This window comes from Equus asinus, chromosome 28, assembly GCF_041296235.1.
Source record: "Equus asinus isolate D_3611 breed Donkey chromosome 28, EquAss-T2T_v2, whole genome shotgun sequence".
In the NCBI taxonomy this organism is placed as follows: Eukaryota; Metazoa; Chordata; class Mammalia; order Perissodactyla; family Equidae; genus Equus; species Equus asinus.
Genome location: NC_091817.1, coordinates 41,168,942 through 41,240,324, shown reverse-complemented (window position 1 = coordinate 41,240,324; position 71,383 = coordinate 41,168,942). Strand labels below are relative to the sequence as shown.

At 41.4% G+C, this 71,383-nt stretch overlaps 3 protein-coding genes and 1 long non-coding RNA gene across 17 annotated transcripts in view; 1 reads left to right on the top strand and 3 right to left on the bottom strand.

Annotated features, from left to right (window-relative positions):
- WWOX (WW domain containing oxidoreductase) overlaps nt 1-16,982 on the bottom strand; it is a 934,084-nt gene extending 917,102 nt beyond the window's left edge. For 10 of the 11 annotated variants that reach the window (XM_070500695.1, XM_070500696.1, XM_044760884.2 and 7 more), the window contains exons 1-4: nt 16,516-16,971; nt 10,518-10,582; nt 9,576-9,633; nt 7,695-7,873 (exon numbers count right to left, since the gene is read on the bottom strand). In XM_070500695.1, the coding sequence (XP_070356796.1) occupies nt 7,695-7,873; nt 9,576-9,633; nt 10,518-10,582; nt 16,516-16,622 (409 nt within the window). In that variant the 5' untranslated portion in view covers nt 16,623-16,971. Of the gene's footprint in view, nt 1-7,694; nt 7,874-9,575; nt 9,634-10,517; nt 10,583-16,515 lie in introns of all 11 variants that reach the window. The other variant, XM_014845630.3, reaches the window with a different exon arrangement.
- Nucleotides 16,983-20,148: 3,166 nt separating this feature from the next.
- On the bottom strand, nt 20,149-53,615 carry LOC106832186 (uncharacterized). 4 transcript variants are annotated; one of them, XM_070500549.1, is made up of 5 exons: nt 52,870-53,609; nt 44,202-44,378; nt 32,155-32,382; nt 26,293-26,506; nt 20,149-23,082 (listed from the first exon to the last, which is right to left on the bottom strand). In XM_070500549.1, the coding sequence occupies exons 1-5, from the start codon at nt 53,476-53,478 to the stop codon at nt 22,904-22,906; spliced, it is 1,407 nt and encodes a 468-aa protein (XP_070356650.1). In that variant the 5' UTR covers nt 53,479-53,609; the 3' UTR covers nt 20,149-22,903. The 4 variants fall into 4 exon arrangements, with proteins under 4 accessions (XP_070356650.1, XP_070356653.1, XP_070356652.1 ...); XM_044761627.2 differs by lacking the exon at nt 20,149-23,082 and adding an exon at nt 24,480-24,844 and having other exon boundaries at nt 52,870-53,607; XM_070500552.1 differs by lacking the exon at nt 32,155-32,382 and having other exon boundaries at nt 20,810-23,082; nt 52,870-53,615.
- On the top strand, nt 50,545-54,423 carry LOC139042354 (uncharacterized). The gene is made up of 3 exons (XR_011499017.1): nt 50,545-50,716; nt 50,842-50,977; nt 52,675-54,423. It is a non-coding gene; the product is annotated as an uncharacterized lncRNA (long non-coding RNA).
- Nucleotides 54,424-58,265: 3,842 nt separating this feature from the next.
- On the bottom strand, nt 58,266-66,622 carry CLEC3A (C-type lectin domain family 3 member A). The gene is made up of 3 exons (XM_014845828.3): nt 66,335-66,622; nt 61,645-61,728; nt 58,266-59,932 (listed from the first exon to the last, which is right to left on the bottom strand). Exons 1-3 carry the CDS (start codon nt 66,447-66,449, stop codon nt 59,541-59,543), a joined length of 591 nt encoding a protein of 196 aa, XP_014701314.1. The 5' UTR covers nt 66,450-66,622; the 3' UTR covers nt 58,266-59,540.
- Between the last annotated feature and the right edge of the window lie 4,761 nt (nt 66,623-71,383).

Below are 71,383 nucleotides of genomic sequence, written 5' to 3'. Positions count from 1 at the left end.
CTCCTGCTCCCACAGGCACACGAACACAATCTCAGATCCTCTGAGAGGCTGGTGAGGAAACCCTGATTTGCTTTCTGAATACGGCTTCTAACAAGAAGGATCCAGAAAATCAAGCAGCACGGCCTGCTGAAGAACTCACAGACTTGAAACAATTAGATTCAAACCATGTCACTCAAGTCACTATATAGGAGGACGCTTTCTATTTACCTCAGCTAGTTGGGCTTGTGTAGATAAAGACTGGCACTTCACGAAATGTGGTGTTACTTACTAAGCCAGAGGAAGATGATAAATTTAGGCAAGAAACTCTAGCTTTTGGAATTTGCCTTTGGACCAATCTACCAGAGCTTTAAGAGATCTTTGCAAGAAGTCCTTCCTGTTGACCCCTAAACTTTATTCTGGAAAAGGCTGAGGACTCATATCTGAACAGTTTGTGCATATGTTGCAGAAAGTGCAAGAAAAGATGCAGGCTAAATAAGCAATGGTCAAGGAGGTTTCAACTGTCAGCATGTCTTTTATTATAAAATCTGTAATAATTCTCAGAATAGCCATCTAGTTTTAACAATTTTTATTTGATAAACAATGAACACATCTGTGTATGAATGATGAAAGTATCTTTACTCTGGTGAAATGGTTTTACAATGTTACAAGTATATTCACAATGCTGTGAGGCTCTTTCATTTTCAAGAGAGAAAAAGTAAGTTGCTAAGAAAAAGAATTATACAAATAAACGTATGCAATATAGTGCATTCACTTTGTCCCCATTTAAAATTTGAAAATAAGCAGCTTTATAAAGCCAAAACGTGTTCTCTTTTCTGGGCCAAATTTCTCTTTGAGAGTTGAAGCATGCGATTAATGGACTGCCTCAAACTTCAGTTACAGAGCCAAAATAAAAATTACCCTCCTTAAGATCTTGTAAGCAGACAGTACTGGCTATTTTCTTCAGGTTAAGTATGGTTTAATATAGCCTGTCTCATTTAAGAAGCATATGCTAAGACCAAAAGGACACATTTTCTTCTAGTACAAGAACATATCATTAATAAACAATCTAATTACAATAAATTACATAATAGTGGGTAAGGCTGGGGTGGCAGGGCAGAGAAACTCTATGGTCTTAGAAAAAAATTATATGATCACCAAGGCATGCTACATGAACCTTAAACAGAGGCATTAATATAAAAATATTACAATTTCCATTCAGAAAAAAAAACATATTATTGATAGGCCAGCACACTCAAAACCAATAATGTCATGAAAACATATGCCCTTGTGTAATTTGGCAGAACAGGCTGCTCCCTGAATACAATGGACCTTTTTACTACATGGATCTCTTCATTCTTGGCATTTTATACAAAAAAACAAAACAAAAGGGGGAGAGAAAGAAAAAGAAACAAACATGACACTAGAAACAGTCTGCAGTTTGAACTCTTTCACCAAGAAGTACGAGACCTAAAAGATATGTTAGAAAAGCAAAAGGCATTATTTAACAGAAATGAAAGCAAGACCGGCTAAGACGAAGAAAACTGCACTGAGAAGCTACCGCTTTTGTTTAACTATACCAAATAGCAACAGAGCCCTCTAGTGGACAGAAAATACAAATCTATGAAGACTTTTCTCTTTTAGGTTAACTTTAGAGAAAATAGGCAGCACCCTTTCTTTCACAACAATTCTTACTGTATTATGTAAAAGCAAAAGATCAAATTATATAAACTGGGTATTAAGTAAAATAATTTCCAAATTTTCAAACCTTATAAAACACTTGTAATCTCAATTAGGGTAGAAATTATATTTTTAAATAGTCTCTAAGAGTTGGAACCACTTTGTCATTGAACAGTAGCTGGCATGACTCTCATTTGTTATGTTGGCACTATAACAAATAAATTAAAATCTAAACCCACATGCAAGTATGAAATTCAACTGATGTTGTGTGACAAAAATTTTCACTTGAAATCTACTCAGGTATACATATTATATTATATCTATATTTACATGTATTTTAAATAAGTTTTTAATATGTGATTACCAAATTATGAGATAAGGCTCACTAGAATATTTCAATTGGTCTCTTCCTGTAGCTATTTAACTTCTCAAATACTCTGATCATGTGATTTCCATGTGCATTCAATGTCTAAGAATATTTAAATGCAAAATGGTTGTTTATAATGTACTAATTCTTCATTTTTATGTAACATCATTCAAGGACTTCTTCCAATATTGTCAAAAATCTCAATAGGTCTTAGAACAAAATAATTGCAAAATTATTGTACTTATAATCTATGGGGATATTTTAGCATAAAAGAAAAGTGGTCACAAATAGTTTTTATTTAAAATGGGAGTTTAAATTCCCAACAGATTATTTAGATTTCTGAGAAATTTTCCATCTACTTAATGAGCACCAGGTTCTTAAAAAGAAGATAAATGCCAAGATCCCACTAGTTTAAGTCTTGCTGACAATCGGAAAGGAAATTGTAATCAGGCATTTCAGGACCCCAAGTGTAATGATCCCATATGAGTAAGCTTTAACCAAGAAAATGGCTATCAGTTAGCTCATGGCCTTTGATTTATGGGATCTTTCGAAATAACTGGAAAAAAGTCAATGGCATGGTGTAGGCTAGAAGCCAAAATTTAGTAACCCTAAGCGTGGGAAAGACAACAAAGAACTAAAGGTATACACAAAGCCACTCAGGATCATAATTGTGAAGTGTGGATTTAAAATCTTAAGAATAAATACACTTTTCTGCATGAAGAAAAGTAATTTTCTTGTATTACTGTAGAACTGGTAGAATTTACACCAGATATGAATTCATCATGGTGATGATTTGTAGGATAAAAGAATATGGCAACTATACTTCACACTAATTTCAACACATGATTTAGGAACAAGACCCCAAGCTTTAAAAAACAGGATCTCTAAGCCAAAAACATCAATTTCAACATTATACTACAATAACATTTGGGGATTCCCGCATGGCAATCTGATACCTTCGTTTTGTTTCAAGAACAAATTTAGGGGTGACTTTGATAGCTTAAGCATGTACTTTTTATATCTCAAAATATATCAATTTTTACACTGAAGTACGCGTGTGTATACACATTATTAGAGTCCCTGTAATCAACCTTAGGGAAGTGATTATATAATATAAACACCAACAGAAAATTGAAGCGTCAGTCCCAAAATACATTTTACTGGTATACACCAAGGTGGCAAGCTTGTACTTGTTTGAGGAAAAAACCAGTTTTGTTCTTGTTAATGGGTCCTCTGGCTCAAAAATCGAAACCAGGCCAGGCTATTCTAGATTTAAAGTCACAACATTTGATGTAGCCCAGTGTTACAAAGGTTCAAAAAGTCAAAGGAACTTTTCATCCTGACTAAACTCTGAAAAGGATTTAAACACCAAATTTTAACCACTAACGGTTTAAGATTGGAAGATAGGAAGAAAGTTTTATCATCATTACCAATGAACATTAGACTGAAAATACCTCACTTGCTCATACTTGTTAACAGTTTTTAAACGGCTGTTTGACAAACCCTGGTTTCACTCCTTAACTACCATGCAGATCGCTCTGTCTGCTCACTGCAACAGTCTGTATGAGTCCCAACAAACGCCCCGTTCACAGGAGACAGGGAACAAGGCAGGTGCTGGCCCACGTCGAGCCTTCACTTAACCTCTCACTGTAAGGATGCTGCCTTTGATGAGCACATGCCAACCCTCAGATTCAAGAAGGCAGTATTTTACACTGAACTATTCATATGCAGAGCCAAATGAGCTCGACTGACAGGTTGAGTTTAGAACAGAAGCTATAAGATTTTCCACAACGGGAAATTCCCTAGCCTAAAAAACGCCCTCTCCTGAGACTTCGCAGTAAGGTTTATATTAAAGGATCACCATGTTGAAGCCATTTCCATTCGTTTTCACCATATCAGAGCCATCAGGCCGCTAACTCCAGAGTTGTAACACACTGCCCCTTCCTGCTCAGAGCTATGTGGAGCACACAGAAATGGTTCCTCCCTTGCCTCTACTGGTTAGCAGGCGGGACTGTGGGGTTCCGGGCCTCTTGGTCTGCTAGTAGAAGCTTTGGGTGAAGAGATGACTTCCCCCTGGATACTGAGATGCTGATCTCCACACAGAGAGGTCCACAAGCTACAGCTTTCAATCTACAAAGTTCTTCGGGTTCAGAATGCTGGTTAAACAAAGGTCAAGGAGAGAAAAGTTAGTTTCTGAGGAGGCAACATCCTAATCCTTGCAGCTCCCTAAAAAGAAGGGGAAGAGCTAAGGCAGGGGTGCAGGACACTGGTGGGACGTCCCCAAAAGCTACATATGATGTGCTGCCACAATCTTCCTCTGGCCTGGCAGCATCTGGTTTATCTAAACTGTGGCAAATTTAGAGAATGTTGGGATGATCTTACTTTGAAAGGAATTAGACCATCTAATGCAGGGGTTGGCAAACTTTTTCCGTAAAGGGCCAGATGGTAAATATTTTAGGCTTTGCGGGCCATATGGTCTCTGCCGTAATTACTCAATTCTGCTGGTAAGCCGAAAACAGCTACAGATAAAATGGAAGCCAATGGGCGTGGCTGTGTTCCGATAAAACTTTACGTACAGTCAGGCGGGTCAGATTTAGCCCAGGGACCACAGTTTGCTGACCCTAAATCTAGAGAGCTGAATGCAGTCAACAGCAAAAGCTGGCTCCAAACCTTAACTGTAAAAACAGAGATTTCATGAAACCACAGTGCTTTATTCTAACATTTCCTCAGAATCTTTCTATCTTCCAGAATCACCGGTCTTTTTTGAGTTAAGTAGGAATCCCTCCAACTGCATTAGTAATATAAAATATTGAAAATTTAAAATAGACCTCGAGTGTCACTTAACAGCCGGGGGAGGAAGACGAAAAGGAAAATTCTGCTTAGAGGCCACTGCAAAGGGGGCAGTGTCCTAGCATGACCCTGAAGCTCCTCAAGGAAAGGTGTCTCCTCTCACCACCTGACCGTCCCCTTCCACAAGAGAGGGCCTCATCATTGGCAATTCCAACAAAACAGTGCCTTGTGGGGAATTACAAAAAGAATCACTAGAAGCACCAGATTTGTAAACCAGCCTTTGTAAAGCAAATTAGGTTACCTATGTTTTCAGTCGTGGAGTCATCAATCTCACAATAAATACTGATATGTTCTGTTCCAGCCCACTCTGCTTCAAAGAGAGCAGACATTCACAAGGCTAAAGATTGAACAGTTAATACACAGAAAATGGGCTCCCTTGAGTGGCAAAAGGAAAGTGAACGCCAGCACCACGAAAGCTTTGATAGAAGATGACTCCTGAATGCTCAGAAGTCCTGGAAATGAAGACGCCTGATTTCACTCTGCATTCAGCTATTTCATTTGAAATGGGCAGAAATAAAGCAGTGATAGCAATTTATAAATTGGCATGTTTCATAGCTCAGTAGAAGGAAGGGCTTTATCTAGAAGCCACAGCCTCCTTGGGCAAGGACACTTTCTAAGGCAGCCACGCAGGATATAAAAGCTAAGTTAGTTACGACCAAAAGCCACATGTCTATCTTCAGCCTCTTCTTTAAGCCTGACACCACTGCTGCAGAGTTGAAGTTATTTGCAAGGATTTGATTGCCTGGAATGTTCAGTACGATATTATTTCAAAAATTAAGAATACTGATCTTCAGCACTCACCTAGACTTAGTGGAGAGGGGAATTGGGGTGAGGTGGCAGTGCTAAAGGCAATTTCTGAGGGAAGTTTCGAGCTGGGGAAATAGTAGGGGGTGTCTGAATAGGAAGAGCTGGTTGCCCTAAGACCTTCCTCAATATCCTTTCTATCCTGAGCTTTCCAATTTGCTGCCGTATCCAACTGGATCACAGACACTTCCTTGCAGTGTCCACAAAATAGATAATGGACGTCAGGAAGGAAAAGTCTTCAAGGGGATGTGGGAGCTTTGAATAGGCACCGAGTTTTCTCAAGGAGGTTCGAGGTTCATTCTGATCAACAACACATTTCTCCTCAATGCTTCAGAATCTCCTTCTCCTTTTCAATCATGATTAAATACCCAACAAAACAGAGCTCTATGTATATTCTGGACCAGTTCTATTAGTCCTGTATTACAATGTCATAAGCCTGATGTTACAAATCTTTAGCAGAGCACTAGCCAATATCCAAAGGTCTGCTATCCAATGTCAGACAGAGCAAAGTTTGAACATTAATGCAGAAAATCACCAGTAGTCACAAATCTTACTAATTAAAGGAAAAAACTGTCTAGCCAGAAGATTAAGGGGATGAGATCTTTTAGCTAATTTTCTGGTTAACTGAGTGTTAAATAAAAAGAGATATTTTACTTAAGTCTTTAAGTCCTTATTTTTTCTTAATTATTCTACACTGTGTAGGTCCACACTCTCACATAATAGTAGTCAATGCAATCAACACAACATATTGTTTCTTGGGTGACTGAGGATCTAGCTATTATTTTTAACATAGCATCATAAGTTTTTATATCAGAATTTACCCCGATACAGTTCAGCAAATTGGACTGAACATATTCTGATTCCAGGATGAGGTCTGAGAGTTGATTTTAAATCAATCCTTTTCATTTTTAAAAAAATTCTACCTGCTTTTTTGCCTTAATAGGCAAGTGGGGTCAAAATTTCGCTCTGGGACTGCAGCTCGTTAGATTTTATTCCCTGTCCTATAAAATACCTGATCCTCTGAGAACGTGTTTACCTCCTGTGCTTGCCCTGATGATGCCAGGGAATGTTCCTGGAGGTTCAAGAAGGGGTCATTGGAAATTAAGACAGAGAGGAGAGAGTGCAGCAGATACACAAAGGGGCAAGGAGAGGAAGCCTAAGAAAGAAAAGGCCGACAAAAGAGGGGTGCACTGTGGGAGCTGTGAGGGGTCAAAAGGACAGAGGGAACTTGCCAGAAGACAGCTGAATGCAAGTCCACTTTTTGCCTCTGTAAATTCATCTGAAGATGCATATCCTTACTCAAAGGAGTTGGTTCTTACCAAGTAAGATACTGATGCTAATGGACCAAAACAAAAATTAAGAGTAAAATCACATGGAGAGTTATTGTGCAAGCATCTGCTTTGCTGCTATTTCTTTAACAGCCCGTGATGCTTAGGGGAGGACACCTCCTCGAGCCACCTACCTCGTGATGGCCATGGTGGTTAAACATTGGCAATTAAGAGGGTTAATTTAGAGCTTAAGACAAGGACTAATTCTCCAACTTTATAAAGAAATAACATCCCGTTCCCAAAGAAAAATGATATTCTCAGTGACCACCTGAAACCTGCAGTCTCTGTTGTTCCAAAGTCATGATGCATTGTTGTTCCCAATATTCCATTACCAATCAATTTTGGCTTGAATAACCCAGGTAATTGGAATACATCCGTACACAACACAGACCAGGTCAGAAACCCTTAGACGGAGCCTGTTGCCTCTAATCTCTGAATACCAAAATAGCCACAATCTTTTGCTGAGTGTTCAGCTTTCAGAGAACTCAAGGTCGGCCCCCACACAGCCTTCCACGATAACACTGGGATTTAAAAAGAGGCCAGGATTTTAACGAAAGGACAGCTGAAAAGGCTATAAATACATTTTTAAATTAGAGAATCACTATATAAAATTTCATTATAGTTAGATTCAAGTGGATTTCAGTATAGCAGTGACAAATAATAATAATAAGTGGAAGTTAATGGCCTACCTATTCCTGAATTAGCTCCGGTCACCACGACCACTTTGCCAGTGAAATCCCGGCCCTGGAGTATTTCCATGGCGGTAGTACTGGCATCATATCTTTGTCTGGTGGTGGGCCTTGTAGGATTTTCATCCACAGTAAAGGCCAGTCTCGGGTCCAAATAGGTAGTTCTTTTGTTTATATGGCTGCAAAGAAAAGGAGAATGCAGTGAGCCCACAGCAGTGGACACAGGCATTTATAAATAAAAGATAATCTTATACTTTAGGTTGGGCAAACCCAATTTTTCATGTACTAAAACGGCTTACTCTTAACCCTGGAAAGAACAGGGTCCATTTAGTGTATCTTCTGGCCTCCAGAAGGATAACATTCCTACCTAGAAAGATAGCCATCGAATCCTTCCCTTCAGAACTGCCTGTGAAATACACTGTAACATACAATAAGTACTGCCTGTACCCTTAGATTGCAAAAGAGAAGGTTTTGTTTTTTTTAAAATTCATGTAAAGATGGCTGTAAGATCTGTCAGTCACTCTTTTCAGTAGATTTCAATTAAATCTCTTAGCCCTGTACAAGGGCATAAGAAGACTGGTAGAGAAGGAGAAAATTCAAAATGATAGAAGTCTTAGTAGTAAATATGAAACTAGTCAACTACCAAAATTTTCATATTGTTCATGTTAACACCGTATTCATACCACCTATGACCACTCTAATGTCGATTTGGAGTTGATCTAAATCTCGTAGAAACAATATTAAAATATATTGGTACGTATGGATTAATAGGTTACTCCTTATAGAATTTATTTTTACATTTTAAGTGTCTTCTTGGGATTTGAGATAAAAACCTCAAAATATCTTAAAAACTATTAAGAACTCTCCAGAAGGAAACAGATGAGATTTCATGATTTAAAATGTATTTTTAGTTTGTGTGTGTGTGTTTAAAATTATATATAGTTTAAAATCTATACTTATCATGCTATAAATACTAAGACCCAAGAATAATCCAACTTTCATTTGAATTATAACCATAGCTGCCAGATAAGCATTTTGACTCCAACGTTATACGCAGAAGACAGGGCGGTGCTGTGCTGAAGCCAGCTCACACTGGCTTGCAAGAGCCAAATGTGCATTTCCCTTCCCCCCTCCTCAGTGACTTCACCTTAGTACCTTGAAATAGGCTATGGTGAGAGTATTTGCACCATGCAAACAAATCTGGGATTGTTCCCCTAGAGAGCTGATTGTTAGACATTTACCAGCATACCACTGTACCAGGCTCGGAAGGGTGAGCCGACTAGCCAGGGCAGCAAATGCCACCTGCCTTCTGTGGGGCATTGTGGGGACTGAATAAGCTAATACCACAGGTACAAGAGGATCATAATCATGCCTGGCTCAAGCCATGTGCGAGACAGGTGGTTACTTCTGTTGTTTGTTATTGGAATTTATTCTGAAGACAGTTTTACACACAAAGATGCTCAAAACATTATTTACAATTATAGATGCCCAATAATAGGAACTTAACAACATCAGTGCCCAATAGGTAATTTGATAAACTATGGCATATCTATACAAAATAACACTGCATAGTTGTTAAACATCATCTTCTTGAAAAATATTTAAGGATATGAGAAAATGGTCATAAGATTTTATACAGAAAAGAACAGGTTACTAAATAGTTCACAAAGTACATTCCCTAACAATTTTTTTTTAAAGAAAAGCACGTGTATAGAAAACAGACTGGAAGAATAAATCCAAAAATTGTTAAAAGTAGTTATTCCTGCTGATAAGATTACAGCTATGTATTATGTCATAGTTTTCTACAATGTATATTACTTATACAAAAAATTCCTATTAAAAAGCAAAATGGCTGAGAATAGTTTCTATGTAGATACTTACTCGACAAAAAACACCTGCCCGTTCTCATCAGTTTCTTGTTCCCATCCATACGGCAAATCTGAAACACAGTGAAGATTGACAGTCCACAAGCGGCAAGGGTCGGGGGAACGGACGCCCAGTCCCCTACGCCCTCCCGCCCCTTCCCCCTAAACCCAGGCCACCAGCCCCACAGCCATCGGTCTGCCACTCTCAGGTCATGTGTTCCAATCGTGGCAGCTGCAGAAGGCCCATTACCCCAACCCAACTCCACATTTCTGTCTCCTGCTTCGAAAGAAAACCCTTTCATTCTTGAGCATTCTTAAATGCTCCAATCAGCTCCTGCTTTTGACAAGAACCTTACTAGTTGCTGCAGTCAACATGAGTTCTCCCTTGAATGGACTCACAGAACGCATCCACGTCGAGCAGGCACCCAACACCATTTGTGTGCTGGCTCACGAGGACTCTTATAAGACATGATGGAGCTGTTTCATTTTTTCCCTGCGTACATGTTGTCTTTGAACTAGACCGTAAACCTCCTGAGGGCAGGGACCTTCTTATACTTCTATTCTGTGGATCACACCCTGACCTGGAGGCACCTACAAGTCACGGTGATCTTTATGGAATTCCATAAACCTGGTACATTTAACTCCTCATAGGAACCAAGAACAACTTCACAAACAGTGCAACTACAGGAAAACCTAATAAACTGTGAGTCAAAGGCCCCTACTATTTTAATACTTTCTTATTCAAAAAATCATCCTCACCACTCCACCCCAAGTCTCATCACCTCCTTCTGCCAAATCCTATAAGCTCCTCAGAGTGAGAGTCCAGTTCCTTGATGGTTCCCTCTTAGAGAGCCTTCCCAGAGTGACAGTGACCTTCACCCCTCTGCCTGTAACATTTTTCCTGTCTAGCTAATGCCTTAAATACAGTTTCTTTGCTTTATGACAACACCATACAAACCTCCTGCTATTCGTTTTCTTTTTCCCGTTTTCGGATGTTCCCACTGAGTCTTCTCTTCAGTGTGACTGTTAAAAAAAAATCCACAAAACAATAATAAGTAAAAGTTACACTTCTAAGAATTAATCAACTGCATTAAATTTGTGTCTCTTCCAAATACTACTACACTCAAGAGTAGTAAAGCCAGACATTCAGAAAGAAATAGTCAGAAGATAAATGTGACTGTTTGTGTCAGGTCAAACTCGCTGGGTTGGAGGGAGAAGCAATCATGGAAAGCTCCTTTATAAGCCAGCTGTGGAGGAGGCGGGGGTAGGGGGCACGTGCAGGAAGCTGCCAGGACCCCAGGTGCGGGTCAGCTTCAGGAAGCTCGCTGAATCACTCTAAATATCTAGCCAGGGCAGCGAATGCCACCTGTGTTTTGCTTTATCTTTGTTTTAGTCTTATTCCAGGATAGATGGACAAACTTCCACCTAATTTATAATCCTGATATTGAGATATCATTAGACAAAACATTAATTTTCTTAAATGTTTATTCTTTCCACAGCTATAACTACAAAGTGTTTTTTAAGCACTGATTCCTAATTGCTCCCATTAAGAATGCAGTAACACAATCCCATTGGTCACCTAGCTGTGTACCTTTGGTCACGTTACTCAACCTCAGAGCCCCAATTTCCTCATCTGCAAAAAGGAAACAATCCTAGTCCTGATCTCAGGGGGATGTTATGAGGATGTTGTATATAAAAGGTTGAATACACTACCTGGCATATAAAAAGCCCTAAAGTGCTAGCTATTATTTTAAACAAATCAAATATACAAACTAGTCTGATTTCTACGCCAAACTTAGCATTTTATCTCAGAAGAACACACAAAGTTATAATTAAAATCGTGAGCCAGTAACAGACTAGAGACATCTGTCAACAGGTGATAAAGTATCAAGGAAACATAAAATTACTTCATCAGGGAAACAGCTGGATGTTGCAAGAGGCATTCAAAAAGGAGGCTCATTTCCTAAAAGTTCATATACTCATGCCAAAGTAGAAAATAATATTTAATCACTGACATCTAGATGATAAAATTTGAATATGCCTTCCCTATCAATTATTTTAAAGAGAATAAATATAGAGAGCAGGAATTTCCTGTAAAATTTTGCAATTTTTTTTGGAAAGGAAAAAAGGAACTGCTGGTTTCTGGTCTGTTTTTGCAAACTCTCAGTGGCTGGGGCAGGGCCACCGTGGACACTGGACTCAGGAGGCTGCAGACCTGAGCCCCCGTACTGCTTGTGTTCCATGAGCCAGTCTCCCCAGCACCACACCCACCTCATGGAGCTCTTGGAAAGGTAAGAGACAGCATACCTGTGAGAGTGATTGGTGACTGGTTAAATTATTGTAGAAACACAGGGTACCAGCAGCAAGGTCAAACTCCTACTTCTACCTCAACCACCATCAAATCCTACTTGCAAAAGGGAAGCCCTTATCCCTAGTAAGGACACCTGCTTCTCCACAACACGACTCCTGCTTCTCCTGACAAACCAAAGGGAAGAGTGATCAGATAAACCAGGCATTGGCAATGACACACAGCGTTCCTGCTCCTTCCTTTGCAGTGCCTCATGCTTCTTCAAGGATGTTTACAGGTGTGATTATATATCCTCTGGCTGACATTAAAAGTAGTTTTCACCCCACAGGCACGCATCAAATGAGCTAAGAGCTGAGCTCCAAAAACACCTGCCTTCAAGAATCTACAAAGTGGCCCCCGTGACCAGCAGGCTGACACTCTGCCGCAGGCATGCTGGTGAGTAAAGGACACCCCAGGCCTGTGTCCAGGGTTCCTTACCCTCAGCACTCCAGACACATGGGGCCAGGTGTGGGGGCTATCCTGTGCATGTTAAGATCATCAGAGCATCCCTGGTCTCCAGCTATGAGATGCCAACATAGCACTCCCCAGAGCTGTGGCCACAGAAAGAATCTCCAGAGACTGCCAACCATCCCCTGCAGGGCACAGTGTCCCTGGGGCACAATCCCAGGCCTAAGTGAAGCAAAGAAAGCGTAATTTGGTAGCAAGGATTCCAGAACCTGACGCCCACGTTTTCTGGGTCTTCCATCATGAGTATGTACCCTTAAAGAAGTTATTTAACCTCCCCATGCCTCAGTTTCCCCATCAGTAACATGGGGATAATGACAGCACCTAATTCTTGGGGTTACAGAGGACTGAATGAGTTAACATGTTTGAGGAACCAAGAACTGTGCCTTTCACACAGAAGGATTATTTTAAATAAAAACATATACAAAAATTAATTAAAAGGTGTTCTTTTTAATTGTAACCTAAAATGAATTTTTAATGAACAGAAAATTATAACACATGTCCCCAAAGTGTTATCTTATTTCCCCTTAAATAGAGGCCCTCTTTTATTTTTTCCTTTCTTTCAATAAGCTTTCTGTCATTTAAAGAGATAATTAACAGTGATCTTAATTTAAACCAACGGGATCAAAATTAAATTCATACCACATTACACGGATATGACTTTCAAGATTGCTCCTCTAAGATTTCTTCTTCTTCTTTTCTTTTGGGGCAGGAGGGGTGAGGAAGATTTCCTCTGAGCTAACATCTGTTGCCAATCTTCCTTTTTTTTTGCTTGAGGAAGATTAGCCCTGAGCTAAATCTATGCCAATCTTCCTCTATTTTTTGTATGTGGGATGCCACCACAACATAGCCAACAAGTGGTGTACAGCTGCACCCAGGATCTGAACCTGCAAACCTGGGCCTCTGAAGCAGAGCACACCAGACTTAACCACTATGCCACGGGGCCATCTCCTCTTCTTTTTTTTAACGCATAGTTTCTTTAAGTTAACTGGGAGATCCAGAGCCAAATGTGAAGAGAGCCGGCCTTATGGATAGGGAACCATCTCCCCACAGGACAAGGCCAGCCAGCCCTCTGGCTGCCCAAAGGCCTGGGCTTCAGAAGCAAAGGGGGATGGGAGTGGAGGACCCAGGATAGCACAGGTGACTGCAGTGACAGCCCTGGCACTGAGACCTTGTCCTTCTGTTCCATCTCCTGGTCTAGATAGAGGGGCTGCTCTGGACTGTGCCAGGGAGGGGAGACAGGCCCACTAGCTCTCTCTGGTGACAGGTTCCTCCACGGCTGGAACATCCTCTCCCTGGGTCCAGCTTGGTGGGCCCTGGAGCCATACGATGTGTGTGCTTTTGAGTTCTATGAGTGCAGTGTGGGGCACGTGGGAAAGCATGAGGAACCAAAAGAACCCAAATAATAGGGGTAGGCGAGGCTATGAGGGGATCCACAAGATCCCAGAGGTCTCACTCAGGGCTACTGCCTGTCTCCTTGGGCCTGGCCCTGCTGCAATGGAAGACAATTTGGAAAAAGGAGTGACCTGAAGGGTAATCTTCTGAAAGCCCACTAGCAAAGTTTCCCAAGCCCCAAGAGGACAAGTGTGCCTTCTAGAGGTAGGAGGGTGAAGAAGAGCCAGGATGCTTGCAGGTCAGGCGAGATCAAGGAAGACTGCTAGGAATCCAGGGTTAGGATCGGTCAGAGGCATCTTTCAGCTCCAAGAGCCAAGGAACAGAGGGCCAGCAGAGAGAGGTACCCCCCAGCTGGAAGCCAGCGAGGCCTTGTCACCACACCGTAAACAACGGGGCCAGACAGTCCAGTTTGAAATCTAAAACACTGGTTGAGGGGAGCTTTTTGGAGACAGTACATGCACCACTGAGTCCCCTGGCCATGGGCTCCTCCGAAGCTCTCAGACAAGCTGGCTGGGTGTACAGACCTTTTTGAGTGAAAGAAGAGCCCCGAGCCCAAACTCTGGACGCTGTGTAGGCAGGAAGCATGTGAGAAAGGTGGTTCAACATAAGGCACAGCGGGAACAAGCCAGGGTGAGCTGCACAGGCAGCCTCCAGACCTAATGCCAGGCTCCAGGAAAACCTGAAGGGAAGCCAGGGAGCCTCTGGGACAAGTGGCCTGAACAAGAATAGGCCTCACAGAACAGAAGGCAGAAAAGGGCTCCAACAGCCAGGAAGCGGGTCGTGTGCACCTCTGTGTTCCTGGGGCCTAGTATGCCACCTGCTCACGGAGGCCTGCAGTAAATCTTCACTAGATAAGCTAACTTACTCATTCTGCATGGATTTATTTTACGGCTGCTGGGTGCTAAGTGCTGGGGATACAGAGGTGAACAAGAAAAGGTCCCCGCCCTCATGAAGTTTACAATCCGGGGGAGGCAGAAAGAGAGAGAGAGCAAACCAGGAAGAGGATGGATAAGACAAGGACAGACAAGACAACAAGGTGGGTGCAAGGCAAGCTCCCCTGGGCTGTGATGCTGAAGCTCACTCCGAGGGACGACAAAGCCCTTCACACAAAGATCTCCAGGCAGAGGAACAGCAAGTGCTCGTTCAGGAGCTGCCTGCAGCCTGCAGCCTAACGACTCCCTGCTGAATTGTCCCTTCAATTCTCCAGAGCAGAAATTATCTTTCTAGACACAAATCTGATGTCACTCCCTGGCTCCAAATCTTCAGTGGACTCCTGAGTCCTGACGAAAGACCCCAGCTCCTCCACCGGGCAGAAGCACCTCCATAAACTGGGTCCTTCCTCCCCTGCCTCAATCTTCACATCCCTGCACCACCACATGGGCCAGGCCCCGGGCCTCTGTTCTGTCTCCTCTACCTGGGCACCTTCCTGCCCCCTTGACCCGCCCACTTCAACTGGTGCTCTAAGGCACAGCTCAGGTGCCAGCTGTGACAGGTCATCTCACCCACTCACCCACATACCTCATGGAGACAGGCTGCTGCTCACTACAAACACTGCCAGGAAAACCTATGTGTCACTCCAGCCTATAAGTCTGGGCACTCACTAAGGGTGACAACTGGGTCTTATTCATCTCAAAATAACCAGCGCCCAGCAAACAGCCCAACAGGTGATAAGATCCCAATGCGTCTTGAATGAATTAACTCACCAAGGTTTTTGTTTTCTGTTTTTCTTTCTACCAAGCCACCAAAGACAGCACTCGTTCACAACCTTGGGTTGTGACCCCTGGGAAGATCTTATACCAATGCGGGGACAGGGACCAATTAAATGAGACTCTCTGGAGGTGGGACCCAGGAACAGATATTTTTTATGTTTTCCAGATGTTGCAAATCACTGATTTACATCCATGTTTTTCAAAGCCAAGTGATAACCTGCCCCATCTGAAAAGCCCCAAAAAATAGATTCCCCACATTGGGTGTCTGCTGTGTAAGGGTCTCTGTGGAGACCTGAAATCTGCATTTATAACAGTCCCCGGGTGATTCTGCTATCAAGCCTAGGAGGTGCTGTCACAGCTGCAGAGACAGCAGAAAGGCCGATAGTTACTGAGCAGAGTACTTATTAGACCTGTGCTAAGTGCTTTATGTACAATGCCTGAACTAAAATTCCATCAGCCCATTTTACAGATGAGAAAACTGAGCGTTCCTCCACTGGCCCACGGTCACACAGGAAGTGATGGCAGAAACGGTCTGCTGGTGTTTCCAAAACACTCCCAGAAACTATAGTGAAGCTGTATTTTACGTATATACGCTCGCATATATATGTATTTATACGTAGCTATATTACGACATCTGTTAAAAGTACATACTCCTAGGTCCCCACTTCAGAGCCCCGAGGACGGAGCCTGGCATCAGTATTTTTTTCTGACTTTTTTGGGGCGGCGGGGAGAAGGGGATAAGGGCGGCTTGCTATCACTGCACCGTGCAGAGCCGCCTCCTGAACAGCAGAGGGTGCGCCTGGGCGCTGCCAGGCGACCCCGGCATGACCCAGGGCCCAGGGGGCCGGCTCCTCCGCAGGACCCTGGAAGCCTTCCGTCTGAAGCTCTTTAGCAATCACCCCGCTTCGCCCGCCCGCGCCCCTCCCTGCGCAGGGGGCGTCCGAGGGCAGCGCAGGGTCCCCGCACGTGACGGCGCCAGGTTCCAGGTGCGTCCCACTCCAGGTGTCCCAGGCCCGGCGGCCCCCCTGCGGCCCCCTTACTTGGCATAGTAAACCCAGCCGTCCTTGGTGGTTCTCTGCTCCCAGCACGGGGGCAGCTCGTCCTCGCTGTCCGTGTCGTCCAGGCCCGAGTAGCGCAGGGCTGCCATGGCGGCAAAGCTCGGTCACTCACTCACTCGCTCGCCCGCTGCCGGTCTCGGCGCCCAGGAAACTCACTCCCGCTTCAACCGAGCCCCGCGCGTCTGGACCCAACCGCTCGCGCCTGCGCACTGCGCCGCCCAGAGCCGCTCAGCCGACTCGGTAGCCGTAATCCAGGCTCCGGAGTTTCACAGCTGCCAGCGTAAAAGGGGGCGAGGCCTGAGAAAGAAGGCGGTGAAAGCGCCGACGAGGTCACACTCCCACTCGGCTAGAAGTAAAAGCCGGTTGACTTTCTATGGCTCTGGCGATGGAGCTGAGCTTCGTCAACCTCCCAGCCGCAGGGAAGGGGCGTGGACGTCCAGTCACTGTCCAGGACTCCGCCCGTTGCTGGGCGACCTGTAATCACTTCCGCATTGTTCTGCCCAATCCTGCGGGAGCTCCAGCAGTGGGGCATCTTGGGAAATGTAGTCCAGGCCTAGCTGGACTAGATGATGGAGCAGAAAGGAGGGACGCGGACGGTGGGTTTATGGGCTCTAACCTCTCCTTGTTTTAGGGTATTATGAAGAGTGAACGTTCCTGCTCACAAACCTTGCAGAGTTTCCATCACCGAAGGTGATTCGCAAAGTGTGTTGTGCTTGTAAACACATTATAAATCGTGGGGAACGTTAAAAATGCAAATTCCCTCACCTTCGGATGACCCGGTCTGGAAGAAGTTTCTTCCAGCCACAGCATAGTTCTGTTGATGATAAAGGACTGACGTTTATAGAACGCTTAATTCTGGGGCAGGAATTCATAGACTCTCTCTTTCGTATACCCGACACCTCTGTGAAGTGGGCACAGTTAGAAGAAAGCAGAGCAGTTGAGCCCCTATTGCTGTATTACAGTTATTTATTTATCTGTGTGCTCCTCATTAAACTGACAGCACCACATCTGTGCTGCTTTCTATGGCTAGCACTTGGTAAAATGCCGAGACCTACAAGTTCATTGAATCAAGTGAATAAACAAATGAGTGAATGAATGTGATTCCCTAGGTTTGGCCCTCTATAAATCAACCTGTTAAAACAAAATTCCCAGTTTACAAAGTGAACTCTCTCAAACCTCTTGGAGAACCAACAAGTATCCTATAAACGTTCTGTGTCAAAAACCAGAAGCCTATTTTCAACTTGGCCTTGCCTAAGCAGTTTTCCAGAACATTCACTGCTTGGAACTTGCCCCCCAGCTCAGCATTACAGGGAAATCTACTGACTGTGAATTCTCTGGCTTAGGTCTCAGAAGAATGCAAGCCTCCATCCAAAAAATTATATATTTCAAAGGGGCGGGGGTCGTGGGGGGGGGGGCAATGTTGCTTCTTGTCTTCTTAAGTCCTGAAATTGAAATTCCTTTGGGGTTCCTGCTCTGCATGCTCTTTAGGGGAGACACTCACTTTCCTTTGAAATTGCCCAACCAAAAGCTAACTTAATGAAAGCACGGTTTAGTACAGTCTGATTATCACATCTCAGAGCTATTGAAACATCTCTCTTTCCAAATCCATATACATTTAAATAAGCTGCCATTAATCTGCTGCTCTTTTGCCCACCCCAGTTTAACCCTTTGCCTCTGTCACCAAAGCCAACTTACTCCTTTGATATGAATAGGAAATTAGGTCACAAAGTCCCCTAATGATGGGGAGGAGGATGAATGGAGTCAAACTGATTAGCCTCAGTTTCTCCAATCATTATCTGTAGCCTCTGCTCAGCTTCTCACGGACCGACCAGATAATCTTGGGTTGCCATCGCCAGAGCCCCTACTGGCACCTGTTGCCTGTGACTTGGCATCAGGCCATAGGTAGTGACATAGTATGGTATCTTCCCCAGACTGTGTAGGGGCCCCCTTGGTAGAATTCTCAACTTCTGGGTCAACTCTCTGCTGTTCCTACCATTTTAACAACTCCTTCCAAGGCTTCTCTTGCCACGGACACCAGGACTTCTCAACCTCAGCAGTACTGACAGCACTACTAGGGACTGTCCTGTGTGTTGTAGGATGTTTAGCAGCATCTCTGGCCTCTGCCTACTGGATGCCAGTAATGTCTCCCTTCCCCAACTGCAACAACCAAAAATGTCTCCAGATGTTGCCAATTGTGCTTCCAGCTGAGAACCACTGATCCACAATGACAGTGAGTCAGGCAACTACTAACTCATGAATCAAATGCTGATATGTATTTAAGACAGTGAAGAGTCCATTTCTGGACAGAGATTCACAAAATAGCACTCAGACCCTGCTGATTCTGATCACCAAGTTCTCTAGCACTGTCTGAGGGCACTGCCTCTCCAATTCCTAGCCCATCTGCAGGTGAGAGACATGGGCTGACAGAAGTCTGGCTGGGTGGCCCAGACACTGATAATGGTCCCAAATGGTTATGGTGGCCTCATTTTATTCCTCTCTCCCTACATCTTATCTGTGGCCTCTCTCAGAAGGTTAAAAATTTAAGACAGACAGGCAGTTGGGGATTCGTGACGGTAGGAATGCTAGATTTTAGGATGTATAGTATTTTGGCTTCACTAAAACTGATACTATCTTAGTCATGCTTATTTGACTGCAAGCAACAGAAACTCTTTCAAAAGTTTATGACCAGGGTGCACCAGAGCTAAATTAGGATGTTATTGGGGCCCAAGGGAGCCCAAGGACAGCCCATTTTTCTTTCTCTTATGGGTTTCATGGTTTCGCGCTCCTTCCTCTTTGCTCACACGCTACATTTTTCTGCTCTCTCTCTATACTGGCTTCCTCTAGTCACAGTTTCTGCTCCCCTTGGACTTGAGCTTGCACGTGGCTTTGACTTTGGTCTTACAAGGATATGTCAGAGGGTGAGCCTTGTTTAGCTTGTAAGATTATTTTGGATTTGAGGAGCCTTAAGTTTGGGAATGAGCCACTGTCCTCAACAGGTACTCCTAAGAAAGCCTAAAGAATTGTTTGTTTTTGTAAAGCCAACTGAATCACATTGTGATTACTGAGAAAGTTAAAAAAAAAAAATTTCAGTGTGTGATTATACAACTGTACACCAGATGGCCCCATGTGCCCATGATTTTAAAGGCTAAAGTCAATTGCTGAGGAGGATTTCTACATTTGAAGTGTCTTTTCTTGTTGATTGATCACTTCTGCAATAACTGACAACATGATCATAAGATTGATCAGCTTTTGCTGAAAGCAATTTGGCCTTCCGCATGCAGCGGGCACAAGTTTGAATGCAACATTTCTGGAGCCATGTTTCTTTAGCTCGTTGTTACTGCAATGATGGTCATTTTCCTCCCCAACATGCACACAAACATCCCAACAATTCTGCATAACTTGCTTTAACTTACATCATCATTCCTTGGGAAATTAAGCCTCATGTTTTGATGCCAAATTCCTCATGCTAAGGAGACCTGGGAAGCTTCCTGGCTATTCTGAGAAACTTCTCATGGGAGATAACCAATAAGGAAGAATATTGCAGAGGATTCTGGGGAAAACTCTTTCTGGTCAATGTGACCTTACATAGGGCGGTGTGTTTATATTTTATTTATTCATTCAAATACACAAATGAAAAAAATTATGCTGGTCTCTGAGAGAAACCAAGAAAAATGAAACACTCCTTATTTCCAGAAATCAGTCAATTAGGATAAGACCAACAGACACAAGGCACTATGGCATGAGGGTTCTAAGAGTCCGTCAAATTGGAGACCTATAGGTCTGCAGAGATTGGCAGGGTTTTGGGGAGGGTTTCCTATAATTTATCTTTGGAACCCAATTCAGCTAATGTCACTTACAAGCTGTGTGTGACAGCAGCCAAGTCATTTAATTTTCCTTATTCCATTATTATCAGTCCAATTTTTACAGATGAGGAAACTGGGGTGCAAGGAATTTAAGTAACTTGCCCAAGGTCACTGGGTGAGCAAGAGCCAGCAGGAGCTGGGATGAAAATCCAAATAAGGGCCTTAGCCCCAAATTCATGCTCTCAACCAACTGCCCTGTGTGCCTTTTCAGGTCAGGGGGTCCCCAGTGCTGGTCCTCAGATGGGTGCCACAGGGTTTTTCACTCCTCCATGGGAAAGTGAGAAAAATAAAGTAAAAGAAATGAATTTTTCATAAAGCTAAAGATATTCCACTTAAACATATGACTGTCCTTTTCTTTTCTATGAGATTACATCTGTCCTTTTATTCTCCGGTGATCTATTTTTTTCCTTTTTCCCCAACATATTTTATTACGTAATTTTTCAAACATCCAGAAAAGTTGACAGAAGAGTACAATGAATTCCATATTACCCCCGTCACATACACACCTAGATGTAACAATTGATCTATTTCTGCCGTATTTGCTTTAAAGAGAGAGATTCTGTTGTGTGGGCTCAACCATTTGAAAGTGAATTGCTGACATGGAGGCAGTCGACCCCTGAACACTTCAACAGCTGTCTCCTAAGAATAAGGACACTTTTTTCCATATCCTCAATATCATCGTCACACCTAAGAAAATTAAGGATATCTCCATTACATCATCTATTATACTCAAATTGTCATTTTGGATTTTTTTTAAATTAAGATATAATTTTCTTACCATAAAATTCACCACCCTTTAAAAGTGTAAAAGTCAATGGTTTTAATATATTTACAGAATTGTGTAACTACTGTGTAATTTTAGAATATTTTCATCAACCCAAAAGGAAACCATTAGCAATCATTCTTCATTCTCCCTTCCCCTCAGCCCCTGGCAACCATAATCTACTTTCTGTCTGTATGGATTTGCCTATTCTGGGCATTTCCTATCAAAGGAATTATACAACATGTGGTCCTTTGCGTCTGGCATCTTTCACTTAGCATAATGTTTTTGAGGGTCATCCATATTGTAGCATGTATCAGTACTTCATTCCTTTTTAAGCCTGAGTAATATTCCATTATATGAATATGCCACATTTTATTTACCCATTCATCAGCTGATGGACATTTGGGTTGTGTCCACTTTTGGGCTACTATGAATAATGCTGCTATGAATGTTCATGTACAAGTTTTTATGTGGACATATGTTTTCATTTCCCATGGGGATATACCTAGAAGTAGAATTGCTGGATCATATGGTAGTCTATGTTTAACAATTGTAAAATATCTTTTATAGCTTATTTTTCCCCCCGAACCAGGAGCCGTTTGAGGTTTATGCATTGTACTTGGTTCCTTGTCTCTTTGGTCTCATTTAATCTGGAACAGTGCTCCCACCTTTTTTCCTCATGACGCTGACATTCTGAAGAATCCAGGTAATGTCATCTGAACCTCTTTTCTTGATTTTTCTGACTGCTCCCATCTGATACAATTTAAATTCTTCCTTTATCCCTGTTTCTGCTATAACCTGGAAGTAAGTCTGGAAACTCTATTAGGTTCCTGGCAAAAATATAATTCTTAGATGATGTATATTATTTCCTACTTTTTTAGCGTTAAAATGTCAGGGCCAGCCCTGTAGCTGCGTGTTTGAAGTTCCACGCACTCAGCTTCGGTGGCCCAGGTTCGTGGGCTTGGATCCCCGACACGGACCTACACCACTCGTCAGCCATGCTGTGGAGGCGTCCCGCATACAACGTGGAGGAAGATTGGCATGGATATTGGCTTGAGGCTGGACTTCCTCAAGCAAAGAAAAAAAAGAGGAAGATTGGCAACGGATGTCAGCTCAGGGCAAATCTTCCTCACCCCAAAAAATAAATAAAATCTTATCTTTTATGAAAAGATAGTGACAACAGGATGTTTTTTTGTTTGCCTGTTTCATTTTTAAAACACCCTTTTGTGACACAATTATAAAGTTGATAATCTCAGTATTATGTACCTCACTAAAAAAAATGCACAAATAACAATAAAAACGAACCATAAACCAAAGCCTTTCTCTATTGCATGAAATCTAAGAGATTAGGGTCCCCTAAACTGGGTAACTTGTAAACCTTTACAGCCATAATAGGCTAAGAACTGATTCCCTGAAGCATCAGAAGGAGAGAGTGATTCTGTTTTATTCTGAAAATTCTCAGAAGTAATAATGCACATTTTCTCCTGGGCCAGAGGTAGGCACTCTCCCCTGCTGAGCACATCACATCTATTGCAGCGACTTCTGGAAATTAGACCGTTGAGTTTGGAAACTTCACTTGTTTAATTTATATATAAAGGCCCCAAGCTTCGATGTAGCTTTCGTGTATAATTGCTAACTTGCCAACACTCACGAAATTCTATTTCAGCCTAACTTCATTCCTAGCTCCTTTCTGCCCTGCAGGGAGAAGAGTCACCCTCTGGGGGGGCAGTCGTGTCGCCCCCAGTCACTTGAAAATTGTCGTGAGGAGTCCATTCTGTTTAAAGTCTTCAACCACCTGTTTAGAGTGTCTTATTTTGGCAGCCAAAGCTTCCAAGATGTCGCTCTGATCCACAGCTGTCGCGATCTTGCCAATGAATTCTTCCAAAGACTCCAGGCCCTGGAGCCCAAGATTCACCCCAGATCCTGCCAGATGTGCACATGTAAATGTACCAGAAGGGGGGACATAGAGAAAAGAAAAGGAAAAAGAAGTAATGACTACAAAGCCCTCAGCACAGTGCCAGGCACGAAGCCAGCTATTATTACTGAACGTTGTATCATGAACTGTTAGCTATTATCATTGTTGTTATGGGTGATTAGAACCGGACTGTAAGAACTTTAAAATTCAACCATGAAGCACAACTCTGACTTTAGATCAGACTTTAAAGCATATGCATAATTCTACAAAGCTTTTTCGGAGCATGCTAACATACATCACTATGTCAAACACATAGTGGTGGGTAATATTAGCCCCACTCTACAGAAGAGATAACTGAGGCTCAGTTTAGCAAATACAGCAGAGATCTGGCAAATGATAGAGCAGAGACCACTCCCAATTCTCTCAGTTCTGAAGGCAGTATTGTTTTCTGAATCACCTGAGTGTCCTGTCGCCCAGGTTTTGCACAGGAAATCTGAACTTGTCAACCGAATGAATTGTGTTGATTTGCACTTGTGGAATCTCCCAGCAGATCTGTGGTGAATTCTTTTAGAAAGTAACGAACACCACACTCTCCCTAACATCCCTAGCACGGCCTCTCACTCTCACCCACAGCTTCTGCATAAAGCCTTGTCTTCAGTGGACACCTTGATCAGAGCGAGCTATTTAAAATGCACATCTAAACAGCCACTCCCCAACATGAAAATCTTTTCCTGAGGCTATAAAATATATTCGTGGTGGCCATGGTGGCTTCTGGATTAGAGAACATTCCAGAGTAGTAGCAGTGAGTAATGAGAGGCGGGCCTTCTCTGTGTATACTTTGAAACGCATAATTTGCATTTTATGAATTATGCATTTTAAAAAAATAATTTTTAACTAAACGCATGAATAAATATATAAATAAGTCATTTGCTGGGCTCCCCCATTCCAGACCTTTACTACCACAATGGTATTGAGTTCAAGTTCTACAGCCCAATCTTTTGTGAATGGTCCAAGCCCCACTGGAAATTGGAGGTGAAATAAAGGTTCAAGTGCAGTTCTGTCAGACTCTAGGACCCTGACATCTTCACCTCCCTCCTTACCTCACACACACACACACACACACATACACACACACACACAGCAGTGAAGAATAGACCCCGCTCACTCTGAACCTTTTTTTTTGAGGAAGGTTAGCCCTGAGCTAACATCCACCACCAATCCTTCTCTTTTTGCCGAGGAAGACTGGCCCTGAGCTAACATCCATGCCCATCTTCCTCTACTTTATATGTGGGACGCCTGCCGCAGCATGGCTTGCCAAGCACTGCGTAGGTCCAAGCCCAGAATCCGAACCGACAAACCTGGCTGTCAAAGCGGAGTGCGAAGTTAACTGCTGTGCCACTGGGCTGGCCCCAAAAGCAGAACTTTTTATTTTATTTAGGTAAATAAATATATAAGGACAAAGAGGGCGGGAGAGAAGATTACAGAAAGAACATTTTGGAATCTGGAAAGCAAAAGAAGCATATGTGGTGTAATTTCTTGGAGAAGGTTTGACTCAAGCAGCAGAACACCCAACTTAATAGAGGTTTAAACACGTGAGGTTTATTTCTCTCATATGAATATGGAATTGGGGAGTAAAGACTAGGCATGAGAGTTCCATAAAGTTGTCAGGGACCTGGCCTCTTTGTAGCTTTCTTCAATTCCCTGTATGTGACCCTCATCTCACGGTCCAAGATGGCTGCTTGAGCTCTGTGTATCACATCCATTTTCCAGCTGGCAGTAAGGAGGAAAGGTGGATGAGACAGGCATGCACCTCACTTTAAAGACACTTCTCTTTTAGGTTTTTATCCCATGTCTTTCATCCAAGATATCATTCTCTTTTAAAGATAGATATTATCCAGGTTTAGTAAGCTATTTTAATACCTATCTTTATGATTAACCAGAGCTTAGGGAATCAACATTTATTACACAAATGCTGTACTTGAAATTTCCTCAGCTTTGGAGTCAGAAACACCTAGCACTGTGCTAAGCACTTATTAGGAATGCTGGCTCTGGGATTTCCAGTGGGGCTTGGGTAAGCATCTTAACTCTGACCTTCATTTCTTCCACTGAAAACATAAGGATGATCTATTTCCTTCCTCTTTCAAGCTCCAAATCTCCTTTTTTTAATGTTCTCCTAGTCTTCTCATCTTTGCCCTTCTCTTTGTCCCTGATCCCTTTTACATCTCTAATCACCGCTAAAAATAGCCCTACAATCCAGCTGGAGGCAGCATAAGTGGATGCTTAATGCCGGTGTGCCAGTCTGGCTCTGCCACTAGCTGGGTAATTGAATTAGACCTCAGTTTCCACATCCGGAGAATGGGGGTAATGTTAATGCCTGCCTCTTGGGGGTGAGTAAAGATTACATGAAATAATGCCTGCGAAGTGCTTAGAGCAGAGGCTTCAGCATAGTAAATATAAACTAACTGGGAACAAATAATATTATATTGCAGGCATTGTGCTAAAAGCCTTATGTGGATTATTTAATTATCACAAAAACTCTACGAAATCAATGCTGTTATTTTCTCCATTTTGCCAGTGAGGTAGTGAAAGGCAAGTAACCTCCCCAATTTAATCTCAGATCACAAGTAGTGGGACCTGGGTTTGAACCCAGGCCATCTGCCCCCACAGTTACTGTCCCATCCCCTACTCTCCAGCACCAACCTGAATCAGCTGTTATGCTAAAGGCAGTTAACTCAGTTATTGAACTTTCTTCAGGTTTTTGGATCAACTTAAAACCATTAAGAAATTACTGTGTTCGTTTTCTGTGCCAAGCAAAGAAAAATCTCTACCAGTTTAAAGAAACGGAAAATAACAACCAATATTATTCAGCTCTTACTAAGCGCTTTAAATGCAAGAACTCATTGAATCTCACAACATCCTATGAGAAGTATACCATTCATGGCCCCATTACATGGTTGTGAAAATAGAGGCTGAGGGGGTTAAATATTTAGTAGCAGGTGGCAGAGGGCTGGTGCCCTAACTCATACCATGATGTCACGTGCCTCTGAAAACATGGTCCCTGCCCTTAAGGAATTTATAACCTGCCCAGGAAGATAGACAGCCCCTTGACCCTGCTTGTGCTACTCATGTCCCTGCTCCCTCGCACCTCCCCGCCCACTTCCACGCTCAGGGGAACATTCTAAACAAATACTCAGAGCCCGCCCTGTACAGCCGCTCACCCGTGTCAAAGTTGAGCACTCGAGCTGCCTCTCCCTCCACAGTGACTACCCTGCCTATGCCCTGGATGTAGGCAGCTGTGGCCCGCCGGTGGGACAGCGTGATCTCAAACAGCCTTCTGCTGCACTGCACCCGGGACATGGCGGCGTCCCTCACGCGGGGCTCGATGTCCATCTTGTAGGCGTTGAACGCTTGGTGGAAGATGGTCTTCATGACCTACAAGGAGGGGGCCAGAGACGTGAGAACCTGGCTCTCCGCTTCCGGAAACCCATCATACAGACTGACCAAAACACTTTCTGAGCACGATTTCAACAACAAACCAGGAAACACAATTGCTGCTGGTGGAGGATGGGCGTGATGATGACGCAGTCACTTAAAATTTCGTTTGTAAAGGGTTAATAATAAAATGCTTAGGTAGAATCTATATTTGGTTCTTAAAGAAACTGAAACAAAAATTATAACTATTTTCATGAACCCCTACCTGAAATTTAGCATTTCCCTCCAGTGTGAATGGAGTCACAGGACTACCCATGACTTTGTCTCCAATGAAAACCATGGATATTTTTCAAACGACGTTAAGGTTGTTGCAGAAATCTCAAAGCACTGTTTATGCTTATCACTTCTTTGAAATTAACTGTCACCTCATCTTATTTCATGAATTATTAAAGAAGCACAGATATTCTAATATCACAAATTTTTTGAAAATATTTTGATAACTGTATTTCAATTCTATCAGTTTTCTTCGTCAACCCATGTATTTTATTTTATGCATTTAAAAACATAATCCTGAGACGGGGTCTATAAAATTCATCAGACTGCCAAAGTGCTCCATGGTGCAAAAGAGATTAAGATTTTATGTAAATTTTATGTAAATAAAATTGTTTCTAAGTGTCCTTCCTATGAAGAAACAATGCTATGAAGCATAGGCTGCTTTTTCTGTCCTCATTCTTGAGATGATCTGAGACAGAGAGGGTAAGCAACTTTCCAAAGATCACACAACGAGTGGCAGAACTTGTCTTTGAAATAGGCCCCAACTCTTAATTATAATGTTAAGCTCCCTCTAAAGATATGGTCCCTGCCCTTAAGGAATTTATCATCTGCTGAGAAAGAAAGATTTGTTCTGCCTGCCTTACTGCCTCCTGCACACAATTCTACTTCCTTCCCTACTCCCACCCGGAGGGAAGTTTCTGTATTTGTTATCACATCGCAAAAAAAAAAATAAAGGTGGATGGATTTTCATTGAATTCAAGTAGCATATGGTTTAATCTGTCTAAGACTGTCTTTGGCAGACCTTAGCTGAAAAGGACACCTAAATTAACTTTTCTTGTGTATGGATTAATTTGGCCCAGAATTTTAAAGATTTTATGGATTAGCTGGGAGATATGCTGCATATACCCATTAAATTTTGAGGTGACCAATTTGAGAAATTTTCTCCTATAGTCACCTATAGACATTATTTTAGGGGGGAAAAAGTCACCTACAGCCAATAAAGAACACATCTCTATTTCATAGCACCAAAAGTTAAAGCAAGAAGAAAAAAAGAGGAATTTGAGGATAATCTGAAAATGAATTTTATCAGGGATGCTAGCAAGTAAAAGGGATTTCCGAGGTGAAGAATTTCCTCTGGTGAATTAGGATTCATGCTGGTGCAGACTCTGGGATACCCACCAATAGCCATTCCCCTCCTCCTTGCTAAAGAAACCCTGAGTTTATCTGGCAGCAATGTGCACTGCCCCAAGAATTAAACCCCTATTGTCCAAGTGAATCAAGGCAACCCATTCTCTCTGCTAGTGATTGGTCAGTGGGTAAGTGTGTAACCTAGCTTTGGCCAGTGAGATGTTGGGGACGTCTTCTGGGACTTTCTGGGAAGATTTTCCTTCCTGAAAAGAGAGAAGCTTTGGAAAAGAAAGCTTGCGTTCTACTTGGAACTCTGTACTATCAAGACATGGTGCTTAGAATTGAGGCTGCCATCTTGGGAGCATGATGGAGATGTTGCTGACATACTAAAGCTAGCAGGACAGATAAATAGAAGAGAATCTCGGTCTTGGATGACATTGAGTCACAGTAATAAATCAGTGTCCTTCTGGTTGGGGCCACTTTGATATGACTACACAATTTCTTGCAGTCAAGTGCACCCTCGCAAGGTATGCATGCTCACTCCCTTGGTGTAAACCAAGATGGCCTGGAGAAATGGTCTTTTAATGCATATAGTTTGTCTCTCCAGATCAACAGCGAAACATCCCACATGCTAGACGTGGGTTTCAACTGACCTTGGAAGAGCACTTTCTAAGCAGCAGGCATGCCAGGGTCGAACACAGCACATTTCAGTAGGATATGGTCAAATGGAACCAGTTCTTAGCCTCTGACATCATTGATGCTCCAGATCTCTTTCAATTGTCTGGAGTAACCAAGGTCTGATTTGTAGTGGTCATCAATAAGTCAAGGCTGTTTCTCCTATTATAGTCTTCCTTGTGATCAACTTTAAGCAGTGTACTAGGATGAAGAGCAGAGGGATGGGACTGAAATCCTAGACATGGCCTATGTTGGCCTACATGATCTGGCTCCTCCTTGCTTGCCCCTCTCCAAATGCAGCTGCTGCCACTCGACCCTTTCTCTTTGCCCTGTGACCACAGTGGTTTATGGCCACCTAAATGCCTTCATACATGCTGTTCTCTCTGACAAAATTGCCCCCTGTTCCTCCTGGCCCTACTTAAGACCTGAGCCTTGTCCCTCATGGCTCAGCACAAATATAGGTTCCTCAAGGAAGCCTTCCCAGCCCTCCAGAACTTTCGTTATAGCTCATTTAACATCCTATATGTCTCCTTGTGGCACTTACTTTTAGTTAAAAACATTATAAGTGAGTTAGTCATTTAACATCTTTTTCACCCAATAGAATGTTGGTGACATTAGGCAGGGACAATGTCTTAATCATCACTGTATCCCTAGAGCTTGACATAGAGCCTGGCACATAGTAGGTACTCAGTTAATACATGCCAAGTAAATGGCTGCTCTCCAAAGAGAAGTTAAAATGGTGCAGGCACTGCGTCACCAAGAATACTCTCAGATGCCATTAATGAGTCGCAGCTAGAAGCTGCTTATATAGTTAGGACAAAACTCTCTCTCATGACCAGGACACCTGACTTAGAGTGGGTTCAGTGCTGGTAATTTAAGGACCCAGGTTCTTCTTATCTTTTAATTCTGCTGTTCTCTTCAGGGCACTGGCTTATCTTCTTGCGCTGGCTCCATTTATAGTTCCACGATTGCTGCCACAGTTCCAAAGTGAGGAGATAATATCCAGAGGCAGAAAAAATGGAAGTCCCTTTCTACTGCTCCTGTTCAAGAACGAAGGAAATCTCCCAGAGCAACCCTCATTGGTCAGAAGTGTGCCACACACCCATCCTTGAACTGATCATTAACAAGGGGCATGGCATTCTGATTACCATGTTAGAACAAACGAGATTCACCCTGAGGAAAGTGAAGGGCCAAGTGCCATCTGTCTTCTGTCCCATGAACGCAATCATGACTGTTTTAGTAAGGAAGAAGCTGGGTGTGTGTGGATGTGTGGCGCTGGTGCTCGGAATGAGGAGGAGAGTTTGACAGGCATCCAAGAATGCCTGCCACCCACCCTCAGTGTGCAGGAAATTCATTAGAAGAAATGTTGGCATCAAAAATATAGCATGCAGCCAAGGGAGAAAAGTGTAATTCTGAAGAAAAAAATCATGATATGAAAATGTTCAATAATGAATTCAGCACCTAAAAAACACCCACCCTTTAAACATTTCTTCCCCCTTAATAGTAACTTCTATTTCACCCCCACCCATCATTAATATCTTTTTGATTAAGCTGACTGATAGTCAACTGTAGTGAACATCTAACGTGATAACACAAATGCAATCGATGTAAGTTGATTACAAAGCGGAATTGCAAATAGTTCCAAAAGTGTGGGCTTTTATAAAATCGATGTGGGTGATTTCAGACAACCACTTCAACTGCAGGCAAAGGAACTCACAGAAGTACACCAGTTAACAATTCAGTTGGATAAAGGATGATGGGAGGCACTTAAAAAGTATATTTGGATGAAAGGGCTAGAAAAAGGGCACTGTTAAAAGATTCATGAAGTTCTTGAATGTTGTTTTTGCAGATGAGACTTTCTTTATGTTCCTAACGTGCAAGTCAATTGTGAAGGGCAAGGTCTATAACACTATCAAATAATTTTGCAGGAAAAATGAACCATCCCCTCCAAAAATAAATGAACATTTGATTCACTTTTTATTCTAAGATTCAGCAAAGCTGCTATTATGGCCCACATCTGAATACATAGCACATAAAAGAAACTTATTCTCATAACTTATAGCTACAGTTTTCCCTCCATTTATAACACAATTTTGGTTACCTTGTAATGAAGCTTAAGGCCTTACTTTAAGAGAGCAGATGATCTTGAGATAATAAGGACCTCCAGTATGTTAAAATGATGATTATAAAATTCTCTAGAAACATGGATAATTCTTTATGATATGATGCTAAGTAGAAAAAAATGGGACACCAAAGACTACACATGATAATTGTAACCATGTAAAAATATTTATGTATTTGGATAAGAATTGAAGGAAAAATAAAAGTGTGTGCATATGGGGGAACTAAGGCTAATTCCCTTCCTCTCTTTTCCTTTTATTTCCCAAATATATTTTATTCCAATAATTTTTTGTTAACTAAACAATAAGCCCAGAAAAACAATCCAATATGTTTTTGAACTATTTAGAGTCATAGCAATGCTGTGTGTTGATTAAGGACATCTCCGACTTAATGCTCACAGGGTATGAAAGGCAGTCTTTAAGATCGCCCCCAGTGATCCCCATCTCCTGGTATTCATGCCCATGTGTAATATCCACCCCTTGAATGTGGACTTGATTGATCAACTCTCTTCTAATGAATCCAATATGGCAGAAGAAATGGGATGTCACTCCAAGATTAGGTCATAAAAAGACTACAGCTTCTATCTTGGGTGTTCAGCCTCTCTCCCTCTTGCTCACTCATGCTGAGGGATGCCATCCTCCATGTTATAAGCTGCCTTACAGAGAGGCCCATGTGCAAAGATCTGGTATCTCCTGCCAAGAGTCACATGAGCGAGTTTCAAAACAGATTCACACCCACATACACACACACACAATGGCCCCAGTTAAGCTTTGAGATGACTGCAGCCTTGTGAGAGACCCTGAGCCAGAGGTAACCAGCTAAACCACACCTGAATTCCTGACCCACAGACATGGTGACATCATAAATGTTGTTGTAAGGCACTAACTTAGGGGTTATTTGTTACACAGCAATAGATCATTAATAATGAAAGTTTACATTCATATCTCAGGAATTTGTCATTTAAGAATATGACAATTTACCTGATTTACAAATATTGTGAATAGAAACATTTTTTAAAAATCTCTGGGTTAGGGGCTGGCCCCGTGGCCGAGTGGTTAAGTTCGCGCACTCCACTGCAGGTGGCCCAGTGTTTCGTTGGTTCGAATCCTGGGCGCAGACATGGCACTGCTCATCAAACCATGCTGAGGCAGCATCCCACATGCCACAACTAGAAGGACCCACGACGAAGAATGTACAACTATGTACTGGGGGGCTTTGGGGAGAAAAAGGAAAAAATAAAATCTTTAAATAAAAAAAAAAACTCTGGGTTAGAGTTACAGAACTGCTTTTAAGAAATCGATAAAAGCTGTTTATATATTTGTATATAGAGCAGTATTGATGACAATCTTTATTTGAAAATAAAAGTACACAAAGTGAAATTCAAAGTACTATAGAGTTTCTTAGCTGATAAAAAACAAGTGCTTCCCTACCCCCATTCTCCCCGTACTTACTGAGGAGCTGACAGTATGACGGAGAAATCTAACAACTTTGGAATCAGAAGCTGGACATGCCAAAGCGATATATCGATGGCGGAAGGTTCCATAGATTTTCAGGTGGAAACCTGGCTGTTTGACTGCCTGATGCGAGATTGGGGATTCCTTTGTTGCAGAAGTGAACTCGATCCCATAAGCAGAGAGATCGAGGTAGAGGTTGTGGGCTCGGATTTCTGGTGTGGGCACCTGGGGAAGGAAAAGCAGGTTGGAGAGACTGTGGAGAAAAAGAATTATAATGACAGTGCTTTCTGGTTGATTCTGACCGCAGGTCCCACCTCTTAATACCATCACATCAGGCATTAGGATTTCAACATATGAATTTGGGCGGGAGGACACAAACCTTCAGACCATAGCAGGGACTATTTTCTCAGTTCTCCCAAGGGTGATACACAGCTGGTACCATTTTGGATGCATACAAGAGAAGTTAATTCATTTCAAACATAGAGGTGGAAGGCCTTGATTCTCTCAGAGAAAACATTTGAGAAAGGTTGGATAGAGGATATCAAAGATGAACAAGGCTCCCTGCACACAGCTCTCAGTTAAAGAGGTAAAATAACTGTTTCCCCAATTGACTGAGAATAAATTTTTAAAAAGTTGATACAGCAGGTGTTGCAAATTTAAATGCCAACCCAGGTCAACCTAAATGAGTATTAGTTACTGTCTGGGAGTAGCTCTAGCTTAAGCAAGGGGATAAAAAGGAAATGGATGACCAAGCTCATGTTGGGAAGAAAGTAGGGGTAGGGGGGTCTGTTGATAACTGGGGAGCTGATACTCTAAGGAGCAGCTGCTCCTCTGTTTGAGCTGACTGTTGTCATATGGCAAAAGGCCTGGTGTTGTAATATTTTCCAGTTATTTTGAAGATGTCCTAACTGTATACCCAACAGAGAGCATACAGTTAAGGAAGTAACCAAACTGTTTTCCCAATTTGACTGAGAGCAGAAAGGAACAAGTAAACATTGATTGAGGTCCCTTGTGAAACTGAGTTTTTACCCCACTGGTGCAACATCAGTCACTCCCACCTAGCATGACTGAGTATTGCCATTGTGGTCAGCCATGGAGTATCTAAGACAAAACCAAAAGCCAGTGCCTGGGTCCTACCTTTGAAGTTTCTAATATACATGATATGATCTTTGGTAAGAAGCAGGCATTGGTATTTCTTAAAATAATCTAAATTGAAGTATATATATAGAAAATTCACATATATATGGAAAATTCACAAATCATATATGTACAGCATCTTGAATTGTCCCAAAGTGAACATACCACCATAATCACAATTCAGGTTAAAACACAAACAAACATAATCAGCATTCTAGAAGAGCCACTTGGGGCATTAGCAGCTTTTAGAAGCTCCCTTGGTGACTGTCAGCTGCAGCCGGGATTGAGAACTATTGCTTTAGGGACTGGAACATGTAGTATCTTCCCATCCCCACTGCTTAGAATAGTACCTAGAAAATAGTAAGTGCTCAAAAAAGGTTCAGGGAGTGAATGAGTGGATGGTTATAAATACACATAAAGTAATATTACCAGTGGTTGGGTAATAATCAATGACTCCCATATTCCTTGAATATAACCTAATTATTTTAATCCTTGTTTAAAATGTTAAAATTGTTAATAATCGTGCTCCTGTTAAAATTGAACAGATTACCTTTCTTGTTCAAATTATACCAATTACTGTGTCTCTTCCTATTTTTTTTTTTATCATCTGTGAGTGTATGTTTAACCCACCAGTTAGCAATCTGTGATAACTTTTTCCACCTAAGTAATTAATAAACTGAGGAGTTTCCCTCTCTGAATTATTGTAGGCTATTTTTGAAAAAAGTGATCTTTTAGTGGCAGTGCCAGATCGAATCTGGGATGCGAGCAACACAATCCTTCATAAACAGATAAATCAGTGAGTGGAATTTCTATGACTCACACCATCTCATGTGCTACTCCAGTGCTTCTCAGACTCTAAGGAGCACATTTACCCAAAGGGTTTATTAAAGCACAGATTGCTAGGCCTTACCCTCCACAGTATCTGATTCTGGGGTGCTGAGGTGGGCCCTGAGAATTGGCATCTCAACTAGTTCCGGTAGTGCTAATGCTGCTTGTCTAGGCAGCAGACTTTGGTAACCACTGAACTAGCCCAGAGTTTCTCAACCTCAGCACTGTTGACCCTGGGGCCTGGATAATCCTTTATTAGGGATGGGGTCAGTGATGTTCTGTGCATCACAGGATGCGTAGTAGAAATCCCTGGCCTCTACCCACTAGATGCCAACAACACACTCTCCTCCAAGTGTGATGCCCAAAAACGTCTCCAGGCATTGCCAAATGTCCCCGGGGTACAATCATCCCTGGTCAAGAACCACTTCTCTATAGCATTTTCTTCTACTGTTTGACTTTCGGATTTAATTGCTAATATGTATTTCCACCCAGGGCTGCAGAGATGAAGTTTTAATAAGAAAGCTAATATGTATTTATTAAATCTTTAATAGGTATCATGCACTGACCAAGCCTTTTGCATATGTTATCCAACCTAAACTTTGAAGTAGACACTAGTACTGGTGATATTTTACAGTGGAAGGAACTGAGACACATTGCAGTAAGGTAAACCATATGAAGTAGTCACTATGCATTAAGAACTGATCAGACTATGTTTAAAGGCCTATGGGGAAGGCATTATTATCCTTATTTTAAGGTGAGTAAACTGAAGCTTTGATAAGTTGAGGAAATTATCTGGGCTGCACATCCAGCAAAGGGTGGAGCCAGTCTGGTTCTAGAACCTTCTCTCCACCCTTGGATACTTTTTTTGTTCTGCCTTATTCACTTTAGGGAGAAAATGGATGAGGACAAGCTGAATATAATCATTAACAAGGATTTGGTTTTGTTTTAGATTTCAATCACCCATGTTATCCCTGAGTCTCTTTAAACTTGATAAAAGAGAGTGTCAGTTAAAACACTAGTCTGCAGAAAAATATTCATTTGTTGGAAAGAATTATTGCAGTCCAATTTCTAGAGAGACTCCCTTTTTTTTTTTAGACAAATCAACATTCATACAATATTATTAACGAAAGTCCAAAGTTTATTCACATTTACTCAAATTTCCCCTATTTCCTTTCTATCTTGTGATCCCATCCAGGACACCACAGTACATTTAGTCTTCATGTCTCCTTAGGTCATCCAGACTGCGACAGTTTCTTAGGCTTTCCTTGTTTTTGATGACCTTGACTGTTCTGAGGAGTGCTGATCAGGTATTTTGTAGAATGTCCCTCAATTGAGATTTCTCTGATATTGTTCTCATGATTAGTCTGTGGCTGTGAGCATTTGGGAAAATGACCACAGAGATAAAGTCTTGTTCTCATCACATCATATCAAGGGTGTCACCATGACTTATCACTGTTGATGTTGACCTTGACCGCCTTGCTGCAGTCGCGTTTATCAGGTTTCTCCCCTATAGAGTTACTGTCTCCTCTTCTCTTTCCACAGTGTCCTCTCTAGAAGGAAGTCACTGTATGCAGCCCACACCTAAGGAGTGGGAGTTAATTCCTCCTCCTTGAGGGTGGAGTATCTAAGGACACGATCTGGAATCACTCTAGATATTTATCAGCATACTTTTGGTACAATTCCGTGAACATAATAAAGGCTTATTAAATGTTTTTGAGTGAAAGAATAAGGAAACATCATTACGGCTTGCATCTTCCTCCACTTGCTCATTTCTCCTGAACCAACAGTACATAGGAGACGTTTTTCTCTGAATCCTGGATGCCTTGTGAGGGGCAGAAACCAGACTAAGTTGTCTTTGTGGGGTACAGTCTGACAAATTGAAAATATGGGGTCTGTCAGCATTTTTTAATTTGTATGTTTTTTGGCATCTCAACCCAAATTTGACCATTACTCAACTTTCTGGCTTTGAAATTGTACTATAGTTATATAAGATATTGCCATAGGGGAAACTGGGTGAAGGCTACATGGCGGGAAAGCAGGGCTGCAATCAAGCGAAAAAATGTCTAAAAAGACTCCTTACGGGGGTGATAACGAAAAAAAGTTGAGAAACACTGTTGCTGCATGCTATTTGGTATGTACTAAGAGAGCCTCTCTGCGAGTCTGGGTAGAAGACTGCTGAAACAAAGGTTTCCAAGGAATGTCAGAGGTCTGGTCCTGTTTGCCCACTTGGGAAGGCAGGAAACTGAGACCAAGAAAGATATGATTTGTCCTGAGCCATTCGGTGAACTTGAGGCAGGCTCAGTACAAGAACTGGCAGCTTCCGAGACCAAGACTAGTTCTCCTTCCAGTTTACCCTCAGCTTCAAAGAAGCACTTATCGAATGGCTGTTATGCACCTGCTTTCTTGATCGCACTCTCATTTAGTCTCTACGACATTCATTAGAAGTACAGAGGCACTAGCCCAAGTTGGCGGAAAGAAGCAACAGATTCCTTCACAGATCAGAGCACGTGGCCAACTTCCGATGGACTTCAAGCCCCACGACTTACCAAAAATTTGTTAAATGTTTAAGTGGGTTTCGAACACAAAGGCAGTCCTGAAGAGTTTGAGGTATGCACTGACTTGCTTTGAGAGACATTTTTATAGAAGTGCCCATAAAGGAGCAATCTTCTTTAAACTCTGAAATTACACAGACCGGAATTTTAACAAGCAGTTACCCTTGATGGAAACCTATCACACTGATGTGATTACCAGTGATCTTTGGAAGTTCTAAGTATGCATTTACAGGATCTGCTTACTAGAATGAGGATAATCATTGAGAATAACTAATTACATTTTTTATTTGTCATATTAGAACTGCTGTGCTAATATACTCAGTGAGCGACCGAGAAAGTAAATATCCTTTTTTTTTTTTTTTGCCAATGTACAAATCATGCAATAAAGCAAACAGACATATAAAGGCAGAGGGAGAATAACAGAATTCAGCAAATATAGAGAATTTTAACTGAGTGGTACTTTATGACTAATATGCAGCATGTTCAATTAAATTAAATACAAGTGCAGGAAGCCCTGGTCATGCCTTAATAATATCAGAATGGCACAAAGGCAATTATTTGGGCTTATGTGTGGATCCAAGGTTGGCAATCTATAGTCTGCAGGTCAAATCTGGCAGCTGCCTGTTTTTGTCAAAAAAAATTTTTTTTTTACTGGAATACAGTCCTGTCCAGCCCATTTATGTCCATATAGCCTGTGGCTGTTTCAGTACTACAACTCTCTTTCGGAAGGAGATAGTAGCTTCTCTTGCTTGAGAAAGAGAATTTAACCAGACCCTTTGTGATCTGAGGATTTAAAAAGGAAAAGCCGCTCAATTCCTGAGTGTGGATCACTGAGAAAAAAAGAGGGGTGGGGTCCAACTTGAAGGAGCTGGGTGTTAGAACCCATTAGGCTCCAGGGGATGGCGGGCCCCCTGGTTGGTGATACTGACTGGGGACTGCCGGAATTGAGCACCAAGAACTGCAACCCTGGGTGTGCTCAGAGCAGCTTAGTGCTGAAGGAGTGGGCGTGCCCTCCCTGAAGGAGACCCCGCAGGGGTGGTCTGTCAGTCTCGCTCTCTGTGGCAGCTGAGAATGCCCTTCCATCTGCCTGGCTCTGCACACATCGTGGGCTGTGGCAACTTCCTGGGCCAACAAGAAACAGGAAGACATGCTGCTCACACCCCAGTTCTCCCTCTGCTTGGGGTTGTATCAGTTTAGCACATCACTTTCTGTTGCAGTGATAAAGCTAGAAACAGAGTCTGTTTCCTGTAAAATGAGTGAAGCTCAGAGAGCTCAGCCTTGTGGTCAAACACATGCGATCGTGAAGGCCACCTCTCCTCCTCCTGAGGCCCAGCGGGGAGGAAAAGGAAGCTCCCTAGTAAAAGAGGAGAGTTAAGGCTCTTGCAGTTCCAGACAGAGAATGGTGCAGCTGGGAAAAGAGGGGAAAGGGCTGAGCTGCTCCGACAGCTTGGATGCTTCTCTCTGAGGTGTTTTCCAATACCAACCAACTCTCCAACACCAAGTGGTGCCCAATAATTCAATTCAATTCTGATATACCCAGAGTTCACACAGACCCTACAGCTCAAGGGCTCGGTCCCACAAGACCGCTCCCACTCCAGACATCAGCCACAAATGGGGTGCCTACCCACACTGTTCTGACCAACCACAGTTTTGGGAGTTCCCATGACCCGCTTCAAGTTCAATAGTCACTAGAATGATTCATAGAACTCTGGAAAACACTTTATGTTTACCGGTGTTAAATTAATTAAACAAGGAGGCCATTCGACTGAGGTGGCTCTAATGCCATGGTGACCTACCTGAGAAAACCAAAATCTAAGCCTGTAAATGCCTCAAGGCTATGAAATCAAACACTAAAAGCAACCATCACAAACAGCCACCTAGGCTTTAAGCTATAGCCAGTCAATGGTTGCCTTACTTAACTTCCATCTTTTTCCTGTAAAAGCCTGTTGGGAGAGCCGTCTTAACCACTTCCGGGTTGGTGTAGCCTGATTTGAATCGATTTTTGCCCAAGTAAACTCTTAAAATTTTTAATATGCCTCAGTTTATCTTTTAACAGTTCTGGCCTCAGAAGAGGGAACCAAAGAAGACCCCCAACAGCCCCCAGCAGTGATGAGCAGCGGGCAAGGGTATCTGCTGAGTCCCCTGAGCTCACTGCCTTCTCCCTGCCCCCGGGGTGCTGGGCATGTCCCTCTTGGATCCTGGAGCCTGGGATTTCGAGTTCTGAGCTTTCAGAGTGAGCACTTTTTCAGGACTGGGTCCAGAAACTAGCCAGAGTTGGATTGGGTCCAACTTAAAAACTGGAAAAGCCTGCAGAGAGCATCCAGGGACAATTGGCAGAAGCTGGCAAAGGGCAAGAATTCTTACCAAAGTCATCTCTCTCAGATCTCTATCTGTGGTGCCTGTGGAGAGTGGAAGGTAAGATTTCATGTTGTCCGTTCCTTTCCAAATTCAGATTGGCAGGAAAAAACACTGGTTATTGATCCTTCCTCTCCCAGGGATAGCTATTGCCTTCTTGTTGGTCTCATTTTGTGTCCTAAGAATTTGGCTTGGCAACCAACACGTTGCGGCCCCCAAAATATGGCTGGACAGAAATGTGGGTTGTACCCCATTTGCAGCTAGGATCCTACAAACTGTTGCCAGCTCTCAGGGAAACTGTCTAAATCTGTCTTTCTTTTGGCTGTCTGTGGGAGTCGCTCTGGATCTTGGGAGGGCAGTATCTTTTGGGTCCTTTATGGGGAACCCTCCTATGTCCGTGGGGTTGTTTAATACAGCCAGGAATGTTTACTGTTTCTCCTGGCTGAAACCTCACAAAATATTTGAAAAAATTTTAAGTAGCGCTATGATCACATAGGGGCGGAAAACTTACCCCTTCTTCCCTTCTAGGTTCTTTGGCTGGTCTAATAACTAAACTGACATAAGGCAGATTAACAGATTAAACACATTTCATACATAAGGGAGCCCCATAAAAATTGGAGACTCTCCAGCAGTCAGGTAATGGAGGCTTATATACCATACTGAGTTAAGGAGAAGTGGCTAAGGGTGTGGGGCTTCAAAGGGGAGGAAGACAATTCATAGGAAGATGACAAGAACAAATGTTTGGTAAACAAATATTTGCCATGCCATGCAGATAAGTCTTTCTGATATAAAAAGTTATCTCCAGTAATAATCTTTCTTCCTGGTACAGGCCCACTTCCTGGTATAGGCCTCCTATCTAAATTCTTCAAGGCAGTTAAGGGGGAGGTTAAAAGCTCTTCCTGAGTCTGCTGGGCCCTGATTGTCTTCAGCTCAAAATAACCCATATGCCAAAGTGGCACATTCTGGGGTGGCATATTCTGCTCCCCCTCAGTCAGAAGTTGGCCAAATTGGAAGCTGATATTCAGAGCCTGATAGGAACATTTTCTTAGGCCTTCTCCCCTAAGCTAAAATGAAACTACTTACCCTGAGGGAATGAAAAACATTCTGAAGCTGCTGTGGAAGGATTTACTAAAACCTTTCAAAGGAACACAGCTCTAAATCTAGACTATTGGGATCTTTTGATTTCCTTTTTAGTTGAAGATCTCTTCCCTGACATAAAGAAGCAAATTGAGGATACTGTAGTTGCATGGTTGGGTCAGAGTCTTGATATGATATCATTCAGTTTACAAACCAATTCTTTGAGGAATTAAAAACAACTGTCCTTGAGCCGGCCCGCTGGCCTGGTGGTGAAGTTCAGCACGCTCCTCTTCAGCGGCCCAGGTTCAGTTTCCAGGCGCAAACCTACATGACTCGGGGGCAGCCATTCTGTGGTGGTGACCCACATGAAAAATAGAGGAAGATTGGCACAGATGTTAGCTCAGGGTGAATCTTCCTCAGCAAAACAAAAAACAAAAAACAAAAAAACCACACTGTACTTGTCTTACAAATTGAGTCTTTACAAGAACAGAAATGCAGCTCTAGAAACAATTCACAGCCCACCTATCCTTTTTAACAATCCCAAAACCTCCCCATTCATCTCAAAAGGCTTGCAAAAGGCTTGTGAAAGACTTGGATTTAGGAAACAAAAGCCCTTCTTGGAGAAACTTACATCCTTTCTCTGTGCAGCTGAGATATAAATATTCTATCTGGTCTTCTCTAGGAATCCAGAGACATCTCTTGAAATGCAAATTCAGGGAGGAAATTCTCAGGAAAAAAAGCTATTTGGAAATTAGTTGAATGGAAAATCATAAATCTTTTCCACAAATATTAGTAAAAACTTTAGCCATCTGAGCAGGTAAGCTTAACTTATTCTGTCTGCCAGAAACACAATTTAGATCCAATTGTTCTTTTGCAAATTAATGAGTTTTGCATTATTGTGCCTGTCTCACAGGTAAACTTTTTAAAGGAATGCTATAAGGTCTCTGAATCTGTCTGTGTGTTTATGCACATCTATGTATGTATGTTATAGATGTGTGATATTTTTCTACCTCTGGATGGTGTTGCCAAAATTAATTTGTAAAGAGCTCTATTTAATTGGCTTAAAGACAAAGAGCATTTATATAAATCAAGTATACTCAGAAATATAGAAGCTAATCCAAGTGTTTTTCAAATTCACATGATCTAGGATAATTTTCAGTAAATAAAATCTAGCTTAAGTTTGTTTGTTTAATTAAAAGAGGCATGTCTCTGGAGGTATCAGCACTAAATATAATTCTTGTATTCTCCCTAGGTTTACTGAAAGTCAAATAAGTTTATGATATCTCTGTTACAGAATTTGTCAGCCAAACGATAGCTTAAGGTGATGGTTAGCAGTTTGATGTCTCATTAAATTTTTATGAGTAATATAAACATAATTGTTAAGAATAAGCAAATTAAATAGATGTAAGTAAGATAAGAACTTATAAATGAACTTTTCAACAATAATTGTGCTTTATGGTATGTCTTCTTAAAAACAGTTTCCAAAATCTTTTTGGTAACTTGAAACCTTAAAGTTATACTGAAAGGTTAAATGATGGAAATTCAGTGAATATCTAGATCCTCTCCAAATAAGATAAAATACTGAAAGCTTAATTACTGAACATAGATTTGTCCACTCTTGGCTTCCTTTTACAGGGGAACTAAAGATATTTCAGTTATTAGTAAAAATGTTTTGTGCCACCTTGAAAAATTTACTATGAGGAAGCATATACTTCTAGAAATTGTGAAATGTATTTATAAATTGCCAATACACAGAATGCTAGTGTGACAGTCCACAATTGTTTACTTCTTTGTTTTTAAGTAGGAATAAAGGATCCTAAGGTTAAGAATTCTAAAAAACATATATAAATAAAACTACCAAGAAATAGTAAGAGTGAAAGAAAATGAATGTGTTTGAAAAGTAGGTAAGGAAAGTAGAATGACATTGTTCCAGAATGAGAAAGGGAAAAAAAACATAGGACAAAACCTCAATGGCTATAAAAAAACAAGGTGTAGAAGGTTGTGGAAAAGGAATCTTGGAAAGGGAATTTTATGTGTGGTTAAGCTGACTAAAACTGGAATGGACTTATTCAAGTTTTTAAATAACGAGGGTTTTTTTCCCTCCCCAAAGCCCCAGTACATAGTGGTATATCCTAGTTGTAGGTCATTCTAGTTCCTCCATGTGGGATGCTGCCTCAGCATGGCTGGATGGGGTGGTGCATAGGCCCACGCACAGGATCCGAACTGGTGAACTCCAGGCCGCTGAAGCAGAGTGCATAAACTTAACCACTCGGCCATGGGGCCAGCCCCCTAAAGGATGAGTTTTAATATGAAAAGTACACTGATGCAAAATTAGAATTTGGTTCTCTGTCCTAAGAACAAAGTTTTCTTGGACTATTGGTCTGCTCTTGATAAGAGATTGTGAAAGGTGTTTTTTTTTTAATCTTTTGGTAAAAATTACTTTTTGGGTAATCTATCCAGAAAGCAAAGATTTCATGTCTTACCAAAATAATTTACTGTGCATCATGTTATCTTTATCAAGTCTTTGATTACTTGAGAAAACCCAGTCTTCTCAATATTAAAAGAACTAAATTTTGCTCACAGCTGTGTCACCTTTTGTATTTGCCTTTAAAACCTTCTATTGTCACTTTAGTGACAATAGATAAAGTATTATTTCATAATGATCTGAGATCCTATTTAGTCAAATGTTCAAACCTTTTGACAGCTTAATAACTTCCCCAAATCAAATTCTAAATGATATCTTTTTGACCTCAAAGTAACTTTGAGATATCTCAGAGGGCCCCTGGAAAAATCTCAAAGGGGATTTGTCTCTCACCTTGTAAAAGAGAGATGTTAAACTAGTAGGTGTATTTGGTATGTTTAGTTACATGGGAAGCATTCTCAAATAAGAAGTGATGATAAACCTTCTTAGGTTATATGTGAATGGATATATGTCACTAATATAGGTATTCCAGACATTGTTTAAAGTTTCCAGAAATCTGTCAGTACTCTCATTGTCCAATTGTTATTCTAAATTATTGTATGCCACAGAAATAATTACATTTTTGATAAGGAACTCTCATCAGATCTTTAACCATGGCCATTTTTTAAAAGTCTTTTTGTTATGTACAGATAGTTATTGTTTTACTCTGTTGCTTTTGCAAAGGTGCTTCATCTTCAGAGAGATTCGTAGAAAGGACTCTGACAAATATTCTAGAATATAGGTTTCTGGTAACTTTAAGATCATAAAACAGAAGTGGGTAAGAACTTCCAGAACTAATGGAAAAACTGGCTCTAAGCAGAATAAGAATTAATAAGATGGGATTGAATGAGCTGATGAGGATGATTATACTTTTTTTTACAAAATATTCTTTGAAATGTTGCTGGTTCCTTAATGTTTTATTTTTCTAGAGATCAAGGAAGTCTAGTTACTGAGGTACTTTTTTGTTTGAGGTGACTGAGACTTCCAAACAATTGTCATGAAGACTTTAAGACAAGTGTAGAAGCTAGACTGACAGTACCCATACCCTTTGGACTATATAAACTCCTATGATTCCTAAACACTTGTGAAGTTGGGAAAGGGAGACTTACAGATAAGGCAGGTGGGCCCAAGTAGTTCATTTTTACAATGAAAAGTTGACTATCTTTTTATCCTGGTTGTGAATGGCTGATGTGCATGCCATCTCTTAGTTTGGACCACTCTGGTTACTGCCTAGTATGTGTAAGATGACTGAACAGTTCCTAGAAGAGAGGGTAATGGATTCTATGACCCATTTTATTTGAGATGGTTGATGATTTGCCTGAAGATTGAGCATTCTGGGTTGATGCCAAGTCATGTTCATTGCGTGATTAGCACAGACTGATTAGAGAAGTCCCAGTCCCTAACACTCCCCATGCTGATGACTCAGCTTGTGGAGTTGCCATTGTGCAGCTGGGTGGGAAGATCACCTGGGCAAGATATCCTGGAAACCACCTGGTTGAGTGCTTTTTGTAAACAGGAGCCCAGAGGCAGAACAGACTTGTCTGCGGACCATAAATGAGCTAATAATCAACCTTCCAGCTGAGAATGGAGTGAATGGGGAAAAAACAGAATCTGAAAGATGCTCTATGGCTTACCTGTCTCTGGTCCAGTCTCGTGATGGTGGCGTTAGCTCCGTAAGCATTGCAGGATTCCACTACATAATCTGGACTGAGCCCCAGAACAGAGCAGGTCTCCCCATGGGAGCCATCAGCCACCACAATGATTTTGGGCCAGTCTGGCACTACCACCTTTCTCATGAAGTCATCTGTAAACTAAGAAACAAAGTTGGGCTGATGAACAGAGTATGCATTGACGTGAATAATGACACTGATGTTTTCTGTTGATGCACTGAGGCAGTGATAAGCAAGCAAACTTGCTAGTCTGTTTTTGCTGCTGTTATTAACAATAATGTCATTATTCACAATAGCTTTTTTTTTTTTGCAGGGAAAGATTTTCCTCAAGCTAACATCCATTGCCAATCTTCCTCTTTTTTTTCCTCTTCAAAGCCCCAAGACATGGTTGTATATCTTAATAGTAAGTCCTTATAGTTCTTCTATGTGAGCTGCTGCTAGAACATGGCAACTGGAAGATGGATTGGGTGGTTCTGCGACTGGGAAATGAACCCTGACAGCCAAAGCAGTGAGAGTGCCAAACTTTAACCACTAAGCCATCAGGGCTGGCTCTCACAAGAATTTTATTAACTCTTATAATTGTAGCTACAATTTAGGAACTATTTATTATCCTAGGTATTGTGCTAAGAGGTTTATGTGTGTGCTTGCATTCAACCTCAACAATTCTTACGAGGTAGGTATTATTATTAGCCCCATTTTCTGGAGAGAAAAATGAGGATTGAGGAAATGAAGTAACTTGACCAATATCAAAAAGCTAGTTAAGTATCAGAGTCATAACTGAAACATAGGTCTCCTACTTCAAAGCCCATGCTTTTTGCCACTCCTTTGGTAGGTGCTGGAGATGCAGAAAGAAACAAAACACAGTGTTAGCCCTCAGATCTAGAAGATTAGCTGATTCATGTGCAGAAATAATTGTCAAAATATAATGTAATAATTTCCCCATTTTTAAATTGGACTGTCTTTTTGTTGTTGAGTTGTAAAGAGTTCTTTATATTCTAGATACAAATCCCTTATCAGACACGTGATTTGAAAATATTTTATCCCACTCTGTTGGTTGTCTTTTCCTTTTCTTGATGGTGTTCAACGAAGCACACATTTTCATTTTGATGAAGTCCGATTTACTAATTTTTTGTTTTGTTGCTTGAACCATTGCCTAATCCAAAGTCACAAAGATTTATGCCTATGTTTTCTTCTAAGAGTTTTACAGTTTTAGCTCTTACATTTAGGTCTTGGATCCATTTTGAGTTATTTTTGGTACACAGTGTGAGGAAAGGTTCCAAACTGATTCTAAAGCATGTAGCTATCAAGTTGTCCCAGCACCATTTATTGAAAAGATTATTTTTTACCCAGTGAATGATCTTGGCACCCTTGTCAAAAATCAACTACCCATAAATATATGAGTTTATTGCTGGGCTCTCAATTCTATTCCATTGTTCTATGTCTATCCCTATGCCAGTATCATACTATCTTGATTACTCTAGCTTTTTGGTAACTTTTGAAGTCAGGATACTTGAGTTCTCCAATTTTGTCCTTCTTTTTCCAGATTATTTTGTCTATTCTGGTTTTGTGCATTTCCTTATGAATTTTAGGATAAGCTTGTCAATTTCTATATATTTTGTTTTTTTTCCTCTGCCAAGAAGCCACTGTGGATTTTGATCTGATTACATTGATTCTCTAGGTCAATTTGGGGGTTCTTGGAGGGCTCACTCTGTGTCAGACCCTGTGCCAAGCACTTTATTGGCATTATCTCATTCCATCCTCAAAGAACCCTATGATATAGGTTAATTTTACAGATGAGGACAGTGGGGCTTTTAAGGTGTCATAAGTCAAGTTTCTCAAGCAATAGATCCAGAGACGAGATTTTTGTGCAGCAAGCTTATTGGGGAGTGTCCTCAGGATTAACAGCTGGAGGGCAGGAGGGAAGCAATGTTGCAGAGGGAGAAGTTGAAATGGGATGCTGTTGCAACATAGGCCTCAGGTGATCCCACGGAAAGAGTTGAAGCTGGGATGGCCCTTCAGGAAGGCCCAGAATTGAGGAAGGGGCCAGATCTTTGTTTCTTGTCATCAATGTAGGCTGCCCTACAAGAGGGCATAAACTTGAGTGAAGCGGCTCCCGTCAGCCGAGGGCAATTTCTCAGGTGGGCCTCATCTATGAGCAACCAGGACCCAACACTTCCAGCAGCTGGGAGAATGAGTGCCTGCATCGTAGAAGGGGGATCTAGGTGTGCCACAGCATCTACTACCAGGCAGTTATCACTTGTCATAGATCATGCAGACAGTAAATGGCAAAGGGTGACATCTGAGCCCAACCAGCCTCACTCCAGGCTTCTCACTCTTAACATTCATGCTAAAGTCACTCATTTTCAGAAATTCAGTCAACATTGGAATTATCCAAAATATGCCAGCTGAATGTCTGTGTCCCCAACCCACCCTCAGATTCATATGTTGAAATCCTAGCCCCCAAGGTGATGGTATTAGGAAATGGTGCCTTTGGGAGATGATTGGGTCATGAGGGGAGAGCCTTCACGAATGGAACTAGTGCTCTTATAAAGAGACCCTAGCCCCGCTCTAGCCCTCCTCTGCCATGTGAGAATACAACGAGAAGTTGCCAGTCTGCAAACCAGAAGAGTACTCTCACCAGAACCTAACCATACTGTCACTCTGATCCTAGACTTCCAGCCTCTACTGTGAGCAATACATTTCTGCTGTTTATCAGCCATCCAGTCTATGGTATTTCGTTATAGCTGCTCAAATGGACTAAGACATCTGTGAATTACCTCCTCAGCTACACTTGCTCCCAACATCCGGTTGTGACTTCTAACTTGTCTTAGCTTAAAGTCTTGGGGAGGAAATCTAACCCCGGGATCTCAAGGATCCCAAGTTTTAGAAACTGTGAAATGGAAACTAAAGCTTCCCCTTCTTAACTCTGCTTAATGAGAAGCGTGTGGACTCTGTCTTGGTGTCTGGGCTCACAGAGGTAGAATCTTTCTGATGACTCTCCACAACTCCTCAACTCAGCTCCCTGCCCAGAGAGAGGTCTGTAAACACTCTCTTCCCCAGAAACTGAGCTGTAAAATTTAAAGGTCTTCTGAGCAGTTTAGTACAGACTTAATCTGTCCTACATTGTCAAGCATACAAGTCTTTTACTCTGGGAGCTTTAAGTTTTTCCTTAGGGCACGGCTGAATCTTAAAATCAATGCAATTTAACTCCTTGCGTGTGTTTTGCCAGAAGTCCATAATGAGTTAACGTCTGATATGGCTACAAAGTTGAGAGTTTAAATGGATTGAAATAAAGGATTCTAAACTGGAGCTTATGGGGCTTCTGAAACTGTGTACCAAGCGGTTTGCGTATGTGCATCCATGTGTTTTATGGGAGGAGGGCTCGAGCTTCCCTGATGGGTTTCATAACCCCCACAAAATGTAGGAGTATTGGTTTAAAAAAACTCCAAACTCTTTTTTACCTCTTTTGTCACTCATATGTCCACTTGTTGGTTTTTCCTGGTTTTGTTAAAAATTAGTCCTTGGTTGATACTTAGTCCAGGGACTCTGATGTGTCACATGGATGACAAAATGGAAAATCTCAATCTGTCATGACATCACGCATTTGGCAATTGGACCACATGTTGGTGGCCCAACTCTGTTCTTTCCTGCTCATCCGAGAGTTGAATGTTGCGCTGAGAACTTTTGCCTTGTTTTAAAATATCTGCTTATGTTTTAATTCATCCTGCAAATATTCTTATAATGTGTTATATCAGGCTATGTGCAAGGTATAGAGGGTATAAAAAGATAAGTTATCTGTAATCTCAATAGGCTTACAGTCCTTTTTTGGCTTAAATTAAAAGAAGGGTAAATGCGTTTCTTATGCCAGGCTCTTAAAAGCATATATTATCTTATTTACCTCTCAACACTTGGAAGTTGCTATTGTCCATTCTCTCAACTGACTTTTCTTTTTAAACAAGAAAATTAAAGCTCAGAGGATTTGAGGAACTTATCGTTGGCCACACAGAAAATAAGTGGTAAAGTATATTTCATAAATACCATGGATGTGCTTGTTCTTGTTTATACAGTGGGGCTCTTCTTCTTCATTCCTCTCTTAAGGAATTCTCTGAATGGTCAAGAAGACCTTGGGAATTCTTTTAACTAGAAGCATGGGAGAGGGGGACTGTTCCTAATCAGGACAGAAATATCAGAGGAGGATGAGAGAGAGAAGAGAGGGCTGAAGCAAGAGCTCTCTGCTCCCTCCCACCAGCCCATCCCACTTACTTTGGACAGAAAGGTCCACTCTGATGAGCGTGGTAAAAATTTCAGAGTTGAGGTCTAGGAAGAATACTCTAGTTAGATTTCCTTCTTTTTTCTAGGAAGGAAACTGAAGCTGAGAGAAAGGAACTGACTCACAATGCCACTCAGATAATTTTAATAATCAAAGTATCCTCTCCCTATCCCCTTCTCAGCCTGCCATCATATGTTGACACATGCCCAAGGCATCTTTCTGCCCATGCTGCCTCTTTGGTCCTAGACGTTCAAGCCGAGTAGTCTATGATTGCATGATTATTTGCAGTGTAATAAGTACAATGCTATATTTGTGGGGATAAAATTACTACCTTCTGCACATGTTTCTATGTATTGGATTGTACTAGAAGCACCCCAAAGTTGTATAGTTTGGATAGGGAGACCTCGGAACAGGGCTGACCCAAAACTTAGTGCCAGGAAGTAAAGCAACGCTAACTAAACATCTACTTTGTGTCGTGCACTATACTGGACACATCTACACATCTCCTTCCATTTAATCTTCAACAATAATCCTTTGAGCCTGGGACAAGTATATCCAATCTATTTTTTTTTTTTTTTTTTTTTTTTGCCGGGAAGGATTCGCCCCAAGCTAAGATCTGTTGTCAATCTTCCTCTTTTTTTTAATTCTCCTCAAACCCCTAGTGTGTGGTTGTATATCCTCATTGTAAGTCCTTCTAGTTCTTCTATGTGAACCGCGATCACAGCATGGCTACTGACAGACGGGTGGTGTGGTTCCATGACTGGGAAACATACCTGGCCTGCCAAGGTGGAGAGCACAGAACTTTAACCACTAGACCACCAGGGCTGGCTCCAAGTATATCCTGTTCTTAAGGGAGAACATCAAGTACCTGAAAAGTTAGAACTTTTGCTTACTCTCACCTGCTCACTCTCATTGGTGGAGCCCACATATGAACTCAGGTTGACTAATTCCTACTCTTTTCCTCTATATCAGGCTACCTGCCAGTGTTTGTCATGGCAGGTGAGCACACAGGACTTGGGATCTGAGAATCTGGCTGCAGGGGAGCAGCTCCAGGGGCCTGCCCTGCTTGGAGAATCTAGCAGATGTCCAGGGTAGAGTATGTATGTGTGTTGAGGGAGGGGTCATCTTCTCTACAGTTGGGAAAAGGTGCTCACAGTGGAATAATGCAAACAAAGAACAAGAATAGTTAGCATCCACTGCATTCTTATGGACATCTGCTAAAGAGCCTATGGACATTGTCTTATTCAATTCTCACAATGACCTGGAGAGGCAGGTACTATTTTAATTCCCATCTTCAGATGAGAAATGAGCCTTGCAGAAGTTAGCTTGCCCCAGTTAACTCAGACAAGTTTTCTAGTTAACAAGTAAAGAACCTTAATTCATGCCTGGGTCTGTCTGACCTTAGAACCTTAATTACTTTGCAGCATTACATCTGATGTCAAGGGTGATTATTCTCTCTGTACCCAACAATTCAACAACTGCTAAACCACATAAACCTTTTATTTCTAGGCAGTTAAGCCAAGAAAGTTTTATTGCCTAATGACACTGTTCTTTTATTTAGAGAGCTGCCGACCTGAGATAACCTCCCTCTCTAGTTTGTTGGTGGTTATTCATTCATTTGAGACTGCTGTTAATTTTAATTAGTTGTTTGACCTTTGACCACTACAAAGTTCTGATTAAAAAAATATTTTCTTACTATACAAAATTGCCAACAAATCCCAAAAGCTCTAGATCAACCAGACCTTCTTGAATAAATATCCCCAGAACTCATAAAATGTCTGCCTGTGCCCTTGGCATTTGTAAAGAGAAATTTATGACTCCAACACAATCTTTGCCATCATTGGGTTATTGCTAACATACCAATCTTAACTGGACCATCAGCTTTGATTTTTCCACTGGCAAAAGAGCAACTTAAGCTTTTCACATTTTCTGCATTACTGGTACTACATAGATCTCACCCCTTTTAACACACACACACACACACACACACTTTCCCAGCAAAAGAGGCTTTTAACAGGCTAACACAACATAAACCCTGAGTACACTAACATGCAGAAAGGCAACAGAAAACTTCCATACTGGACAGGGAGAAGGGGCTTCAAAGATAGCAGAAAGAGTGCAGATGAAGTGTAAAAGAGGATTTCCCCTCTGAAGTTGAAGAGTTGTTATTTGCTAAGATTGTCCTTCTCTGAAGATGCCTGTGAATCAGGTCAGTTTCTTCTCTGGTAATTTTTGGATTCAGAGAAAGAATCCTTTGAGTTTTTAAGTTTTCTTTCCCTATCTTCTTTACTTAAATCTCTTGACTGAGTTCCTATTCCTTTTGGTGGTATACAGATTGCTGGGCAAAAGTAACTTGATGGAAAATATTTGAAAGAACTGGAAGGAGGGAAGTATGATGTTTTGCTTCTGGTCAGAATTTCCCTACAAAATTAGTACATGTGAGGATTGCTTTTGCTCCACTCTTCTGAGGGTGAGTCTCCATAGTCATAACCCACTCCCAATGTTGTAACCTGGGATGAAAGCTGGTCTCTGGGTACTGGATCCATGCTACTGGCAAATGAAAAAGTTCTTAAGACTTGGTCTCTTCTTCACATGATTATTTCTCTCTTTCTTTTTTTTCTTCATCCCACCTCCTTTCTTTGAATTGGTGGATGCACTGTAGCTATTAAAAATGTCTGTATTTTTCCTACGAAGTGGGCTGTGACTTAAATCAACGGAAATCTGGGTTACTGAAATATTAGGCTGTCAAGTGAGTCACTGAGGATAAATGTAGGATGTGTTTGACAAGCACCAAAGTATCAAAATAAGTTGGTCCATTGAAGACCACTTACATATATATAACAATTTTCTTGATTTAAAAGTAACATATGTCCATTTTAGAAAGTATGTAAAATAAGGAAAACAAAGAAGAAAATGAAATTCACCCATAAAACCCTATCACCCAGAAGTAACAGCTACTAACAATTTAATGCATTCCTTTTCAATCATGTGGGTTTGTTAATGGCTGCATGTCTAAAAATCTGGAACAGTGCCTGATACGTTGTAAACTTATTTTATAACGTATAAATAAATACCACAACATATAAATACCACAATAAATATTTGTAGTATGTGGACAAAATGACTGGTGCATTTCATTTGACCAGAGTCTGTTTTGGTTTTGATTACTGTGAAAATTGTGTCATCACAGCTATAAACAACATTAATCTGTTGTAAATTACTCCTGCTTCATACTTGATTTCCTTTGGGTGTTTGACCTTGAAAGCCTCCTTTCCAGACTTAATCTACATAAATATGATAATACGTGTTAATAGTGCTAATAGATTAATTAGATAATATAGCCACATGCTAATTTTCATTTTAATCTGTAGTATGCCACCAGAAGGGAGGGGCAGCATGAGGTATTAGAAAGAACACTGGCCCTGGAGTCATCCAGATATGGATTCTAATCCTGGTTCCCCAACTTCCAAGCTTTGTAGCCTTAACAAATTAATCTCTTTGAGCCTTAATTTCTTCATCACTAAAATGACATAGCAAAAACCCACATCATATGGTTATGTTGAGATGACCATATGTACAAAGCAGAAAACCACTAGACAAATTTGAGTTATCACACATTAGGACTCAGAAAATTCTTTTAAAAAATCATGGCTTATCATGCCATGTGAGTTTTTATAAGTGAAAAAGCCGTACTATTATAAAGTTAATCAGTACCCTGGATTTTGTTTTTCAAATGATAATATGTTAAAAAACAACAAAAATTAAAATTGAGAGTGTTCACTCTTCAAAGGGAACTTGAGAAACTGGGGCTGATCTTGGTTGCTCATTCTGGCTAAATCTACACCTTAGAAAATTACTGTCATTTTAATTTTCCTCTCATTGTTCTTTGAGCACTCAGGAAATTTCTCTTCTTTTCTTAGAGCCACCTGCTATTTGATTTTTGAGCAGTCACTTTTAAAAAGATGAATGCCCTTTTCCACCCAGTTCTGGGAAATCAGTTTGCAGCTGTTGATGATAATTTTCATTTTCCAAGCATGTCCTATGAGCAACAGATTGTGCAATGCCCTTCTACTTGCACTGTCTCATGAAATCCTCACAAAAACTTTAATGAAGTGGGAGTATTATTCCACTTTCAAGATGTTCTCAAATATTATCTGTATTTTACAGAAGAAGAAACTGAGTTATCATGTGAATTGCTTGCTCCCTGTCAAAAAGCTGATGTGACAACTCTAGCTTTGCTATTACAAGGCATGGAGAGAAGACAATCTTGTCCATTAGTTGTCACTGGACCCTTGTGTTCAGCTGATATTGGGAGTCGAGAGGCTAAGATGGGACAGTCTATTTTCCCAGACCCCTCCTCACCTTGGTGCCCAGAATAAGACGAAAGCCAGGCAGCTGGCCCTTCCTCTCCAGGAGGCTGAGCAGGTGCTCCTGGAAGACGCCGACCCGGGTGAAGAATTGGCCATTGCGCCAGCAGCCTTCCATGTTGTCGAAGTCCACTCCCAGCGGCTGGAGGAAGCGGACGCTGCGGGGGTCCAGCGCAATCTGCTGCGGGCGCCCCAGCAGCGGACCCCGCGCGCACGCGTCCAGCACGGTCAGCTTCAGCACCCGGCTCGAGCGGACAGCGACGAGAGCCGCGGTCAGCCCCACCGGCCCTGCGCCCACCACCAGGACGGTCGCGTGCGCTCGCCGCCGCCGCAGCACGTCCACGGCCGCCTTGACCACCACCAGCACCAGTACGGCCAGCAGCGTGCCCAGCACTGCGTCCAGCGCCTCGGCGTCGTCGGACCCCGTGGTGCCCGCGCCCATGGCCCCGACCTCCTTCCCCAGACCTGCCCGGGGTTGTCCCTGGGGATCCTGTGCTGAGCCACTCCCCGGGGCAGGGCCCCACCCCTTCGGTCTGGACACACCGCCCACTTTGTAGCTCTCTCGGGCCCCTAGGGATGTTAGCGGAGAGAGCCCCAAACACATAAAAAGTTCCAGAAGGGGTTGCTGATAAGTATACTCCTTCAGTGGGCTAAGGGCTCTAGTCACCTTTGAAGTTTGTCTTTTTGATGTCGCTTGATATCTTCTAGAGCCTCTTCGTTGTTCCCCTTACTTTATTTAAAAGTTCGTTTGTCGTGGTTTGCAATTGTATGTTCTTTCGATAATTTTTTATGTAATGCTGGTCTCCATCTGTTTTTGTTACTCACTATATTCCAAGTTCCTAGCACAGCTTGGATTTGTGTAACCCAAATGAATATACAAATGTAGTAATAATGTTATCTGTTACCTGTTACCTGTGGGGCTTCCTCCAAGCCACCTCTCCCCCCAGCCATCCAGTCTTTTTCTTAGCTTAATCGAATAATTAATATTTGTCAAATCAACTATTACCAAAAAAATTTAACTGTGTTTATTTTTAATCCTAACAATTTTCTGAAGTGAATATTATGAGCCACCTTATTATTTTTCTTTTGATGGCTTATTTACAAATTGGGAGAGTATTCAGTGAGGTAAAATGACTTGTTCCAGGTCACAGAGCATGGATGCTGATATTCAGAGCTAGAACTGACTGACTGACTCCAAAGTTGGTGGCGTTACAGGGCATACTGGTTCTTTCATTTGCACAGTCCTTTTGGACTTTTGCACCATGACACAAAGTACCTGAAATTATTCCTACCCTTTAATTCAATAATTCCACTTCCAGAAATCTATCTTAACAAGAAATAAAAATCTAAAGTAAAAAAAAAAAATCACAGCAAAGATGTTCATTACAGCATTATTTACAGAAGAAAAATTAAAAGCAAAATTTCCTTTTATTTAAAGAAATACTAAACATTTATATATTTAGATGTTTAAGCAAAATTCCAACCATAAATGTATTTGAAAAACTACAATCATGTATGTGCTCAATGAATAAAACATTGGAATATTATGAAACTATGGAAAGCATATTACAAAAAAACTAGCAAAATGGTTATTTTTATAAGTAAATAAAGCAGGGTAGGGGCCGGCCCCGAGGCCGAGTGGTTAAGTTCTCGCGCTTTGCTGCAGCGGCCCAGGGTTTCACTGGTTCAGATCCTGGGCATGGACATGGCACCGCTCATCAGGCCATGCTGAGGCAGCGTCCCACATGCCACAACCAGAAGGACCCACAGCGAAAATATACAACTATATACTGGGGGGATTTGGGGAGAAAAAAGCAGGAAAAAAAAAGATTGGCAACAGTTGTTAGCTAAGGTGCCAATCTAAAAACAAAAAGCAGGGTATAACATTGGCTAATGATGTAACCTCTGCAACTTTGTGTGGGTGGTGATAGAATTAGACACTGCTGGATACATGTGCTCAATAAATATTAATTGGATAAATGAATGCAAAAAGACTAAGAAAAAGGATAATTTCTAAAATGTTTTTTCTACTCTTCCAATTTTTTTTATAGTAGTGTAATATTTGGCTTTATACTGGAACAAAACTTTTTTTTTTTTAAAGATGCCATGTCTAGAGTGTTTGCTTGCTCATAAATTGGTTTTCAAATCTCAGCTCACAGTTCTGTGGATGCTCTATCATTCCCACTACTAGATGAGGAAGTGAGGGCCCAAAAGTTTACTCTTACCTGAAATCACACAAGGAGTAAGCGTGGAATCTGCCAAGTCCTTTGACCCTACTTGACCTTGAACTGGGCTGATGTATTCCAGGCTCTGGATTGGGAGACAGGAAATAGAATTCCAGTTCCTACGTTGTCCCCAGCTTGCTGGGTGATTTTGGGTAAGGCTCTTCTCTCAGGGTTTCTCTTTCTTAGATTTTGCTCTGCTGATTTGTAAGATCACTTTCTTCTCCATACTCTCTCAATGGAGAGAGGGCTGTATTAGAAGAGTTGATCATGTATAATGTTGCTTCCTCTGGTCACGCTATCTTTGATCTCCCTGTTTTATTTTCTTCTTTGTCATTTTCATTATGTCATTTTGTTACGCCATTTTGTCATGAAAATCTTCTGAAATTTTGTCATATCATTTTTGGAAATGATCTTGTTTATTTCCTTGCCTGTTTATTGTATGTTTTGCCTATCTAGATATAAGCTCTGTGAGGTCAAAACCTCGCCTATCCTACTGATATGCCAACTCAAACTAACAAATGAAAAAGATAACTTGTCTTGTGTAGCTTGAAGGGATTGTGGAATAGTTAATAGAACGTACGGAAATAGAAACCAGGACCTTAAGAATGACAAACTCAGCTCTGTGAACACACACACACATTGTCCTTCTCTGCCTCCCTTCCTCCCTGCCCCATCATTGCTCATCTCTGATTATCTTTGTTTTGCCTTCATTCTGCGCGTTGCATCCATCTGGAAGAGAAGATTTCTGTCAGAAGTCCTAAATTCACTTGTCCTAATTTAGTGTCTCCAGCAAAAAAAGAGTTTCATTGCCCCAGTGTCAGATGGCAACCACTGGGAAGGATTGTGATTGGTTTTCCTTGGGCTATGTATGCCTCCATGAACCAGTCACCCAAGGAGTAGAACGGTCAGTGATGCTTCCTCGCGTGTTTACAAGTGTTTTTGATAGTGTATATTGAATTTGGTGTTTCTTTGTAGGAATTTATTTAAATCATTGCCCATTTTGTGGGTATCAGTTTAGGTTAAACTAGAGAGTGATAATCTGTAAATCCACTTTATTTCCATATGTAATTAGAGCTACTAATATTTTCTTTTTAGACTTCAATGGATAGTCTCGCTCTCCTCCTGTGGGCTAGGTTGTAATATCCTTGAATGTAATGACCTTAAGTTACTTCGTTTCTGTTCATCCATATTACCTAGAATGGTGCATTATAGTTAGTAAGTATCCTTTGAATTTCTTACGTCAGATTAACTTAGCTTCTTATGTAGCTAAAATTAGTAAACTTCTTCATTTGTTAGATGTGCTTTATTTGGTAAGGATATGAAAGTCCTCTCTAATCTGAGAGGAGGAAAGACTTTATGTCTTTATTTTTGGTTTAAGAAACGCTATTCAGCAATGCTAAGGAAGAGAAAGGAACTATTGAGCCTCGCAATACCCTCCTTCAAATCACTGATTTGAGTCTCAACCACTGATGCTTCCTTTACCTAACTGACTTTTACTTTGGACCTCATTTAATGATATGGATGGAAGCATCTGTGGTGGGTAGAAAAATTGCCCTTAGTCTTGTTCTTCATTCAGACAAACTGGATCCTACTCTTCACTTTGGGGTTAAAGGGAAGCAAAACCGCTGGAATCAACAGAGACTATCCCCGGGCAAGTAGCTGAAGGTTTAGACTCTCGCTATTACCCTGTGCTGTGTGGCCCAGCACTGTTGGCTTCCAGTGGAAGCTTTTGGAAATGTAGAATTTGGGGCTTCAGACAAGACCTATGGGATCTACAATTTGACAAGGTTCCCAGGTGATTTGTAAGCACAAAAAAAGTTTCTGAAACACTGCTCTAGAGATTAGAATCAGCTTTGGGGTAAAGGTTGTAGGGTCTTGACTGTTGGGCTTTGAATATCACTGACATTTGCAGGTAGTCGGGTGTTTACCCTATGGATGACCCAAATGTGGATGTCCTCCTACCATGAACTTGTGAGAGACATTGCTAATTATCATGACACTTTTTCCACCAAGCTTCAGGATGCTTCTCCACAATATAGTCCAGGCAGCTCTAGTGAAGACAGAAAAGTTGGCCTAAGAGTTAAGACCTATTTATCAATCTTGCCTGAAGACCAATTGTCGTTTGCTAAATAGTACTCAACAAGCAAAATAGACTAACAGTAAGTCTAGGTTAGTGAATCTTGTGGATGTGGCTCTTGGTTGATTTGTTGACTAAGCAATAAAGTCAAGGTCATGAGTTCGACCCGGGCAAACAAGATAATCTCTTAATCCACCCCTTTCAGTCTTTCTCTGTCTCCCATCCATCTGCTCTTTGTCTTGCTAACTTATTTTGATTTCCCCTCACTACCTTTATCTGTTCCTTTGAATTAAACTACTTCTTTCCATCTTTCTGGTTGGGGTGCTTGGGAGAAGGATCATCTTATCTAACCCCATCTCCTACGGACCCAAACTCTGACACTGACTTATATGAACCCTGGTTGTCTTTAGTCAACTTTTTTGGAGCAGCATCAGAATGAATGCCTTATCAAGGTCAGCTGTTTGCCCAAATTATTACCCCAGATGAAGGAAATTAGGAGGATGGATTAGAGTTTACTTTTATTGCCTACTTGAGCAGGCTTGATCTTGTCATAGCTCCCCCATAGTTGCTAAGGATGTAGGATCTGAGTCAACTTGTTGGGTTCTGGTCACAACTCCACCACTTCCCGGTGTGTGACTTAGGGCAAGTTACCACATCTTTCTTCTTCAGTTTATTCTTCTGTGAAATGAAATAATTCTAGATCCTAACTCCGAGGGTTGTTCTGGAGATTAATGAGAATTATGTAAAATTTAGAACAGTACCTGGAATATGATGAGAATGTACTACCATTAATGTCTACTAATTTCATTATTGTCATAATCTTTAAGGATATTATGGTTGTATTAAGGTGTATGGTTGGAGTAGGGTGTTGGCCAGGGTCAACTAAAAACAATTTCAGGTAGCATTTTCTTTTTAAAGTGCCCGTCTCCTCCCCAGGCTTTACCTGTTTATTGGCAGGTAAAGTTAATCTTCAAGTATGTTTAAATCACCAGTTTGATCAAATCCAGGGTATTTTCCCCCAAATTATGCCAAGTTCATTATAAATCAACATAGCTTGATTACCTGTAGTCAACATCGAAACGTATCCCACACTGTTCAGAATTCAGGCTTTATTATTGTGCAATGAAAAGAACTAAAACTTAATTCCAAGCACGTGTAGTTAAAGTTTGCAGAGAAGGATATTGTTCACAAAATGCAAGCAACATTTAAAGGGGGAAAAAAAAGACAGTTATTTGAAGGACAGAATGTACTTAAAATTGTTGACTTCTAAAAAGCCCATTTTCCCCAAGCCTAAATTGTAATTTCATATTAAGTAATGAAGTTATTTTATACAATCTAATTAAGCTACTTAATGGGAATAGCACTTGACAGAATAAAATATTGCGTAGACATGTGACTCCAAAATAGAATTACTTAAATCCAATTTTCAACTTCTGAAGATAGGTTGCCCCTAATAGACTTAAATATGTAATGATTGTTGAAATATATATAAGTATATAAGGTATGTAAAAAAATGAAACTAACATATGTATATAATGTCCAGCCTCGATTTCATCAAGGAGGGGAAGGATGCTAAAGCAAAGGAAAAGCAGACATTTTTTTCCCTGTTTACTTTTCCCTTACAATCTGCTGCTCTGTTCTGCCTTTGGGTTGCCCATTCGAGTCAGAAATTGTAATGTAATGCTATGCTGGGAATCGAAGTTGACCAAATATGCTGTTTTATCATTTCCTTTCAGATCTTGACTGGACATTTCCAAAAAAACAGTGTGTGTGTGTGGTAGGGGGAGGAGGTCTTGAAGAAAACAGTTAAATCTGAATATTTCTAAGACATTTGTATTCTGATGTAGCAGAAAAGAGACAAGTCCCACCAGGAGACGCAGCAACTCAAAGAAAGAGTAATGGTCTAACACGATACTATGACCAGGGTAGGGTAGATTGAGCCTCAGACTGAAAGTTTTTGGATTATATAGCACCTAGAATCTCTGATTCAGAGAATCGTCATCAATCAAATATATACTAAACTTTCAAGAGGAAATCTTCCAGGCAGCTTCAGCTTGCTTTCTGGCTATCATATTTTTAGCACAGACCTGGTCTATACAAGTGAGAGGGACTAGGAAAGAGAGGAGTTGATAGTCCATTTTGCAGAAGCCACTTTAACAGTGTGCACGTGGCTAGATCATTATTTTCCGATCCTCCATACCAGATGGAGGGTAAAAACAATGAAACGTGGTAGCAAAATTGGCTGACTTGTATTCCTATGGACACAGTCTCCCATGTGACAATTTTGACTTATTCTTGGAGACCATCAGCCTGTACATCATGACCAATGCATCATGCTTGGAAGATGCATTTGCAAAGGGTCCATTAAGGGATGGTAAATTCGCATATGTACCTCTTGCTACTACGACAATCCTCGTCACTCCATTTGCCCTGAGCTGACTGGGAGAGCAGGGCACAGTTTTCCCGCTTGCCGCCATTAGGCTGTGCGTTGTCCCAGTTGAGGAAGGAGATGGCGATTCCATTGACATCGACAAACTTGCCTTCTGTGACCATGTCATTGACGCCCAGCCAAAAGTCATTGACACCTGGCAGGCTCCTTTTACCATAGTCTCGGAGGGCATTGATTTCATCGGAGTTTCTGGGGATAACCAGGGTCCCTCCCTTGGAAATGCAGTCTTCATTGGCATCATGGAAGTGCTTGGAGCCTTCTGAAGCAAGGTAGCATTTCTTGTGAAATTTTGTACCTCGCAGACAGACTGTAAAGATGCAAATTTTGACATATTAAGACGCTTTTTGAGTTAATACATCCAGGAGTGGACCTGGCAAATAGCAATAAATATTTGTGGAATGAATGATGTGTGATAATGATGAGTTAACATTTATTGGAGTTTTTGTGTCAGACACTGTGCCAAGCACTTGAGATAAATAGAACTCATATAGTAATTTTAGGGATTTTATTACTCCCATCTTTACATATCAGGATATTGAGGCTTAGAGAAGTTATTACTTGTAACAACATAGCACATAAAAATGTAACTTACATAGCATATGAGATCATAACCACATAAACCCAGGTCTGTCCCACCCTCAAAACATGGCATTTAGCCTCACGCTGCTTTGATATATACATGCTCACTAGTTTGTGTTACTCCATTATGTGCTGAATTTCCTTGAGACTTTTGGAACTGGATGGTATTTCATAATTATTTTTTTTAAAAAGTCTGAGTTTGCATGTGGAGAGAAGGTGGTTTTCTTATGCAGATAAGTGAGCCCTGGTAATAGTGTTTAGGTTATCGAGGATAAACCAAACATAAAGATAGTTTCAGGGCAAAGCATTGGAGAATCAGGCTCTGACATTTACTAGGTATGTAGATCTTGGAGAAATTACTTAATTTCTCTGTGCCTCAGTTTCCTCATCTGTAAAATGAGGATAATTATAATGACACCTATCTCATTAATTGTTGGAGGATTGATGTGTTAATGTTTATCAAGTATTTATATACCTGACTGTGGATAAAGGGTTAATAAAACTCTTTCCTCTTCTGCAAATGCATTTGTTCTTCCTTTAACTTTCTAATTTTGTTCCCCCGGAAACCTGATGAAGGGAATATGTCACCAGTGTTACTAGGCAACACTGTTTATGGTAAAAATGACCCTGGATTGGTAACATACAGCTGGCTGGGGAGTAACAAGTACCTGATGGAAAGTGATAACTTCAGTCTTCCCCAAAGACGGTAACTCTTGTAACTGGACAGGTCTCTTGCAGAACCCTTGAAGCTCTGCTTTTGGAGTTGCTATATGAGGTGCTGGGTCCTGGGACTATGAACCTCACAAGACAGAGCTGTTCTTGAGCCTGCTCCGTGTGGCTCTCATTTCCTCACCCTTGGGAGCCAGGGAGAGTAGCTCCTGGACAATAGTGTGGATGGCCACAGAGGCTGTTGGGAGCTTACTCCCATGAAAAAAGAACACCAGATGCTGCCCTCTGTTGGCAAGCTGTGGTTCTAACCAACATCCTGTGTGTATCTCATGCCCAACGTGGCAGGAGTGAGTCCTGTGACCCTGCATTTAGTTGAACCTCAGCAGATCTCCTGATAGGTGCTTAGTAAGCATCTAATGAATGCTAATTATTTTAGCTAGTTGATACTTGCTTCAATTCTGTTTCATTGACCATTAGAGAAGAGTTATGGATGGACTTTTAAAATGTAATATTGAAATGCCTATTTTTATTTCTATACCACCTATATACAGGAGAAGCGAGTAGAAAATGAAGCTGATTTCCCAAAACAACTGCCTCCCTAGCGTTTGGATCCTTTCTCCTGGACCATCTCTGGCTTGTCAATGTTTCTTTTAAAAAGATCTCACCTAGAACTTGACATGCTCTCTAGATATGGTTTGAATTGCTAGCAAATCACAATTTCTTTTCCCATCTCTTTTGAGACAAGGAGTCATGGATGAGATGGGGTCTTACCTGTCTGCAGGGCTTGCATTTCCTTCAGGGCATTGACTTCTCTCCAGAGCTTTTCAACTTGAGTCTTCAGGTCCCCATCATTTTCTGGGGGATATTTTAGGATGGGGTGGGATAGGAGGAATGAAAACATATGATTAAAATAAGATAGAATTAAAACAAAATAAAGCTTTGGAATCCAGAATCCAAGGCTAGAGTGAAACTGAGCCCAGTGTCCATGAGAAAAAATACATGAAAATAACTTGGCCAAGAAGATTCATAGGGCATGGTGGGGCTAATAACACTAACAGTTCCTTCTGCAAGATAGGGCTCCTGTCTATCTCTCCAGTCCCTGTGGAACTCTCCCTCCGTCATTAGATTTCAGACTCACTGACTTTCAGATGCATCCTAGAGCAAGCTGTCTCATCTCAGGCCCCTTCCTTTGGGTTCTTTCTGCTTGGCACACTCTTGGCCCAGCTCTTGTCCATTTCCTTATCAAGCTTAAACATTTCCTCTCCTGAGAAGACTTTTCTGATTATCCTCTCTACATTAGCATCCCTCTGGCTCATCTCTTCCTTTGAACTTTTATTTTTCTTCAGCACACTTGGTCCAATCCATAATCATTTTGCTTTACTTCTTAATTTCATCCATCTTGTTATCCATGGTATTCATGATGCTTAACGTGATGCTTGGCACACAATAGGTACTCATAATGTTTGTGGAATGAATGGACTCTTTGTGGTACATAAAATGCTTTCATGTTATTCTCATTTATTCTTCAAAAATAGCTATGAAGGAAGAAAAATGAGATTCCCATTGAAGAATGAGGATGAACTCAATGAGCTAAGTGACTTTGCAGATAAGTGGTAGAACTCATACTCAGACCTATTTGGGCACCTAAGCCCCCCGTCCCCAGTATTTCCACTCAACTGATGTATCAGGTATGATGGCTCCTAGCAGGGTTAAGTGATTTCCAGGGAGAAGCAGAGAAAGGCAGTGATAAAGGGCCATGTAAAAAAACCCTTATATATTAGAGATTAGCAATTTATTTAGTCTTGAACCTCCGTGGATCAAGCTAAACTTCATGGCTGTCCTTGCCCAACCTTGGCTATGAGTAAGTGGTAGAAAAGTAGCAACCTTGGCTAAATCACAGTTCTAGACCTGATAAGGGAACTGTCTTAGAGATTGACAGCTTGTAGCTCTTCAAAGGCAGGAATTATAATAAAGTATAATAAAAACAAAAAATATTAAAAGCCACCACATTGTTCGACAGGAGCTTAATTCTTTCAATATTTCTGTGAAATAGACACCATCACACCACAAGAGGAATAGAGGCACAGAAAGCTGAATTAATGTGTCAAAGATCACCCAGCTAGTAAGGTGCAGAGTTGGGATTTGAATCTCGTGATTCCAAGTCTATTCTTTCCTCATCCCTCCCGTCTTCTTCTGCACAGCGATCGTCTTTACCTGCTTGGTTCCTAGTACATGACCTCAGAGAAGAAGCTTAAAGCTTGATATGAACTGTTCCCAGCTGTCTCTTTGTGGAGATGACATATAGAGAATCTCTGTTCTATCCTGGATTTTTCAGGATAGTCCCAAATCCAAATATGCTGATTCACTGACCCCTTAAACATGTGCTTTGCAAGCTGGGTGTTTCCACATTTGGGTTAGGACATGCCTTCTGGGATATCCAGGGGTGGCCCCCACCTCTGTTTCACTTAATGCTGCACATCCATTCTCAAAGCATTCAATAGCTCAGCTCAGACATGCAATAACCCAAGGATTTCCTCAATGGGGCCATTCAATACAGAATAAATATAAGGGTACATTCGGAATGCAAAGCCATTGGCTGTTGGGGGCCAGACCAGCTCAGCTTTTGGCTCCATTCTATTGAAATAAGTGGCCTCCATGGGGAAGCTGTCAACATTGTAATTAACATGAAGACACATGAATTAATAGTAAGGTCTGGGAGATCATTGTGAATGTCATTATCCAGGTGTCTTGGCTTCTTCCATCCTGTGTGACAAATGCGAATGTGTTCTGTCTACAGTGAATAGAGGAGACAACTATTTCACTGTAAAAATTATATTTTATTTACTACTGCAACACATAATTTGTTGAGATCTATGAAGCAAATACTACAGTAGTCTTGTTTGTGGAGCTAAATCATTCAATGGCCATTTTAAGTTAAAAAATGGACTCCCTTTCATTTTATCATTGTTATTCTCTAAAAGTAGGCACAGTATAAAATGCAAAAATAATTCCCAGAAGAAATGACCAGTAAACATATGAAAAATACCTCAACCTCATTTACAATCAAAGAAATGTCAACCTCATGATCAATCAAAGAAATGCAAATTAAAAGAAGTGGGGTATTTTTTGGTTAGGTTGGCAGGGCTTAAACCAATGATACGATGTTAGGTTGTCAAGGTGCATGGGAATAGGCCCTCTCAGTGAAGATGGGACCATGGATCGATGTTTTCACTTGCAGAGATAATTGGAAAGTGTAATTAACCTACAGTTTTACTTCTAGGCATGTATCATAACATCCTAGCATGGGGATCAATATATGTGTACAGAGCAGTTCACTGGGGCACTGGATCAAAAAGAGCTGGATTGGAAACCACACAAAAGTTCACCAGTAGAGAATGGATTAAATAAGTCATGACCCATCCACAGAAGGAAATATTATGCAGCTGTCAAAAGGACTGAGGTATGCCTTACGTTGATAGCTATCCAAGACTTAATAGGTAAAACAAATTAATTTGTCTGCCAAATACTTTGTCTAGCCAATTGTTATTTTGTTAAAAGTGTCCATTTTTAATTGTGTGTTTAAAAAACTGGGAATATTATCTCCAAAAAGCTAATAGTGGATAAATCGGTGGAAAGGAAAAGAGAGAGAAAATGGCTTTCACTTTTGACTGAATAAACTTTAGTATTATTTCCAGGTATTTAAAATATTTTAAAAGTGTGCGAGTGGATGAGGAAAGAACAGTTTGGCAAGTCTGGGTTTACTGCTTTACCTACTGTAGAATGTACTTTCTTGGACCTAATGGCAAAAAGTAGCAAAAACTGCTTTGGGAGGATGATATTTAAGATGTGTACTCAGTAAGTTAAAGAATTAAAAAAAAAATCGTTTGTGTTTGTGTGTGGATGGGTAGGTGGGTGGTGAGTGGAGGGGAGCTTTATATGACCCGAACTGCAATTCTTCCAGAAACACCCACACAGCAAACACACATTCACATATTCATACCCCTCCCTACAACACTGCTGGGTGGTCACCCCATTACCACTCCCTCCCAGTGGTGAAGAAATGCTGGCAACAAAAATGCCACATCACCCAGTATCTTCTCTCCCCCTCCTTCCCCTGCCCTCATCTTCAGAGTATACTTTATCTATGCATGAGAGATATTTTAATCTTGCATTAAAAGGTGTAATAGGGAAATATAATTTTATAAGGAAGAAAAATTCCACTTAAGAAACCTTGCAACAGACCTAAATTGTAGAAACAAATGCCTACAAAAAAGGGCACTTTATGATCATCAAAACACGACACATGCAGCGCAAAAAGACAAGCCCCTTCTTTCCCCACCAGACATCCCTGTTGTGTCAAATCAAGTTTTTAACCTTATCGGTATTTGTTGTGTGTTTGGTTACTGATGAAGTGAAATTGACAAGGAAACAGTGTCATAATATTTACTTTGAAATATCCTTCTACCAAAATGACCCGAAGGATGAGATAAAACATCACCCTGTGATTTTTTTTTTTTACCTCTTAACTCAATTCAAGCCATCCCAAATTTGAGAGCATTTGGAGAGTCAGTTTTGCATTAAAATGTCTTCAAGGGCTACATGACTTTGTGCATTGAAATTTTTCTTGTGTGTGTATTGAGATATTTTTAAGCTAAAAAGAGGTTCAATTTCTCTATGACAGTAAAAAGCTTAAATATACAGTTTGGACTGTCCTTATATTGCCAGGGATGTGAAAATATACCTACATGATAACCAATGACAAAATGGAAGTCACAATTACCAACAGCTCTATCCTCTACTACACATTTAATAAGAATATAGTTATCTTACAAATACCTGAGAATAGAGTTACACAATATCTACAACTGAAACACTGTGCTCTATTAATCAGGATGTTCTACTTGACCCCTCATTCATAATACCAGTGTCCACATATCCAGGTGACTCCCTCTGAAGAACATTCTACGTATCTAACGAATCCCACCTGAGAAAGGATATACAAGATAGAATTTTTTTACATTACAAGACCTTTTTTTCTATGAAAAAGAAAAAACTGTGGGGCTGGCCCAGTGGCATAGTGGTTAAGTTCCCACACTCTGCTTTGGTGGCTAGGGGTTCATGGGTTCATATCCTGGGTGCAGACCTACATACCACTCATCAAGCCATGCTGCGGCAGTGACCCACATACAAAATAGAGGAAGATTGGCACATATGTTAGCTCAGGGACAATTTTCCTCACCAAAAAAGAAAAAAGAAAAAAATCTATCACATAGTTCCTTTAAGTATCAAACTGTCCCAGAGAATTTAAAAGTCACTCAGTCACCTGAAACACCATATCCACATGATGACATGGTACCATCACCAGGGACAGTCTCCTGGAGGAGTTTGGAAAGGAAAATTGTCCAGCCCCTCCCCACACTGAGCAAGCCTAGAATGGTGCTGGACTGAGAAGCCCCATTACCTTTCACTCGGCGTTTGCTGTGCTTCCTGGCTTTGACTTTGGACATGTGGCTGGTGGTCTGGTCCAGGAGCAAGGTGATAACCAGGATGTAAATTACAAGTCCACTCTTTGCCATGGCTCTCGGGCAAGTCTGATGGCCGCTTTGCCAACAACTTTGAAGTAGCTAAGGGACAAGAAGACGGCACAGCCGCATCTTGCTCTGGAATGCCTGGGGCCAGCTTTATAAAAGTGAGCTGTGAAGGTTGGCTGGAATCCTGCTGACGAAATGTTTGAATGCCTCTTCTGGCTGCTGCATAAGGTGAGCCTTTGTTCTCATGCCTAATGTTAGACTTAAAAAAAAATATTCCTGCTCCATTTCCTAGTTGACTTGCCTTTTCAGAGTGTATCAGAGTTAACTAAGAGACGAAGGGTTTTGCCTACTTTCCTCCCTTTTTTTAAAATTTAAAGTCCAGGAAGCTTGAGGTCTCTGTGGAGACCCCAATGTTTAAGTCTTTGATTTGGAGCTCTGAATTTCACTTAATGTTCTGAGAAATACATCCAATTCAGTTTTCAGGACAAAAAATGACAGAGAAAAAAAACACAGGAAAGTTACAGCATGTGTGTGAGAGAGACGGGGAGAGAGAGAGATGCCACAGACCATCTGTGTGTCTACACTGCTCAAGTGGAGCTTGGGAATGGTTTGCTCACAGGGAGTAATGGAGACGGCTGAAGTGGATAGTCCTTGAGAAAGTAAAAGGCTTCCCTTTATTAGGGTTTTGTGGACTCATCAAGAATTACATTCTTTGAATGAAAAGCAAATAAAGATGGTGAGTTATCTCCATGGTAATTAAAGTAAAATGTCAACTGTAGCATCTTGTAGATTCCCACCACCCAACACTTTTTTCCTTGAAACTACCCCAAACACTTAACGCTTCCAAGTGAAACACAGAGATAACAGAGAAATATAATGAAAGACTCGGTGTAATGATTCTTACCTTAGCAGTGGGCTTTAAGGACAAGTCTGGGCACCAGAGAGGTTTTTGCATCAAAAGCAAGGGACTTCCATACAGGTGTGACCAAGATGGAGTGAGCTAGACCTCAGACTCTATGGACTGACTGTATCCACTCTGTGACGCGGGTGACCAGGTGCAGACGGAGGGCAGGGCTTGCAGATTTTGGAAGGTCCAAAGGACCAAATTCATTTTATCTTTTTTTTTTTTTGAGACAATGAAGGAAGAATCCAGGGTGATTGATTCCCTCTGAATCCCAGTGAGGAAAACCACAGTCTAATCCATCTTCATTTCCTTCCTGCTAAAGCCACTTTGTAACCTCCCCATGTATTGACACCCAAGTAAGACCACTGCTGTACAAAAGTATGACATAATTTAGCAATGTAAGTGTGCAATAAAAATAATAAAAAGATTTTACTTATATTGCAAACTCCTTGTACTGACACGGGCAATCTATGAGCAGGCATTTGAGAGGGTTGTGGAAACAAGCTGAGGCGGGTTCATATTCTCCTTTTACCCATTTACCAGCTGTCTGATCTTGGACAAGTCACTGGACCTCTCTGAGTATTTTCTCATCTGCCTATGGGGCTAGGAAGGCTTATTACAGTGCTGTTGGAAATATTAGAGATAATGAGTATAAGAACTTAGTGCAATGTCCAGTGCTTAATAATAATAAGGATAAAATGGTAATATCTGTAATATTCTTACCATTAATTATAATAGTATGTATAATTTATGAAATGCCAGATCTTTTTCATCTTCACAGCAAGCCTATGGGATAAGTATTCTCTCCATTGTACAGATGATTGAAACTGAGCCTCAGAAAAGTCAAGTGGATGTGTTCAACCTCACTCAGATGCCAAAAGTGGGAGTAGAATTTAAAATCCAGTTTTGATTGACCCCAGAAGATCTCACTTTTGACCTGGGCTCTGCAAAATGTGCTTTGATTTGTATAGAGAAAAGGATCGATGTTTTACAATTGATCTTAAGATTGGTCAAAAATGCTTTTTGCCAGCTTCTCAAATCCTTTACTCTGAGAAGAGATGTCAAATTACAGAATAGTGGTGGAAAGCTAATGATTTCTCTTGGATCTTTGATCTGTGCTATGTTCAGACAAGACATAAGAACAGGGTATCTTTTTTCTTCAGAATAAATCAATACTGTTTTAAGCTCCTTTTCCTTTCCAGGAGAGCCTTTGACACTTTTTTGATTTGTTTTCTTTCAGCCAGGTGCTAAAGCCCATACTTTCTCCTTTTTTTTTCTTAATTTTTTTTTCTTGTGATGAGAAATTTTTTTTATTGGCACCTGAGCTAACATCTGTTGCCAATCTTGTTCTTTTTTTTCCTTCTTCTTCTTCTCCCCAAAGGCCCCCAGTACATAGTTGTATATTCTAGTTGCAGGTCCTTCTGGTTGTGCTATGTGGGACGCCACCTCAGCATGGCCTGATGAGCAGTGCCATGTCCGCACTCAGAATCCAAACAGATGAAACCCTAGGCTGCCGAAGCAGAACACATGAACCTAACCACTTGGCCACGGGGCCAGCCCCATACTTTCTTCTTTTTAAATTAATAGACTTTATTTTTTAGAGCAATTTTAGATTTACAGAAAAATTGAGCAGAAAGTATAGAGGGGTCCCATATACCCCCTCTTCCTGCCCACTCCACCCTAGTTTCCCCTATTATTAACATCTTGCATTTGTGTGTTATATTTGTTATAATTGATGAATGAATATTAATAGATTATTATTAACTAAAGTCTAGAGATCACTCTTTGTGTTATTCAGCTCTATGGGTTTTGGCGAATAAATGTATAATGCCACGTATCTACCGTTACAGTGACATACAGAAGAGTCTCACAGAAACTCACAATTTTTGCTCAAATGAAGTGTTTGAGGATTCACTTCTTCCTTGCCGCTGCTGCCTGGTGCTCCTAGGACTCCCTCCTGACTGCTCTGACCTCCTCCGCTCTCTCTCTACCTGATCTCAGTCCTCCTCATGGCTTCAAATTCTGTCTGAGACTCTCCCACATTTACCTCTCGTCTTGGATCTCCTCCTTCAGACTCATAGTTCTGGTTGCCCACATGGCACTTCTGGTTGGATGTCTCAGAGACATTTCAAACTTGTGATGGTTAAAATTAAATGCTCGATTAATTTTAATAAATTAATGTCCCATGAATTTTAAAAAGTCCCATTCCTCCTGAGTCTTCCCCGTCACAGTTAACATCTCCATCATCCACTCAGTGGGCCAATTCCAAAACCTGGGAGTCATCTTTGAGCCCTCCCACCTTTGCCCTCAACACCCCTTCTCATGACCCTGTCAACAGCAAGTGCTGTGGTTTCTCTCTCCACATACATTCTTCCTCTCTCCTGCCATCATCCCATCCTAAGTCACCGAGAGCTCTTAGCCTCTTCCATCTCACCCCAGCTCCTGCCCAACTCAAATGAAAGCTCCACTCATCACTAATGTGTAATCACACATCACTAATCCTTGTCATTCTCCTACTGAAAACTTTCCAGATCTTTCTATTCTACTTACAATGAAACCCAGACCTATTATCATGGTTTCTGAGGTGCTTTTACCTGGTGAGACCTACCTGGTTCTCCCTGGTGACTTTCTCCAGTCTGGGAGATCTTTTGCCAACTTTGAGTCATATTCGATTCTCTCTTTCCGTGCCTGTCCACATGCTTGTTCTCTGTCACTGTACCCAACCCTTCAAAATTTTCACTCTTGGTCTGTGCCCAAATAAGTGCTCTTTTTTGTATGACCAACTTCTTCTTATCCTCCAGGTCTGAACTCAAAGGTCACCCCCTTAGACACATCTTCTGCCTCCGCATAATCTAGGAAGGTCCTACACTGTTTTCTTCATCCAAGGATCCTGCTTTCCTTACAGCCCTTGTCACAATTTGGTACTCATTTAAAAGTTTATTTATTTAATTGATTTAGTAAAATCCTGGCTGGATGTCAGTCTCTTTGGCTAGGCTGTAGGCTCCTGGAGGGCAGGGGCCATGCCGGGTTAGCTTAACTCTGCACCTAGAATAGTTCTTGGCATATAGTATTTGCTCAATAAATATTTAAAATGTGGCAGGGCAATTTTGCTCTTGCTCCCTCCCTTCCCACTTCCCCTCTGCAGGTCCAGCGACGAGTCACTTGACCAAGGAAACAGCAACTGAAACTCATGGAAGAGTAAAGAGACCGAGACTCATCTGGTGTAATAACAGTTGGAGCTGCGCTGAGAAACCATTACTCTCAGCATCTGGGAAGCTCTGGTTGTCTTCTAGGTGCTTGGCCCCGAGGCCAGACGGGGATGGGAACTTTCCTTTCCTCCTGCAGAGATGCCAAGTCCAGTTCATCCTCCTTCAGGGAAAAACCAGTGGAAACTAAATGGCTGCATGACTGACCAGCAGAAGAGGAGGAGGGATGGGGTTCAGGGGGGAGGGTTGGATCTGAGAACATTCTCAAGGTGAGGATTTTTGTCCCTGTCCCAAATGCTGATTGACATCAGACGTGGCCTACCCCTTTGGGTGAGCCCCCACCTCCAAAATCTCAATAGGAGCCAGGAAGATAAATGGCAGTGATCTGAAAAGAATCACAGCAAGAGGTACACACACGTCAAAGATAACGGGGGCAGGTGGCCCTTCCCCACCTTGTCCTTGCAGAAGGCTGGCCTCACTCGGTTTTCTTGGAGGCTGAACAATTCCTCTTTTGTGGAGCAGGGTGATGTCACCAGCTCGTCTCCGGGGCTGGACCTGGGCTTCTGAAAGAGCTATTTAAGAAGAAGCACACATTTATAGCTGAGGAATAGGTACTACAAAAATACTGCCTTTAGTCAAAAGTGTTTGGTGAGAATTTTAAAATTGTCACTTGGGTTTTATTTTCTTTAATAAATTGATGTTTACAACACAATCTCTGACCACCCTGTGCAGTTGGTGTGTTTATTCCACCGGTTGCTATATTAAGTTGCTCTAAGCTGTTTTCCAGAGGCTCGAATTCTAATAAACAAGTCCATCTGGCCTCTTTGCTATTTGTCTGTTAATACTCAAGCCTGAACACGTTTGAAAGT

What these genes read in the sequence shown, in the direction of transcription:
- LOC106832186 (XM_070500549.1), bottom strand. Translation starts at nt 53,478, where the DNA reads ATGTGTTTGGGGCTCTCTCCGCTAACATCCCTAGGGGCCCGAGAGAGC. An exon ending in GTCTTATTCTGGGCACCAAG is followed by an intron (nt 44,379 to 52,869) that starts GTGAGGAGGGGT and finishes TTTGTTTCTTAG; the next exon opens with TTTACAGATGACTTCATGAG. An exon ending in CGAGACTGGACCAGAGACAG is followed by an intron (nt 32,383 to 44,201) that starts GTAAGCCATAGA and finishes TTCCTTCCCCAG; the next exon opens with GTGCCCACACCAGAAATCCG.
- CLEC3A (XM_014845828.3), bottom strand. Translation starts at nt 66,449, where the DNA reads ATGGCAAAGAGTGGACTTGTAATTTACATCCTGGTTATCACCTTGCTC. An exon ending in CAGCAAACGCCGAGTGAAAG is followed by an intron (nt 61,729 to 66,334) that starts GTAATGGGGCTT and finishes AATATCCCCCAG; the next exon opens with AAAATGATGGGGACCTGAAG. An exon ending in AATGCAAGCCCTGCAGACAG is followed by an intron (nt 59,933 to 61,644) that starts GTAAGACCCCAT and finishes GCATCTTTACAG; the next exon opens with TCTGTCTGCGAGGTACAAAA.